This window comes from Drosophila ficusphila, unplaced genomic scaffold (assembly GCF_018152265.1).
Source record: "Drosophila ficusphila isolate 14025-0441.05 unplaced genomic scaffold, ASM1815226v1 contig_436, whole genome shotgun sequence".
Lineage (NCBI taxonomy): Eukaryota > Metazoa > Arthropoda > Insecta > Diptera > Drosophilidae > Drosophila > Drosophila ficusphila.
In genome coordinates, this window is record NW_025064352.1 from 1271792 (window position 1) to 1343880 (window position 72089).

The following is a 72089-nucleotide window of genomic DNA, read 5'->3' on the forward strand; positions in this document are numbered from 1 at the left end:
AAATCTTATCACTGATAAATCAACGCCCACCCGAAAAGTACTGCCTTCGGCGATTGCGGAGCTTTATGATTCACAACCCAATGGCATTCTGCGAGGCTTTACGTAAAAGATTGTCCGCAGTGGGCTTGATAAGGCGAGCCCGGCATGGCATGACAATATTATTACCAGTCCTCGGTGTACCGAGTATTAATGGGCGCTCTCCACAAACAATATGCACCCATGTTAGCATTTTGGGTACGGTCAACCTGAGGGAAAATTACGACCAAGTACAGGAGTGCCGAAAAAGTGACAATAACTAGATAACAGAGTGCAAGTGGATAGAAAAGGGTTTACAAAATGTTTGTAGTTTCGATAAAACTGTGGATCTTTATTTTCCTAATATTTTGATTTCAAATACAAGTTGCTGATTGTGGAATTTTATAAAAAGAAACAAGAGCAAGAAATCTACCTTAACTATTTCTAATTTTTACCTTATCACACCTTATAACAGTTTTGTATTTATCCCCTGCATTCCAATTGGACTCCAAATAAGAAGCCAAAAACTAGCCAAAATAATCGAATTGGCCGCACTTGCGGCGAAAATGAAAACACGCGAGGAAAACACTGCAGTAAAGGAAAACAGCTGTGGGCTGACCCAGAAATGGGAAAAGCCGAGGAAATTCACCCTCCGAAGACGACAAAAATTTAGGCCGAACTTCTCCAGCTGACGCACCCTCTCCCTCTCTCACTCCCACTCACACAAAATCAATGATTCGCCGGCAGAAAGAGCGAGCGAGAAAGAGAAACGGAACCACACTTTTCGGCCAATTTTAATGGCTTTTTCTCTTGTTATTTTGGTTCCGCGAGGTGCTTAGTTTTTATTTTCCCCACCTACACTGGGCGAAGAAGAACTGCTCACCTTGGCATCGCTGGGGGGTTTTCGAATGGCAGCGTCGCGTGCGAATTTCAGTGTATGCGGGTGCCGAGAATTTCCGCTGGCTGAGGAGTTCCTGCTTTTCCGGAGGGCTAAAATTGACCGCCCCGTTGCCATTCGCCGCCTTTCCGTTTCCATTTGTTGTCGCGTAGCTCTGCTCGAAAACCGTTCCAGAATCGCCGTCGAAATTTCCCATTTTTTTCACTCCAAACTCCGTTCACCGATACTCAAACGCGCCCAAAAAATTTCGGAGAGATCGTGCGGTTATGTTTTCACTTCCCTGCTTGGTTAATTGCCTTGCTGAGTTTGCTTCAACAGGCGTTGTTTTTGTATTTCTTTGAAATTTATTTGGTATCTGCACTTCGCATAGTACCGTGCGCACGTCCGGCTTCTTTCACGTTTCGATAAAAATTGTTTATAATAAAATAATAATTATTTCACGCCTACAGCTGCAGAGTTATCGATGTGTCGATATACAATCGATACAAAAGTATAAGACTTTATAGTTGTCAATTGGAGCTGGGAAGAAATCGATTCAAATATCGATATACTCGCCAAATTAGCACTTCATAAGAATAAAACTTAATTTTAAAGGCAGAGTTATAGAATATTTTTTTGCATTTAGTTTCCGTAGAATCTGAAAATGTGGGTAACTAGAATATTTTTGATTTTCAGCATGCTCTTCAGATTCCGAAAGAGTTAACTGATGTAAAGGAACTGTCATGTGTAGGCAGGATCCAGTGGGTTCTGGTAAAAAAAAAAGTGGTACCCTAATTCATACCATGTGTTTTTTTTTCGATTTACTCGATTTAAGTCGCAGAAATAATATTTCTTCATTATGAAATATCGGGGAACCTTAGGATAAGACAACTTTTTCTTGAATGGTCAAACAAGAACACCGGTACTGTTGATATTTCGAAATTAGAAATTTTTCTGGTAACCGATTTTTTGGCGCCAACTCGGGTGGGTAACCACGGTGTCCATGTTTCTTCACCATGGTTCAGTGCACCAGCTTATAACAGATATGTGTAACAGGAGTAATCTCTCCGATACACACTTCTAATTCAGCGCATCACCGGTGATCTTTTTCATTAACCTGAAAAAAATTGGTTCCAACCTTGGATGGTGTTGTTTGCTTGCTGTATTTTGGCACGCCAAAGACAGATGGCGCTCATAAGTTTTGAATAATCGTGTAAAACGAATGTAAATTATTTTCCTTTTAATAATAACTTTTCACGTCCTGTTTTCTCTTCGAAATATAAACGCTTTTCGCGAAACTTTTCCTGATTCAATCCTTTATTTTCCAGTGTGGCTCCAAATAATGGAAAAGCTTACGCACAAAATTTATCCGCCTGGCCGACACATGAATAACTTGGCTTAAAATTCACAAAAAAGGAGGAATAAAGAATAGCCGCCGCAATATAAATTCTGATAAAAGTGCGTAAAGCGGCAGTTGTAGTAAAATTCATGAGCTGCGAAGTGCGTTGACTTCTGGCGGCAAGGAGACACGTCTCGGGCAGTGGATTTCGCCTCTTAAACAGATCATCTCCATTCGCAGACCTTTGTTATTCTTCGCCTTTTATTGCGGAAGAATTTCAACTATTTTGTAAATTAATCAATCGTTCCTTCTCGAGGCGTTGACACTGTTCAAGGATTTTCTGAGCCCATTTTGAAAACAAAACATTGAACTCGACAGCTTCGGTTTCGGTTTCGGTTTCAGTTTCAGTTTGGATTTCGATTTCGATTTCATTATGCGCCGCATCTCAAGTTGGGGTAAACAACGAAAAACAACAACCACTCGGCTTCTAATTGAGTTGGAAACTCTCCGGCTGAAGATTATGCCAAATGCCAACACGTTCCCCTGCAAAAAGCTGCACCGATCAGCACATCGATATGCAAATGATTGCCAAATTGTTGTATTGCCGGAGATGCCAAAAATGTTCAGTCGCCACCGCAAAAGCAAAGTGGGTGCTACTGTCAGGGCTAAAGCCCTTTGAGCTGGAAGCCCAGAAAGCGGGTCACGTCGGGTTTTCCATCCAGCGATTGCCAATCGACGCCAGCGGCACCCTGAAAGCAAAAGGTTCCAGCGGAGAAACTGAAACTAGCATACCCTATTCCAAAATGTTTTTGAATGCTGTATAATTAATAAACAAAACAATACATTTCTTTATAATATTATACATGCATATTTTGTTTTGAAACAACATTATTATATTTACGGTTGTTCTATCACAAAACAAATTTAACATTTTATTTAACCCATTTATTTTCCGCAACAGATTTGTCGGCCAATAATTCACTTCCTTTTCTGAAAACTCGCAAGCCACTAAGCGAATCCCAATACCCAATAAAAAGGCTTTTGTATCGCAAAGTTAACCAATTTCTGTCAAAGATTCTTAATGCTTATCTGGCCGATCTGATGGTGCAAATCGGTGCTTATACTTTTGAATGCCACAAATCGTGTTGCTGTCTGCTATTTTGGGCTGCTAACTGCGATTGCGGTTGTCTGGTTGTTTGGTTGTTTGGTTCTTCGGTTGTTTGGTGTTGCTGCTAGTTTTTGGTTGTTTTTTTTGCAGTCTGCACTTTGGCTGTTCAATTTATCGAGTGCGGAGTTCAAGTACACTCACAGATCATTCGGTTCTCGATCTTGACAAATATTTGGCAATTGTGTAATCAAATTGCTGGAAAAAAATCTAACTTGTCTTCTTTTTTCTTTTAGGTTTTTGGGAACAAGTAATCGTCTTTCTTCCGTGAGATCTTTTCCATCACAATATAGTATTTAAATCTGGTAAAACATGCAGTTAAATAAATTTCATTGGCGAACCCTTGGCAATATCTTATCGGTAGCCTTTTAGCAATATACATTTTTCTTGCTCTTGTCCCACCAGCAACATATTTGCAGCTCTTGGCCCGTTTTGCATAATTACGACTTGGCTGGGTTAATAAATAAGAAAAGGTCACAATTTCCATTGGGCGACGCAGGCGTTTCTCTAACAAGCATAAGAAACGCATTTGCATATGCATTTTGTGCGTGCGTGGGTGTTGCAGTTGCATGTGTTGCTGTTGTTGTTGTTATTGTTGTTGTTGTTCCCACCGCGGCAGCCGATGAATCACGCGTGATATTTCGCAGTTGCAGTCTGTGAACTATTGTCTACCTTTGCTGCCGTATTATTCTCTTATTTATTCCCCGCCCCCTGCCACACCCCCTTTTTGTCAATAAAAACGGACTTTGCACCGCGCCAACGGGTTGACATTTTCATTATGGAAACTCTTTTATTTTTCCCTGATGTGTGGACATGTTTTCTCGCTCTCCTTCGATTGCCACCGGCGTCGAGGAAAACGAAACTGCACGAAAAATAATTTTCTACTTTTTGAAACACTTTAATAATGAATTCTAATTCAAGTGTAGGAATAATTTAAGTAGGAAACAATTTAAGATATAGAAATTTAAAAAAAAGGGTTTTAAGGGGTTTAAATATAAAAAAAGCTCATTTTCCTTATAAGGTACATTTTTTTTGGAGTGCTATAAGTAGGGTAAAGAGGCGTGGTCAACATGGCAGTCACTCAAGCGATTTTCAATGCGTTGACAGTTCAGGTTGTCAATCGTTTTGTGTTGTCTAGTGTAGGTGTTACAACTGTTGACTTGGCTGTGCCTTGTGATTAAGCTGTGAAGTGCAATTGAAGGCATTTCAATTGTTGATTGTCAAGACCCCAAGGCATTAGCATAGGCTCAACAAATTGTCCATGAGAATGCGCAGAACTGGCAGGGGAGCATTTAGATTGGTTAAACAAACACAGGGGCAATTTGTTTATTTTTTATTATTATATTGCTCTTACAAATAAATCAAAAAGGAAGTGTTAGGGAAGACATTTTATAAGTGAACATAATGAGTGTTCTTTGACTTGAAAACATTTATGTAACTTAAATGATTTTTCACTTTCTTCAACTCCCACTGTATTTTAATTCCCAAAAAGTAGTTTTGTAATGCAACAAACTACTAAGTGACCACAAATCCCACACAACATCACCAGAAATAGCACAAAAAATGTCCGACATCAAATTTCAATTATCGCAATAGCAATAGGAAGCTGCGGAGGGCAACATTCGACGACCCCAAGCAAACAAAAAACAAAAAGAAAAGCCAACATGAACAAGTGTCTCAAACGGCAGAGAAGCAGCTGAAAAAAATGCAAATTCAGTTTGGCGGGTGGCAACCGAACACTTTAATGGCAACGAGATGTGATTTTCACATGGGCAATTAATGTTTCAATAAACGCTATTCTAGCAGCAACTAGCAACAAATTTGTAGCAACAGCAACTGTTGCCGCCGCAAGAGCAACATCAACTGTTGGGGCTGCCGCCGTTTCATGTTGCATCAACACCGAAAAACTTGCAGCGGCAGTGGAAAATGTTATTGAAATTGGCTTTTTATGTTTATGAAAACGGCCGCTGAACTGTTTGCAGTTTTCTCGGGGGAGAGGGGGAAACTCCACTGCATCTCGGATTGCCATTTCCATGGCGAATCCGATCTGCACTCTCGTTAATTACTGCCATTTTCCATCGTATTTATGCTCACGCCTCGCTCACGTTTTGGCCATCAGTGAACACTCGGCGATCGCAGAACATCGCAAACGCGTGCAGTGCGTGAAAATGCTTGCTAATTGCCCGGTTTATGGCCAATTTTCGCTTCATTTGTGTGGCGGCCAACAAACATGCGGGGGCTTGGGCGAAATCAAACACAAATTATGTTATTGTTCCAGTAAAATCCTGTTGCAAAGATTCCCCAGCGTAGGATTTGATTTCTGGGGAATTTTAAATGGGTTTTCAATAGGAAATTAATGAAAGATGAGTAGGGTTGTGTAAAAAACATTCCTTAATTTCACAATTCCCTGTAAGAATCTTTCAAGCTCAATTCATGTTGGTATCCACCTCCCCGAGATTTCCCCCTTTATATGGAAATGTCTGGCATTGTGACCATGGGAAGCACACATTCCGCTGGCAACCCAAATTCGTTGGCTGCAACTGGAAAATCGCCATGCACCGGCAGCAGTTTGTGCTGGTGGATCACAATTAAGTTGTCTGCCCTTCCGAAGGCAAAGGCAACCTGTGTGATGCCGGCAAGGCTGCCGAAAAACGAGCGCTAAAAATGCGCTACAATCTATAACTATTTATTTGGCTCGCCGCATTCCACGGGCTCTTTTCGTTGCAAGCTCTACCAGCTCGACCAGCCAGCCTGCCACATGCAAATCTGCAAAACCCTTTGTGGGCCACAAACCGGCACTTAGCCTGGCTTTGATTTGAAGTTCGTGTCCCTATGCGAACTCTGGCAGACTGACAAACTGACTGGCTAATACCTTGGACCGCTCGAGTCGTTTGCCAGTTGCAGTCCTACACTGAAATGAATACTATTATTCAAAGTGTTGATATACTTACATTTACCTACATCCGTTAAAGGAGACTTAAAATTAAAAAACTATATATTTATCAAAGAAACAATATTGTATTTAAATTATATTATTCACATGAAATACTTTTCTTTTTAATTCCATTCTTTTAATCACATATAGTGATATATTTTCCCGTGCAGATCCCTCGGCTTGAGTGAGTGATTACAGTTGCTCCAACAGGTTACCCATGGGAAATCTTACAAGAGTCGGGGAGAGGAGCCCAATTACCTGGCTACAGGTCCAGGTTTCTGCTGCTGCTGCTGCCTCTGCCGCTGCTGCTGCTGATTTTGATTTTGAAATTTGAACTTGGGGCTAAAGGTAAAAATTGTTTGTCGAGTAATTGCCGCATAACGAGCTGCAGTCGAAGGCAAACTCTGGAGCTTTTTGCAAATGTCGAGAGACGAGCCTGCGGCCGAAAACCGAGAATCGGGTTGGCGTTGCACTTTGCTCTGGCTCCGGTTGTTGCACTTGCACTGCTAAAAAGTTACCACAATACCTACATTAGTCCTAATAATTATTATAGGCAAACTAAATAAAGATTTAATAAGAAATAACTAATATAAGTTTCATTTCAATTTGATATTTTTAATGAAACGAGAGAGAGTTGTATATAAATGAAATATACGAATGGAAATTACAAAGGTAATATAGTTATTCAATTCCTAATAGGCTGTGTTGGATATTATTAAAAATATTTATTAAATTTTTTCCAAGTGCTCTTGCTGTTGCAACTGCTGCTGCCCACAACTTACGTGGCTGGCAGTGCGTTAGAATGGACCAAACTCTGTTTGGCCGGGTTCAACTCAACTGCGCTCCGAATCAGTTCGGTTTTCATTTGGGCTTAGTGGCAACCAACGCCCCAACCAAAGTCGTGCAAATACCACAAGCTGCGGCGAAAACCCGTGATATCCAGCGTCAGGTGCATTTCCATCAGCGATAATGCCATGTTGCTGTTGTAGTTGCCGCTGTTGTTGCTATGGTTGCTGTTGTTGCTGTTGCATCGATTGCGGAAAACTTGCAACAGGCTGCAACAACAGCAGCAGCAGATATCGCAGTTGCAAGATCAACGAGAGCTTGGCTTGGCTGGGCCAACAATTGTCTGAAATTTTCGTTTTCGACTTCGACTGTGTGAGGCATATTATTTGCACTTTATTATCACGTTAGCCAAATGAGCGAAACGTGCAGACACCAAGGATTGCTTGGTGGATTTGTGGGGAATCAATGGGGGCAGGGAACACCCCCAACTCTGACCTTTCCAGGTGGGTGATAGATAAACCAGGGCTACTTCTCAGCCGCCTTCCCCGAGAACTAGAGAACTCAAGAATCGCAATCGAATTCTCTAATAAAGAGAATGGAGGCGGAGGTGCTGCCATGTGGGCGTGGCCGCTGCGAGGGCGTGTGCCTTAATATCCAACAAACAAAAAAAATACATTTGGCAACTGTAAAACGGAATCTGGTTATCTGGCCAAATCTCTTCGAGGCATTTCACATTAGTCTCAGTTCGGTTTGCACTGGCTTTTGGTTTTCACTAATGCCGGCCAGTCGTTTATTATAGTTTCGATTTTATTTTCGGCATTTGGCATATAAATTACAATTATTTGGGTCGGTTGGGTCATGTGGGGGCCACAAATCGGTTTCAGATGGCGTAGAATAAATCGCCCCTGGCGCTACCTAATCACTTGACCACTTGTCGTTTGGAGTTAAATATACCAAGGAGTCAATAAGTTGTAATCATAACTAAATAATACTCGTTAAGGTAATGAGAAAAAAGCTGCATTTAATATATCTTAAGGCCAGTAAAAAATATAGAATATTTAAAATATGAAAACTTCCATTCCTTTTTATGCTTAGTAATTTAGTTTGTACTGTATTATAATTAATTTAATCGCACATCCTCTTATGTTCATTATATCTTCATCATCAATTGCAGATGCTATGTTTATCAGAGAAGTGTATGTAAATTTTCCCTAGGCTACAAGTTTCTTCCTAGTATATATGTAAAGGGATTCCCTGGCTGTCAGCTGTGACCTCTTCCCATCCGCGAGTTTTCCCACCCACCGAGCGGGGGTTTTCCGCCCGCATCAGCTGTTGCTCTCTTCCACAGACAAACTGGCGGCACATTCCCTCACGCAATGGGATTTTTGCCATAGCAACCGGGTCCATCAATCATTATATTTGTCCCTGAAATCAAACGCAAAAAGCATCCTGTTTAACCGGCGACCAGCAAAAGGACGAAGGCGACATTTCCGGTTGCACATTCCAAAGAGCGAGATGGCGAGAGAGTTCCGAACGATAGTGAAAACAAGGTCATGGCGAAATATTATGAAGAGTCCTTGAGGCAAAGCAGAAAAAATCCAAGGACCTCCGACGAGAGAGCGAGAGAGAAAGAGAGAGGGAGAGCGCGCGCAGCTGCTGTCGCCATGGCAACCGGGGTTGAAGCTCCTCTCTCTCTCTCTCTCTCTCGCTCTCTCGCGAGTCCTGGAAAGGAATGTCCCGCATCCTTTTTCTCCTGTTCGCCTGGTCGACGAAGGCGCCAAAATTCAACATTTTCACTTGTGTGCGTGTTTCGCAGAAACGTTTTAAACCGACACACACAACAAAATTTCGGGTGTGGGCGTGCGGTTCGAAGGACATCCTCCCGTTTGAGTGGTGGATTTGGAGTTGCTCACTTGAGCAGCTCCCACTGAACCCCACCCACCCACTCACATCCTCCCGGGATGTGACTCCTTCGGATAATCCTATTTGCAATGTGTTTTTTCTCCCTTTGTTGCCTTCGCCTCAAACAAATGTTAGCTGGGATTTAAATTTTATATATTTTTTATAGAGAAGATTGGCTCAAGTGCACGACATAGCGTAGATTTTACTTCTCAAATGTAACGGGCGATCAGAAGTGTTCGAAACGAAAGCGATTCATCGGCCTGGCCAGTTTTTCGCCAAAACTTTCACCACCCAGAAGTGCCACCCCCTTTTCTCTCTATCGCCGCACACAAGCGCAGCACACATCACATTATCACAGCGACACGCATTTTAGGCTAACAGGCAACCAAAACGGGTAACAGCATCACGCATACTAAACTAACTAGCGCCGGAATGTGCCAGCATCCCCAGCACCCCCAGTTCCACCCACTGCCCCTGCCCCTCCCCCTCCGCCTCCCCCACAGGATATTAACCCACTAGCCACCGAATGTCCCCGAAAAAAATGGGTACACACTTTCTCTATACGCACGCGGAAAATATTCAACTAATGTTTAAGCAGGGGAATCCAGTGAGCGTGGAGGCTGCGGGGGCGTGGCACATTTGAAGCACCCACATTTATAGCACACACATAGACACGCAACAGGGATACGAGTTGCGGATGGTGTAGAAAGCGGAACAGAAGCGCAGGACTCCGAAGGATGCGGATGCGCGTATTCCCGATTTTCGATGATTTAATGGGGTGAGTGAAAGTCGACAAAGTGTTACCTTTTAGTGGGATTGGTTTTTAGCGAGGGTTGGAAATACTTGTGGGGGTAATAATTTCATATAATAGGTGAAATATTAAAGTTTATCGGTGAATTATGTTTCTGTTTATTTACATTCGATGAAGAACTGTATAAGAGAATAAGAAAATGTGACTATGGGTATTGCTATCTAACTAAATCTATATATTTTTCAATATTTATTTTTCAGCTAACCATATCATTTGAATTACCCAAGAATGTATAAAAATTTGGGGTAATAGTAAATTATATGAGAGAATATCAGTTTCAACAAATACTTGGAAAATCAAATCACTAATATTTTGGCAACCAATATCAGGACCAACATGCCCCACCTAATCGGAATACTCCAGGATATCACCTGTGATTTGGAACCTCCAGCTGTCATAATTTCTGCTAGGTGGGTGGACGTGTCGCACTCTCCGCAAAGGGGAGAGGGGGATGCACAGACTTTCCCCGACTGAGAGCGAGACGGTGCATCTGCGGCTCCGACTCCGCTCGCCAACTATCAGCTAACGGGAAATCAGGAAGCCCACGGGTCCTGCGCCTCGCCCATTACGTCACGCATTTTCCGCCCGGCGACATCGATTTTCACACGCCTCTTGGGAAATGATAAGAATGCCAAAAGTTCCAGGCCAACATAAGCGTGCGCAGTCGGCTGCTGGCTGGCTCACATATCCTTGGAATGCCCGGCATCCTTGGCATCCTTGGAATCCCTGCCATCCCGCCGTTTGGGGTAGGTTATGACTGGCTCCGCTCCTGTTCCCTGCATACTAAGCGCCATCGATCGATGGAATTTTCTTTATACGCCCGCTGATAAGAGTGCGTGGGAAAAGCTGCCAAGGTCACGGGTGAGTGGGTGTGAAGGGGAGCGTTAATAGAAGCTAGAAAAGAGCTTCGGGCTGATAAGGCGACTGATTAGGTGGAGTGCCACTCGAGATATGGTGTAGTAAGTGCTGAAGAATGGGGCTTGTTCCACAAGTTGCGTGACTAATACTAAACTGATTTATAAAGACTATTTCAGATAACAATAAATAATACACAATTACTTAGATTTTATTTTACAATTAATGCCCTTAAGTGGTTCTGTTCGCTAAAGTTTAATGTACTTAAATGTTTGCTATTTTTATTATGAAAAAAATAATTTAAATGAGGATTTAATATAAATCGGAATGAATTTAAATTCTAGTAGTACACAAGCTTGTCAGAATCTGTTATTCGGTTATTTTGTTGTTATTCCCTGCATAAATGTTTCAAAATATAGCTAGTATATTGTAATGGAATGTGTTTCCCCTCCCTGAGAAATTCCCAGCTCACAATCCAGATAGAAAGAGGCCATCCATCTGCGGCATGGCACTTTCTAAGCCGATCTGCGGATGCCCGGATGAACCTGATATGCCCGTTTATGACATTAAATCCGTTACAAACTCGTGAACCGCCTGACTTCAGACTTGTAGCCGAGGAGAAAAGCCGGCAACCTGGCCAGAGAGTTCGTGACGTGGCATCAACAGTTTGTCATTAAACATTTCGACAATAATTTGCATTGTGCTCGCATTTATATAGAAGTACCTATCCTTTGATTCGACTTCCCGAATTGTAACAGTAGACGACGACGATGATCTGGACTCTGAGTCGCAGTCGCATTTGCAGTCGCAGTTTGAAATTGTTATGGCAGGTAATTTACATAAAAGATAAGTGGGTCCATGCAGCACACTGCACAATTATTATGGGACCTGTCTATTGTGCGGATAGTTGGGGAGACTCGGACTCCCAGCCACGATCTTTCCTCCCCCTTTGTCATTGTAAACAGATATGTGCTTTGTGCTGCTGTTTCTGTTTCTGTTTATTTTTTGTTTTTAGGTCGGGAGTGCTGCGAGTGACTTCCTAAAGGCATTAAAGGTATCAAGACTTGTTGCTGCCAGCCGCCTTGTTATGCAAATCCCCTTCAGGTTGCGTATACGACGTGTGTAGCCATTCGAAGGCGGGCAAATGTGTGAACCGCCGTCTAAAACGAAAAGTTCCCCCTGAATAGTTGGATATACAATAAGCCACCCAGCAGCCCTGACCCGCTTAGTTAGCGTTATCGACATCGTCGCTCCTTCGCTCGTCGTTCGCCAATAAAACAAATTAAAGTCAACAATTGACGGCGGTTAGGACCTGAAGCTACTCGCCTTGAAAAGCCGCAGTGCCACAATGGATTTCTGCTCGATACCGCTCGCCTGACTCCGAAAACCCCCAACACCGACTTACCGCCTTATCAAACAACCGAAATCGATGGCGCGACCGTTTGGCAATAATATTTTCTTACTTAGTAACTGCAATTGTTTGCCCGCAGTTGCACTTTTCCACCGCATTTGCAGCATTTTCCGTTGCATTTGCATTCTGCGTTCGCCTGCCTGCCTGCCTGACAGTGAATAATTTGCCATTTGCCTTCGATTCTGCGTTCCGTTTGCCGCGTTTAATTCGGCCTAATGACTTGGAAAAGCGCAAAGTTGAGCCCTTGGCGGCAGTCCAGGCCAAACGAAGCCAAAAGGAGTTGGGGCCAACGAGACACCTAATGAGGGAATGGCTAAACGCAACTGATTTATCAAGGAAATTACATAAAATAAATGGGCTTTTTCAAACAATAGATTCAATCGGTGTTGGCCAAATTAAATTCATCAAAGGAAACCCATTTAGTTTATTTACTCATGGAAATAACCTGTGCCCAGATTTCTTCATGTTCCATTTGCTATAAATTTATATTTCAAAAGACTGCTTAATTCACTCGTGTTAAGTCACCTTCAACTGGGTCAGTACTCCATACACTTCGCTCTCGATTCGCTGGGGGATTCAGTCATAACCTACTACATCCCCATCGCTTTCGCTTGAGGGTTTCCCAGAAAATTCCAAGAAATTGTTTGGCAATGCAGAGCACACACTTTATATAAGTCTTATCACCTGAACCTTTCAGACGGATTTCAAAGAAATTTGATTTGCTTGATTTGATCGGGAGTGTAAACATGGATCTGAGTCGCTTTTTTGGGATAAGGTCAGAGCTGATGGGGATCATGGACTCCATATCACGTAGCCCTCGATGGATGCAGTTTGTTTTTGAAGCCAACGAAGAATTTTCGACAGCTGCTGTGGACGATGATTTCATCCATTTCATCAGCCGAAAACATGCAAATGGATCGTGTGCATAGTAAGCGGCAGTTGAAAATTGAAAGCGACTATCGATGCGGTTGAAATAATGCAAATGGAGGCGATCCGTAGATCATGCCATACGGGAAAGTCATTGCCTTGCTGACTATGAAGTGCACACATTTTTGGGGGCTTACTTTTACACTCTAATGTTTTTTTTTTGTTTTCGAAGCTCAAAGCCTTAAGTCAGATTTAGATCAAGACACTTCAATTAGTTTCAAAGTCAAAAATAAAAATGTAAAATGGTATATACCTTAAAAATTACAATTCAAATTTCTGAAATATTTCATTTCATTTCATTTGTGGTGCCTTGCAATTATTTAAAAAAAATAAAAATAATTTTCTTCAAAAAAGTAAATGCTAACAAATGTGTGGATAGAAGGCTTCATACAAGTATTAACATTTTGAAAGAGGTTCAACATTTTGAAAATTCTTTTGTTGTTATCACTCCTTTAGTTTTCTGTGTACTACCCTTGAACTTGTTGTGAACTCCTATGCTTTCCTAAGGGGCAGGAGTCCAATTTATGCAATAGCCCAGGGACGTTGATAAAAGGGGATACTACAATTTTATTTTTTCTTCATATTTTGAGATGCAACCAAATAGATACGTAATTAAGCAATTTAAAGAGGTAAAACATTATAATATACTTCAAGGTAGTTTTAAACCCCTTTGCATACGCCACATTCGCCTTCTTAGGTATTCTAAAATCAAGTCGCTAATAAATGCAGCGGTCTGCCTGCAGACTTGTCCTATTGCCACTAAAAAATGTGTGTCATATATGTATGAGATTTGGCGCCTGACTTTCTGAATACGAAATCTGGCTCGCACTCCATCGAAATGCAAATCCTCTAATGCAGAGAACTCGAAAGGTGCCAGCAAGTCGGCACCTTTAATGCGCCTCGATTACTTTTGACTGCGGTTCAACGCTTGACATTGACATGTGCCAGGGTTTTGCTACCGATTGACCACTGAGCAAAACTATTACTAACTTTCAAACAATTGATTGACACGAAAATGATAAAATGCGCATCCCCTATTTTATTTAAATAATTTAGACACTAAACATAGTTTCTATAATACTTAAAACATAAATCGTTTTACAAACATGCTGAATTTTTTATATTAACTTGATTTATAAATTGCTTAGACTTGTCTTCTCAACGTTTAGTTTTTTTTTTAACCTTTTTCTCATCGAAATCTCTAGCATATGCACTATCTCCTCTAAAATCTCTGGCAAATGGCTCGAGTTTAGCGCCATGCGGGCGCAGCATGCGAAAAAATCTCGCATTGAGGTGTTTTGTTGGCCAACGCCAAACATGTGCTGGCCACATGCCCCGTTTATGTTAAGTTCCATTTCCATTTCCAATCCCAATCTCAAGCCTGTCCAGGCGAAGGTGTGAACTGTTTGAGGACTGGGTCCTGTGCCATAATACACTGAAAAGAATGTATAACGAAATTGAATTCAAATAACATCATTTTCACGGAAGCATTAAATATTTAATACTATATATTATATTGGTAAAATAAGCTAGGTAAACAACTATTTTATCCCAAGGAAGCTTGAACAATTATTAATAAATTTAATTAATTTAATTATTCCTTTTTCTATGGATATAATATATCTTATAGTATATTTTAAAATACGTTTCTTAAAGCCTTGCTATTTTCTTTTTCCGTGTAAAAGTGATAACCAGCCAGAAGAATCTGTTCTAATCTCGCATACCTTCGACTTCGCTGGGCTCTCCGCTTTCCCTCGAGGGAGTTCTTCTGGCCCTCTCACACATGGCCAACTCCAACTGCGGCGATGGGAAAACAAACAGGAATGGCCACACATGTGTGCCCAGAAGGGACCGGAGCACGTACTACGCGAAGGTGCGAGTCCTTGGATTCCCAGCGCCGCAGTTCCCACACATCCTGGCCATCCTGGCCTCGATCGGCCATATGATAATGTTGATGTGCTTTTCCCGTAGCGCCAGGCGTGTCCAAATGTTTTGTTGCGGAATTCCTCAAGGCAAGCATTCTCGCACACATTACGAAGAGTCGGCGCTCGCGAAAAAAACAAAAGACAGAAAAACACACGAGCCAAAGTTACATATGTTGTTTGGGAATCTATTCAAGAAATTTCCATGTCCATGTTGAAAAAGGGATTCCCTCGTAGGCGGCGTTTTCCCACGATTTTATAACTGGGCTCGACTTCCAATTCCCACCGTGCCATTTCTCCATGTGTGGCTGGGAAAATCGTCCTCGCCCTCGGTTTTTTGCCTCGCGGGGGAAAACTCTCCGATTCGAGAACGCTCGAGATTTTCCAGTTGCAAGCGGTACATGTGGCCGGTAGCCAGTGCCAATGAGCACCGTCTAATGGCCACCAGAACACCGCGGTCATCTCGAGTGCACAGGTTGTAAAGAGACCACACCCCTCGGCACCCGACACTTGACTTTATGCGCCGGCGCAGCGTTTTCATTTTCAGGTAGCCAAGTCACATCGCATAGGTAAACATTTGCCAATATCTCACGCTGACCTTTGACGCGTGTCAGGTGATTTTCCCATGGATTCCGGCAAGTGTGAAATCTCTACTACCTGTTGAGGCAATCTTAAACAGGAAAAGACCACAAACCGTGTCAAATGGAAACAGGGAAAGTGGACTTTTTAAACAGAGATTGTATAATTAACCATCATTGGTTTTATTTTTGTAAATGTTGTTTAATATAAACATCTTTTTGTTTTCTAAGTTTTTAATATTTTTTGTCATCCAAACAATAACAGGAATTTGGATGTTCATTCATTTTCTCCTTTATCGATATGAATTACTCTTAACATATTATTTCTGGCAGTAAATAAAGAAAAACGCTCAGAATTCATCGAGGTTATCTATTAGCAATAACGATAATTTAGCTAGTGACATTTGCCTGCTGGGCGCCAGGAAACCCAAATCCCGATGAAGAGTCCAGGTCGCCATATCCTCCATTGGCATCCGAAACTGTTGGCGGGGCAGGATTTCGAAACTGATCCGCTGAGATGCGGGTAAATAGAATGCCCACTCCTTCGATCATGGAGAGCAGGACGCCTCCGATGATGGCACTTCCAGCCATGGCAGCCAATCCGTTGCGGGATGCCAAGATGCCACCGGTCACAGCTCCACTCACAATCGAGTTCCAGGGATCCTCCTTCTGGCGAAGATGCACCAGACTGCAATCCACAATACTAAACACGGCTCCCCAGGCAGCAAAACTGCCGGCAATCACCGGTGATTTGGTTTTAACCGCCGCCACACTCCCGGCGAATCTTCTTCCAATGCCCTGCGGTGCATTCCGAAATCCTTTCAATCCTTGGAAGACCCCGCCTCCGATGCAGCCCATGGCAAAGGCTCCTCCGCAATCGTCGACGATGCGATGCGGGCACGGCTCCCGCGAATACTCCTCCATCTCTGCACTCTTCGATGGCTAGGATGGGATTTCCTACTTCTGGCCGAAACTGAAAACGGAAAACAGAATTTGTTGAATTTTTAGGCACAAGTTTCTGCTGAATCTACGATTGAGTTCTATGAGGCTTGAGGGGTTTTAAAATGTGACATCCAGTGTACGAAAAATACCCGGAACTATTGCCGAATTGAGTGGAGTCATGTGACTCGAAAGACGCAGCCTTCTCTGAGTTACAATAATTCGCAATGCATACAAGAATTTAATTTAAATGGCATAAACATATTATATTATTTACAAATGGTAATCTAAGATTGGGTAATCAATAGCAATGGTTATGGATTTCATACCCTCATTTTCAGCTAAGTGAACCAGCAATTACAGGTTGTAGGAACTCAGTACTTGGTTCTAGTTGTCCCCCCTCTAGATTTCCATTAGCATACAGAACCAGAGAGTCAGAGCAAACAGAGTCGCACGTGGATCGGGGATCTTTAGCCCCGAAGCTCGCCTTCAGCACAAAAAGGTTAAATAGCACAAATGTCGGACCGTAGTTAACCATAAAATTTACTGCCGCAGCTGGACAACTTGGGATCGGGAATGGGGAGTAGACGGGACGGGATGGGTTGGGATGGGATGGGATGGGGGTCTTTCCAAAGACGCATTCGTAAAAAGGCAGACGGTGGGAAACGGAAACAATGAGACCGATTGTCGTCGACCGATAAAAACCGAAGCGAACCAAACCAGAACCAGAGACCCAATACCATTTTATACGATTCCCGAAAGGGAAGCTTACGATTGCATGCATAATTATCACGCGAGCATAATCGAAAATTTTGAAACTGTCGCAACTGTGTTTGCTTAGCTCGAAAGTAAAAAAGGAAGGGGAGTCTTCGGACCCTCGATGGGTATCTCCGCATAACAAGGTGTCAGACAGCGGTGACAAATGAAAGTGAAACCCCGATCGAAACCCAAATCGATGGGCAGAGTTGCTTGTGGAGGGGACACCTGGACACACACGAAGCGCCAGTCCATTGTTTTGAGGACAGCTCTCGTCAACTTGACATGTAAATCGTTAGAACGTGTTGCACTCGATTGATTGCTCTCACTCCCGGGAACATTATCTCCGATCATTTGTCGGGAAATGGCCGCAGGATAAGGTCTTCTATAATTTGTAATTGTAAATACTGGGCACATTGTTTGCCACTGCTGCGGGACTTCCACTGAAATCTTCATTTCCCTTCTAATTGTTGTCGCTTATAAATGATTGAGTCTGGATTATGTTGATTTGGTGTTAATGTGGGCACATTATGCGAGTGCGATCAAAGGATTGGCTATTCCTGCGAAGGACGCGAATTGGTCAGGGGTTTCCCACGAATTTGGGAGTTTCTCGATGGTCAGTTTACTGGGAAATCACAGGCCAACTGGAATCTCAAATTTGAAAGGGAATTGGGAAGGAATTCATTCAGATAGGATGGGCTTGTTATTAAATCTGTAGAATTAATCTAAATAAATAACAGTTAGGAAACCTAAGAACTAATCTAATCTTTGAATGGTTGATCGGTTTTTCATTTACAATAAAAATTAGTTCACCATAAATTACCATACGCAGATGAGCGCCAAAAACACAATGCTCCCAAAGATATTTCCACCGATTTCTAAAACTGTTCCGCATTCCATCTTTCGATCTTCAATTGCTCCGTTAGAAGGCCAGTGTTTGGGCAGCTGTGATGCAACCTTCTACATCTTTAGGAATATGCATCTGCATAACCGACGACAAAAGGAATCGAGAACGGAACTCATTTGCTCGACTTGAGGAGAATCCCTGCACATGCCAAAACGCCAGCGAGAACAAAGCGGCGAAACAATTGCGGTTGCATTACCCCAGAAGTCCAATTCAAATTCCTACAGCCTCCAGCCGGGCAATGAAATCCAGAGTGCGGAATCAAAGGGCAGGCCAGGAGTCGACAAAGGATGTGGCTCAGGTAAGCACCGGGGCATGCCGCCAAAAATAATGCTCGGCAATCTCGAACGGTGCACCATTGTTGTGTCCTGTGCCCCGGCTGTGATTACTCGTATTCCGATGACGATCATAAATGTACTTCGCACGTGCACTGAAAAATATAATGAGGGCTTAAGAAAATTTTACAAATAAAATATATTTTATGTCAAATGGTTCAAGAAAATCTAAAATAAATGGAAAGACAAATTTATAAAACGTTTCCTATATTAATGTTAAATTGAAATGTTGAATAAATTAGAGAAGGTTATATCCTTTAAATACAAGCCATTAGTAGAATATAATTATTTTGATATCTTTCCTCGTAACTAAATTAGGTTTTCTTAAAGCTTAACATATTCGTAATAACTTCAAAATAGAAATCACTGGCATGTATTTACTATTATTTCTTTTTTTCTCTTGGTGTACTTGATAAATTCCCCTCCCCAACATTCGCTATTGTGCGCCCGCAGATGCAAGTCAACGTCCGAACTGAGCCTCGATTTTTTTTTTTGGCTGAGGGCAAACAGATGCACGTCTTGCCAAAAACCAAAAACCGAAAACTGAAAACAGAAATCAGAAAACCCAAGCCGAAGGCCCAAGACGAAGACGCGCCAAAGGAGAAGAGTCCTGTGCTGAACTAAACTGCAGTGCAGCTGTCAATGCCAAGCCACCAACGCGCCACCCTCGAGTTGACATTATTTCCAGCACCGATTCGTGATTCGAGATTCCTGATTTCCGAGTGCTCCTGCCTGCCTGCAGACGCAGATGCGATGTCCTTTGGGTTTCCTCGGCCGCATTGTTGTTGGCCGTTCACCCGCCCGCCCGGTGCAATGATTTTTTCCTTAACGGCTCCTTGACTGCTTTATGTTTGTACGGGTTTTTTTTTTGCGGGCTCTGACCCAAGAGCATCCTTTTTGGCTCTTAGGTCCTGCCAAAAGGTGTTGGAAATCCTGTTAATAGGGGAGTTTCTTCGGCCTGACCTCGCATAACTTGGTGTGTGGCAGGAGAGGGGGGAAGGTGTCCAATATTTCAGGGAATATAAGAGATATCGAAAGGACATCCTAAATAATATTTTACTACGTTTATTAAAATTAAGATAGGGGGAACATATATACACTACGTTTTTACTTTCTTTCTGAACTCATATTCATCGGAAGTCATTATCATTAGTTAGTTATAACCTTCAACCCCTGCTCACCTTTTGTCCACACAAAAAACTCTCCCTTTTTTATGTAGTCCATAATCACCGCAACAGAGTTAAATAATATTTACACACTTCATTTAGGAGACACGTGTAATAGGCTAAACAGAGTGTTTAGTGTGGCCAACAAGCAGGACGCACGCGATGGTTCCCTAATCAGCTTAGTCGTATCAGGATAATGGATAATGGAAAGTTGGGGGGCAACGATGACGACAGGACGCTGACAACAGGACTCGTAATGCCGGCACTCCATTGACAGGATAACGAACCGTGAATAGGCGCGAAACCTGCACCGAACCTACTATAAAAAAAAGAAATCCAAGGGGGAATCGAACTGGAAGTCAAGGCAGCTGCCACAAGTGCAAACCGGGCGACAATAGAGCTTGCTGCGGGGATGGGTTTTTATTTTTTTGGGGTCTGTCTGGGATTTTTGAGACCCATCGGTATTGGGATCGGGGTCGGGGGTCATTCACAATTTGGCGCGAACAATGGTACACAGGTAGCGATGGAACCCGCACATAATCGCCGACAGATACGACCAGGTGATCCAACTTTTTGATTTCTTCTGGCTAAAGGACATTGATACGCCGGCCTCGCCGAAGGATTCCGGGAAGCAATTCCTTTCGCTGGCTTTTCAAAACATTTACTCCACTGTTCGGCCATTGTGTCGCGAACCTATTGATTGTGCAATGCACCCGGTCAACACACACAGCCCGTGGCAGTGATTTTCCCTGCTTCTCCGATCTTCGATTTATGGATCGCAGCTCCTTTGTTTCGTGCCAAAAAATGGAAAGAGAATCAGGAGAACCAACAACAACAACGGGAGCTGCAGTCCCGGTCCTGGGGGTAGTAAAGTAATCAAGAATTCATTGTCAACGAGATCACACATCGTATATCTTGGCCTATAGTTTGTTTTCCTTGGTGGTATCCTTAATGTTCGTTCCTTTCTTCTACCTTCTCCTCTCCGAATTTATTTTCTTTTTTGCGAAAGGTGCACCCGGCCAGCTGAGCTGGAGGTACTGTTAGGTTATGAAGGAACTATTGGACTGTGGAAGAGTGGGGGACACGGGTTTGAAAGAATCAGGCCTTAAAGCTGCAAAAACAGTTACGGCATCCCTGCGGGTAAAAAACCAAAAGAATTATCTAAGATTGGTTCGCCAAAAAAAATATAATCAAAAAAACGAATACTTTAAAATAACACATGTTGATCTAGGATTTTAATAAAAACATAATTCTTCTCCTATGAGAAATTAGAAATATATAATTTTATAATAAGGCAAAATTTCAATACTAAATTTGTGTACTACTTTGTTTTTCAGATAAAATTATAATTAATTGAAGAAAAATAAAAGTGTGCCTTATAAAACCCGTGTCCAACTTAATGTAGTATACAAATTGAAGCAGCTTCTTTTCCAATTTTCTTTCTACATTTTATTTTCTCCACCACTTCTTCTCCTCCTTTTCGACCCAATTCTTTTTGCAGTTCGATTAGGATTTGCCCTGGGCTCCTCCTCGAACAATGCCAACTGAACTCTGCAGATCCTTGTGTTCCCTCTTTATTGTAAGCTACAACAAATGAGCCAGGACAAGGTGCAAAAATGGGACGGGCCCATTGTCAGCGAAAATCAACAGCAGTAACAACAACAAGAGCTAGGGGAAATCGAAGAGCAGCTGAGCACCTGCAGAAATCCTAAGCGAGTCGGGAAATATGACTAAAAACCCCGAAAGGGTTTTCCCCAAAATATTGAGATAATGAATGAAGTGGAAAACACTGGCCGCCAATCATCTACCTAATGCTAATGAGCGGGCCAAACCGGACGGGGATTTTTGCGGGTCAGGTACTTCGCCGGATACTCAAACGACAAGTGCGGATTTTCCCGCAGAATGAATGAGGACCGCCGGGTTATCCGCGATGTCCTGCGGGCAATTCCGCGGGACAGGATCTCCTCGCGGTGATCATTAGGTAGATGGGTGCCTGGATGTGACATGGCTGCTCGTTGCGCGGAATAACACACGTAATAACCGAGATATCCGGGATGACCCACCAGGTAGGACATAGGACATACAGTATAGAAAACCCCCAGCCAGTTTTCCCACTCGCTTGTTTTGCTTGAGTTTCGCTGACTGCGTAATTGGATAAGCTGGGAAATTACTTTAAATCCATCGCTGATCCACATCCGGAGAGTCGCCGGAGGGAAATCCAATGCAGGAAAACACAAAATGGAAATGCGGCTGGGTTATTGGCTCGACATTTCCCAATTTTGAACTCACGCCATTGGTCGCAGGATCGCGGGGAATTGGAATTCCGGGCTGGAATTTTTTGTCACCTCTTGGGTTTATCAAAACTTTTGGGTTTGCTTCGGATTTTTTCCAATTTTACCACTGCGCCTGGTTTTTTCTTGGCTCTTGATGGCATGGGAAATCGGACTTGGCTATGCGGGCTCGTCTGTTTTTCCGGGCACAAAGTCTGCGGGAGTGGGAGTTGGGAAAGTTTCCCTCGATCGTTGGAGGGGTGGCGATGAAGTCTGGAGGTCCTCGGTGGGAAAGTTGTGTGTGCGCGATGAGGCATCGAGTCAAAGATCAGGGGAGTTGGAAAGCGAGAAGGTTGGGAAATATCCTTTGGTCGGTTGGATGCTGCCGGCTATCAGTACTCTCTGAATGGGTTTTACTCAGAATTTTTAATATTTAATTTAGTTACCTATGAGTACTTACAAATTAAAAAGTCTAAAAATTTTAAATTTTAAACATTTATTCGCCAAATATCATATCAAAAGTTTTAAGAAATTATACAACAATTTAGTTTTTTGTCAAAAAGTTAGAAAAAAGTCGTCTTCATTTTTAGTGAGTTGATAAAAGTTTATTTGGCTTCTGAAGTTTGTTTTTCTTAAAGTCATATACCCAATTATCCTTTTTAGAACAACCTCAAACCAATTATAAAAGTAAACGAAATTTTATTAGAAAAAATTAGTATAATAAAATGACAACTTGATCCGTCGGATTTTGTAATTGTTTTCTCATGTTTACAAAAAGGAAATCTTGAAAACTTCTGAGGATTGCTTTACAAATTTCGTGAGAACAGGATGAACTGGAGGCCCGAGGTAAGCTCACAGGAGACTTTATATTATCCGTCAGTTCCCTTCTGGTTAAGTAATGATGGCTCCTATATCCCCAAACTCCAGCAAACTCCGAACTCCCATCGATCGCTGGCAATGAGCCACTGGAGATGATCCATAAGTCAGCGCGGAGTGCATCCCAGAGTTGACACTTGGTGCTCGGAATTCGGCTCATTATCAGTGTTATTTTTGGAACACCTCTCCGCCGCCAAGGTGTCAGTTTTGTCAGTCCGTTTCGCTCAGGTTCAACTCCCCCTTCCTCCCTCTCAACTTCCAATTAAATTGTAGGGGAGATCGGCAGATGTACTCGAAGCACTCGATCTAAGTGCGGAAAACGGAAAGCGGAAAACCACCCCCAAATGGAAAACTAGGAGTCCAATTTGACTCGTGCTTAAAAATAGAAAATTACTTAGGGAAAGCGATAGTGGATAGAGTGTAACTTGTATTCGAAAACCTGCAGGAGTTATTACGGGTGGGTTGTGGCCATATCCCTCGAAATTGGAGAGCCACCAGAGCTGTCATAACTTATAGGGGGATCGCGGGATTCCTGGGAGGGTGCGCCTGCGCCTGCTCTTCCAAGAGAAGAGGAGGGAGAGAGAGCGAGCCAGCGAGAGCGAGCAAGAGGGGAGAGCAGGTAGAGGGAAGTGAGGGAAATACGCAATAAGGGTATGGGAAAAGTACGCTTGTTGTTGTTGCTAGGTAGCGGCGCACACGTGCGTGTGAGTGAGTGTGTGTGTGTGTGTTGTTTCTTTCGGAAGAAGAACCACCACCAAATGGTGGCAGCGACGCCGGCAGAGAAGCGGAGTTCGGGGTATAAAAGAGCGTGCTCGACAGTCGACCTGTCACACAGCCACCTCAGCTCTCGTTGAGTACGCATCTACATCTCTATTTCTCTATAACTCGAACTCGAACTTAAACTCCATAACTCGCCTCTCGAAAACCCCCGATCTCGATATATCGATCTCGATCATTACCGGAAATTAAAACTTACACTCGAACTTTCTAAAATGGCCGCCAACTACAAGAGCTGCCCGCTGAAGAAGCGCCCCATTGTCTTCGTGGAGGAGCGTCTGCCGCAAACGGAGGCCTTGGCTCTGACCAAGGACTCGCAGTTTGCCCAAGATCAGCCCCAGGATCTCTCTCTGAAGAGAGGACGCGAGGAGGAGCCCCTGGATTACCAACAGCCCGAACCGAAACGTGACTACGTGCTGAACCTCTCCAAAACACCGGAAAGGATCTCCTCGAACTCGTGTTTGCTTTCGCCGCCAGCGGAAGACCAGGATTACCAGCCCACCAACATCCACATGCGAGGACTCACAGCTGGAACCACTGGTTACACCACCGCCAGTCCCTCGGTGAATCCCTTCCAGTCCGCCTTTGTGATGGCCGCCGGATGCAACCCAATCTCGGCTCTGTGGAGCAGCTACCAGCCCCATTTGGCCGCCTATCCATCGCCGGCCAGCTCGATGGCCTCGCCGCAGTCGGTCTACAGCTACCAGCAGATGACGCCGCCCTCCAGTCCGGGATCCGATCTGGAAGCCGGCTCCGAGCCGGAGGATCTGTCCGTGAGGAACGACATTCCCCTGCCAGCTCTGTTCCACCTCTTCGACGAGGCCAAGTCCAGCAGCAGTGGCGCCAGTGTGAGCAGCTCATCCGGATACTCGTACGCTCCGGCCATGAGTGCCTCATCCCAGAATGTGTCCTCGAATCACGCCAAGAACTATCGCTTCAAGTGCGACGAGTGCCAGAAGATGTACTCCACCTCGATGGGATTGTCCAAGCATCGCCAGTTCCACTGCCCCGCAGCGGAGTGCAACCAGGAGAAGAAGACGCATTCCTGCGAGGAGTGCGGCAAGCTGTACACCACCATTGGAGCCCTCAAGATGCACATTCGCACCCACACTCTGCCCTGCAAGTGCCCCATCTGCGGCAAGGCCTTCTCGCGTCCCTGGTTGCTGCAAGGACACATCCGCACCCACACGGGCGAGAAGCCCTTCCAGTGCCCCGACTGCCCGCGATCCTTTGCCGATCGCTCCAATCTGCGAGCCCATCAGCAGACCCACGTGGACGTGAAGAAGTACGCCTGCCAGGTGTGCCACAAGTCCTTCTCGCGGATGTCCCTCCTGAACAAGCACTCCAGCTCCAACTGCACCATCACCATTGCGTAGGACTACTCACTTTAAAAACATCCTTCGGCAAGACTAAACAAAAAACATTCCGCTGGCGAAGACCAAACAAACAGACAATAACTAAGATTAGCCTGTACTAAGTCGATTCGGTTTTGGTGCTACTATTATTATATTTATTTCATTCTTAGTATTCCTAGTTTAATTCATGTATATTGCCTCATTGTCACACGCAGCATTTGACCAAATCTATTCATTTAATTATTATCCTAATTTATATACTCTCAATATGATTAAGAAAATTGTTGTTAAGATTATTCCTAGTTTTAAGATAACAAATATTTTTATAAAAATAAAATATACAAAATCATAAAAGAAATTTTAAATGGTCTTTATTATTTTGAATAAAACAGAAACTACTTTACAGAACATTAAACAATGTTCAGGGTAAATAGCATATTTTATTAATCACAATAAAACATATAATATTTCAGTTGACCTTTTATCAACTAAATATTTTATTTAGAAACAATTACAAGAACTTTATGTTATTTAAACCTAAATTTCCCATTTCTTTCTACTTTTTCTATGCGCCTTCCAATACACAATAATTAACAGGAAACCAAACATCCGCATCTTGGGGTCTTTCCCCTGTTCATATTTTGTGACAATTTCCGCCAACCCTCTCGGAACAGAAAAACAGAAATCACTACAATAGCAATATCGAGTTCTCGGAGAAAACACCTTTAGCATGTGCAAACAGGCAGCCGATTTGTCATACACTTTCCATTTCGGGGACTTCCTCTTAACCCGCCCCCAGTAATAATATTCGATCACTCCATATCAGTTTGCGATTTGCACCTTTCGCCAATGCAAATATTTAATTAGCTGACACAGCCGACGCTCCACGTTTTCTTTTCTGCAATCCTTTGCCGGCATATTTGCCGAACGGATCTCGGCGCATGCGTCCCGTATCCCAAAGGACACCGAAGGACCGAGGGGACTGCAGGTGATAAACATAGCGACGGCTGCTTATCGAGTCCTGTGATTGACATGGCAGACGGTAGTTCAGGTCCTGATTGGATTGGATTAGCACTGAAGCATGTCCTCAGCCGAGAACCCAACGAGGTTTATCTGACTGTTTAATTAGAGCCGTGTGTTGGTGATAAGACATCAGGTTGGACAGGTATGGAAAATAAATCCTAGATACGGGTGGAAAGTTCAGCCTGGTCACGTATTCTTTTTGAAGTGTAGTATTACATTAAAAAAAAAATAATTGGGCAGATTATAATTATTCTTACAAATTAACATTTGCAGTAAATTTAATTACTTAGTTCTTTTTTTGGTTCATTCTCTTGTATATATACAAATATTACATACTAGCAAACTAAATTCCCTAAAATGTGTGACTGCAGCTAACAAGTAAACGAATGTGGGTGTATCGAAATGGGACAACCATTAGCGACAGTTTACTGCAATAGCAACACCTTTCGGCCATAAATAAGGCAGTCGAAAAACGTATTCCCAGAAGGAACCAACGCAGACAAAGGCCAATCATTGCAGTTCCTCGGTAATCAGAGCGCGTCTCTTGTGCAATTGCAAAAAACTGCAGTACAGATGTAGCTGGTCACAATGCATCGGGATGCATGCGAGGAAACACCTTGCAGGGAAGACAATGCCGATGAATCGAGTCCAAGGATCGTTGTACCTGTCGCCCGATTGTCTGCCGAAGATTTCTTCACCCAGTGACCTACTGCGAGAAGAGACAGCTCTGCAGCCTCTGTGATGTCTTCCGCCCATTGTTGCTGCGGCATCCTTTTTGCCATTGTCCTGCGGCTAATCACTGCTTAGGGAAGCCAAAGAAATCACAGACCACAAAAGTCAGCCGCTCTTTGCGCTCCACTGAATGCAAATCCCGCGCCGATCGGAATCGATCCCAAAGCCACCTGAGATCGGCGACTTACTCCCCATTAGTCCGGCAAACGCGATAACAAATTGCAATTGACAAAGCAAACGAGATGCGATCGATGGAAGCCACATATCCGAGCCTCCAATGTGGATGTGGATGCGATTCCGATTTCGATTCCGCGGCCCAATCCATGCCATACAAATCGATGGCGGGCCGAGATACAAGCTGCGGCATTTGTAATTGCTAAGAAATCCGGGGGGCAGATGAGGAGCAGGAGGATCAGGAGGAGTTGGAGCGGCAGGAGGAGCAGGCCAGGCAATCACCGAGCGGCGCATGTCACAGAGCGCAAACAAAAACTAGAAAGATATATTTATGTTGAGAAATCCGAAGATGGAATACTCTCTTAATTATTTATACTTATTAAGCAAATATTCCGTGAATTTAAATATGGAATTGCAGCAAAGATTTTAGGAACCTCTGAAAAAAAAAATATATCAATTAACTATGAGAACAATTAATATTTGTTCAAGTATAATCTGGTATAATAAGTTGTTATTTTAAAATTGATAATCTATTGATCTTAAAAGTGTATAATTTGCTTGACATTTTCATTCACCACTTCAAGTCTCTTGCCAATAGAAATACCCCTTAAAAGAGTATCCAACAAAAAAAGAAATGCCAGAGAGAAGGCAAGACAAAAAGCTCATGCAAAACAAACATTAGGAAATCCAATCCGAGCCCGGGCATCCACATCCAGCATCCACATCCAGCATCCAACATTCAGCAGCCAGCAGCCACTTAGGCAGTCACTCAGTGGAAAAGCCAGCGTTCGAGGAGTCGAGGAGTCGCCAAGTCGAGGAGTACAGTGCAGGAATCGTGGACCAAGTCGTCGTTTAGGACGTCTGAGATTACGAGCGATTACGTTTTACTCCAAATTTGTATGCTGCCAGAGTTGTAATTGAAAAAGCATCAACATTAATCTTGGTACTCGTACTCGAACTCGAACTCGCACACACATCGCCGGCCAAACAGCTAGCGATTTTCGATTTCGATTGGGAATCGGATTTCGTAAGCGGTCGGGAGAGAGATGCCAGATAAGCGGGTGTAAGTGTGGGTAAGTCTGATCCGAATGAAAAACATATTGCTTAATCGCTGCGCTGATGTGGAGCAGCAGATATGATCGGCAGATCTGCATCCATCCCCTCCCCCTTTGCGGGTCCACAAAATGCAGCTCCGACAAGTGAGCGATGTGCGATCGCATGGCATAAATCAAATCCCGGAGAGAAATTGCGCCGCCGGCTGACAGCCAAGCCACGACAACTGTCCATCGCATCGCATCGCATTGGATCCATCCAAAGGCAGTCAGCCAGCCAGCCAGTCAGCCAGTCAGCCATCCAGCGGAGCTCAAACTTGATGCTTTATGCCAGGCCACATGCAAATGATCGTGCCCAGCATTCGACACCGGCCTGCGGATTGCGGATGGCAACCTGTCAGCGATCAGCGACCTTAACTGTAAAGCCAGTCGCAGACCGCAAAGGTTCTATTCTCCCCACACTGGAAAAATCAGGGGTTTAAGTAGAACCTCATTAGGAAAATTTACTGCCATGGTCAGAAACCATAAAAACATAGCACCATTTTGCATGCAATGGTGCTTCTGTTCTATAAAATATAAACATAAGTTAAGCTACATAACAAATGCAATCCAAAAATAAATAACAATTTGAACATTCAATGAAATAATATTTAGTATTTTCACAGGGATTTTTAACTTATGTTCTTGCTCAGTACCCTTTATATTTATTAGTCGTATACGACATTTGGATAAGTTTATTATTATGTTTTCAAAAGGTTCTTCCGCTCAGTATTTCTTTCTAAAAACCCTTTTCTCCCTGTGCATTCTTGAGTTACATGACCGACGAATGCTGGCGTTAGTAGTCGCTAAGTGCAGTCAAGAGACGGCGGGCCCGAGACTCCTGTGGCCATCAACTTGATGACGAGGCTGGCAGATCGCCCAGCGGAGCTTCTCGAGCCGCAGCACCTCCTTTAGCCCGACTGTCGTCGCTTAACCCCCTCGTGGGCTGCGCTTCGTGCCCGGACTGCTGTAGATCGGCGAGCGTTGATAAATGTTGTTACTTGTCGTTGGATGTTTGTACTCTTCTGAGTTGTCGACAAGCCCGATCGATGGGTGGTTATAGTTGACATGTCGCTCTGTGTTTTCCTAGGCCCATCATCCTGAGATCGGGATTGGGATTGCAATAGGGATAGGAATCGCGAGGCGGGAGACGGGAGACGAAAGTGGGGTACACGATCGCTCCAGGGCTGCCAAACTGATTGGCTTTGCCGGTGACAACATGTTCGCGAAACGGTTAATTGTGGTTATGATTTGGTCTTGTCTCCGTTTAATTAGTCGCCTTATATGCCACTCTGAAATTACCTTCACTTCCTGCTTGACATCTGCGATCATCAGCGGTGGCTCATCTGCAATTTGAATTTCCCAAGAGCCACGATCCAGGTATAAATATTGCATAAAGTACAGTCAAAAGGGTAGAAAGTAGCGCTCCCCTCTGCCATCCACATCCGATTCGTTAATTCGCAGGCAAATCGATTCCATTCGATCCCATCGATCTGGCGCTCACTTCTCCCAGAGATTGCATCTACTTGACACACATCGCACGCAAATCGATGCGGTAGCATTTACACATATTTACCACATATCGGGCGGTATTCGCTCCGCCCGCCACTTCCCCTCCGGAATTCAAAAAGATGCGACTCGGTGTCCAAAAATAGCCGGCTCCCTTCGGCGGCTTCAAGCCGATGCTCCACACAGCCTATGCCGAAAAATGATTTATGTATGCGACTTTCCTCAGCTTCATTCGGCTGGGCCTACTTTTTGTGTCGCGGTGTATTAGAAGCGGCCTATATGACCCTTAAAAATCGGAATAAGTCTGTATTTCACAAGAGAGTTCATTGCCCACGCTCATGAGTTTGATTTTCTTCCCAAAAAAGTTGCACCCTCTAAAGAAATATACTTTGTGATTAGCAAAAATTAAATAAAATATAAAAATGGCTTTTATGAATTTCAAAATACAAATAATATATACAAGAACAAAAAGAAGTACAAAATAATAACATTTTTTAACTAGCTATCATGGAAATATATTTGTTGTTGCAATACACTCGCAGAACTATCGAAATTTTATGAAAATATATGCTGGAGAGTTTTGTAAGACTTCAATTCACGTGATGGACTCTGGAGCACATGTGATGAAAGACAAACGGTAGCTGGATATGCAAATGGGCCGGGGGACCTATGATCACCACCCAGTGGGATGACGTATCCAGTCCAATCTGCTGAAATATTCATGAAAGTAGAAAGACTTTCTTCCGTTTCCGCCATCCAGAGGCATCTGAAGTGCATGAACCGAGCCGGCGAAACGATGATACAGAAGTGTTGGCAACACTCCATAAACTAACAGATTGTAAACGCCGGCCAATTAACTTTATCTCGGGGCGAGACGCACAACTGTTGGCCATAACCGTCTGCTTATCGGCGGACGGCGTTTACCTGTTCTGATTTGAACGCTGAAAGTGAAACCGTAAATTCGGTTCCCGAGGGTCCAATGCGCGTCCTCCTTTTGGCCATCAAATCAGACATCAGGTGGCGCAGGACTTCTTCCATTCAGCGGCCCGTCTGCCGCATTATAGATATCAGAGGTGCTGACTTGGATATTTTCTTAGTTTAATATTTCAATGGCTAAAATAAAAAGAAAAATACAAATTCATTCATTTATAATATGTCATTTGAACAGTTACAAAATTTAACTTACACAATTTAAGGAATATATTTTTGTAGCAAATTTTGGTATAGAAATAGTTATCTTTTGTTCTCCGTTTTATTTCAAAAGATACACGTTTTGGCTACTACTTAAACTACAACTAGATAACCTTAGCTATTTGTACTGCTCCTAATCTCCACGAGTTTAAGCCCTAATAGGCAACACTGATAACGGGCAGTCCGCCGATGACATTTTGGTCAGCTCGTAATTAATTCCAGTACTGCCCAAAATAGATACATCTTCGGGAGGCACCATATGGCTGGCTGGCTGTCCGCCCCGCAAACAACAAGAATTTCGATAGGGCCCGCCGCTCTCGACCCGCTTTATATAGAATAGTTAGTGGCAATTAACACGACACGCTCATGTCCTTCGTGTGCCGTTCGTGTGCTGCGCCGACTCAGTCACTTTTCATCAATTTCTCGGGCCCACAACAGTTGGCCGAATGCCCCTTTTTGACCAAAGGGTCAGCGGTCGGCCAGCAGTTTTCCCTAATGAATTCATTCGCTTCACTTTCTGGCCATAATCGGGGGTTCATTATCCTGTGCGCTACACGTCTGATGTTCAGATGTTTCGATGTTCCGAGTTGCAGTTGCAACCCCCATAATCGAGTTTTAGGTTTTTTTCGGGAAATGGTAAAAGGATTGAGCATTCTTCGAAATTTATTGGGTGTGTCCGTCATATTATTCCTTGTTTGGTCCTCGTGCGGACGCATATTTCAGAACATTCTGATGGTGTTTTGATAAGCGGTTAGACTCTGAATCCGACCGCGATTAATCAAAGGGAGGAGCATCGTGTTTAAAATGAAAGAAAAGGGTTATTCATATTTCCCATTTACATACAGAGCACTAAATAAATTGGAATTCTCTTGATCAACAGAAGGCATTATTTTAGTCGAATTAGAAAGGGTTTAAAAGTATTAAAATTGTACAGTAGTTTTCATTTTGCATTACTGTTTGTATGTAATCGAAAAGTCTAAGTAATAATTTACGGCTCTTGACAATTTTTAAGTGTAATAATAATCACAAAATTAGAGCAATACATGCTCACTATTTACATATGAAAGGCTTAATTAATTGGCACTCGCTTGTTTAGCCCTGGCAATTTGCATTAACCTGCAGGCAGAGCCGATGCTAAACGGAACCAACCGCTATAAATCAGTTCGAATCGAAGTTATAAAGCCACCCACATGAGTCGGCCGACAACTGGCGCCAGTCTTCTGTTCCGACTTGGATTCGCGTGCTGTTCTTAGCATTTTCAAGACCCGGCGCATTTTCAATTAAAATTCAAATTGATGCAAACAAGTGGCCAAGCCCAGAACCGAGGCCCCAATACCCAGATTCAGCTCCAAGTTCAAGTCCAAGCCTCCTCGCGCATTAACAAATTGAAATTGAAAATGCTCCAATGTTCCAATGCACTAACGCCCCCGAGCTTGAAGTTTTCCGTCCCAACTGATTTCTTTATTTCAGCGAGTTTGCATAAAAATTATGAGAATGCAGTGCAGTTTCTTGCCTTTTTTTTTTGCCATTTGCCACCGAGTCGAAAGAGACGTCGAATCTGTCAGAGATGGCGTCGTTGGTGACGCCCGATAGTATCGCCACTCAAATGGAGTTCCATTGCCCCCGGGCTCTCGTTTCCCGGTGGGTGTTGTCCCTATAGAATATAGTTGCATATAGTTCACTGCCAGAGTTTCGGTATCACTGCCATTGATCTGGCGTTGGATTAATTGCCATGTGCGAAAAGTGAATGAAAACGCTGAATGAATGGCGCCAAGAACTGAAGGAGTTCCGTATTTGTATTCTTTGTCTCATTTATTTATTTCAAAACTATATTAAACCCTACAAAAGTAATATTGCTTTAGTTGGCAGTTATTTATTTCAAAATGCCGCGGGGCGAACAAAAATATTCCTAACTTGAATCGCTTTCAAAATGTTAATTTTCCTTTTTAATGGAAATTAATCTCCTACACTCTGGCGTTCATTCCACCGCCATTTTATTAGCTGTACACCTTACACTCCTCCCCCTGAAGGCTTCTCCTTTTCCCAACTCCCACATGCACTTTCGATTACCGGATGGTCAGACCCACTGGAACCACACCCAGTTCAGCGACTCAACCACCTTACCGCATTACGTATGAACTCCTTTTCGCTATTGAGTTGGCCACCCTCTGGAGCTTGGGAGTTGGCATTTCCTAGTTGCGCGGTCGGTCAAAAGCCTTCCTGGAATTAAGTTACAGCAAGTGCGAGGCGCACTCCTCCCTCCCCCCGCGGAATACCCTCACCCCCTTCCCTGATCAACCCCCTTTCTCTGGGGGACATCGAACAGCGACCATGTGGCAACTGGCCGGCCATAATGCAACATGACATGCGCCGCATGTGCAGCAACACAGCCACAGAGTCTCGGGCCGAGTTGCAAATATGAGTTCATTATTTAAACGTTGACCAAAAAACAAATTGACAAGTAAATGCGGCACATGGTCGGCTCGTTTTGGTTTTTTCTTTGGTCATACACAAACAGAAAATGGCATTAGATGGTGGATCCACCAAATTAAGTAACAATCATTGAAGAAATGTATCCTTTTTTCTATAAATAGATATCAAATTAATATGATATACTGCGTTTACAAAAGAAGCAAAAGAATCTTAGTTTATCAGTTTTAGAAAGTGAGTAATTCTATTAATTTATTGTAGATTTTTCCCAAGTGCAGCTCCACTTGGGTTGGGTTCAGTGGAGTTCGCTGCAGCGGGTTCCTAGGTGGGTTTTACTCCTTCTGCTCCAATAGATGTGGATGATGTTGCGCACATGCGACGCTCTGGTTATTGTTGTTGCTGCACACAGATCAGCGTCATCAACGCGTACACATTCTGCTCATAAACGACTTGGCCGCTCGCTGGCATCGGACTTCAAAGAAACTCGCAGGAGGCCGACGAGCGCCACGCACCGCTCCAACTTTGGTGGTGCTGGCTTGATCTTTGGCCGGACCGCACCACACTGCACCACCACAACGCACTGGATCGGACTGGACCTGGATCTGGTCGGGATGGGACGGAACGGAGAGCACTTCCCACTTGTTGGGCCCAAAGCACTCAAATTTTTATTTTATAGATAGTAAAAATTTTAAAAAAAGTTAAGAAAAATATTTTTTAAACCCATTAAAGGCTCTATTATTTAGTTAAAAATGTATTATCCATAAAAAATGTAAAATAAAATTTATTAAAAAAGGACAGAAAAAGCATAAAACATATAATAATAGAAAAATAGATAGTAAAGGTTGGTTTTTACATTTATTTTATATTGAAGAAAATGTATAAAAACAATTACAAATGTTGAGTACTTCCCTTACATGCTGTATTTTTTTCCAAGTGTCTTCGCTCATCGACTTCGAAGAGTCATAGTCCCAACTTGTTAACGCTTTTGGCCTACACAGTGTTAGCTTGCGCCTCAACAGAGGGTCCTTGCAGGAGGCCCAAGGGAAAGGATGAGGAGAAGGTGGAGGAGAGCTGAGTTGCCTCGCCCGCTGCGACTTTGTTGTCGTTGTCGTTGTTAATGATGCCTTATAATGCCAGAGCGCCTGATTTGCCACAATTTATTATGAAAAATCGTAATAATCTCGGCGATTTTCTGAACCCACAAGACGCATTTGTCTTTGGCGGCGCTTATCTTCCGCTGGCTGCGACTCCTCGGACTCTTGGCCATCCGTCAGCGTCGTCGATAGCTGGTTAATGCTCTGGCTTTGGCTTTAACATTGGCTAAGGCTTCGGCTTTGGCTTAGACTTTGGCTTTGGGTCTTGGCCTGGGTTGTGGTAACATGAGACCTGCTCCTCCTCCGCTGAGCGTGTCATATTGGCGTTTCCTTTTCGCGGGCGACGCCCACGTCTACTCTGAAATCGTTTCCAAATTGATTTTTGCCGTCAAATTTGCACAGCTTGCCGGGGAGTTCTTCCAATGGCAGGTCCTCCCACAGAAGTGTTGCGAAATATTTTATAGATAAAAAAAAGCTAGAAAACTCTAAAAACTTACTAAAAAGGTCCTGAAACTTTATTAAAATTCAAATTAGATTTCCACATAATTGTTCGACAAAAAAGTTTTAAGGCTTTGAATATTATATAGAAAAAAAAGGTTTTAAATACATATATTATATATTTTAATCAGTAAAAGATTTCTATAAGAAAAATAATGTATCATCGCTAGAATTTGTTTCCTTTTCAGGGGCGGGGGTAAAAATCACCAAAGAAGGGGTCTGATAAAGACAGACCTCCTATTGGTTTTCGGCCCACGCCTCTGATCGCCCATGCCGCGATTGTTGTCATCGCAAAATGTTACTAATAGTCGGAAATTACAAGCCAATAATCGTTTGTTTGAGCAGATCGTCGGCTGTCTCCCTCTGGCTTTCGCGATCTTCCCTCTCTTTCTGAGTAGGTGTCTCGTGTGCGTCGGGACATTCTTTTGATAAATGATCTCGGGCCAAGTCAAAGCCAATTGGAGCCCGTTAACTCTTGGCCAGGCATCATATTTTATGCTTAAGTTGGCATATAACTAATCAAATTCAAATACAAGCCGAAGCGAAAACGCTGTCATGAGAAAGCTAAGCCTAATGGGAAATATTTGTAGATACCGGATAAAGGAAAATGCATTTTAAAAAGTAAAAGGATAAATTTTTTTCCGGTGTCTTAACTTCAATATTCAAAAAATCAATATAGCTAACTGATAAACGTTTATAGTCCCATTCTTTAAGGAACTGCTTTCAAAATTCCAAGCTTTCTACTACAATTGAAAAATTCCTAACTTTACCAATGTCACTCCTACTTTAAAATGTCATATCTCTAAACGTTTGTATTTCCATTCTATTTCAGACTGCGTTAAAATGTTTTGTGTTGATAAAGCCAGATTTTATGTTGATATCGGATTCCCATAACAAGTTAATTGATTTAAGACAAATTTAAATACTCAACTCAAAGGCGAAAGACACGCGCGTCGAAAGATAAAAACTTTGTCCAATTGATAACTGGCTGGGTAGTCATATGAAAATAGAAAAATGTTTATCTGCTAAATGCAACAAAGGTGTTTGCACATGTCGAAGCAAATAAAAGCCGGGCGCCGGCTTTTCCGATAATAGCCACCATTTTAGCCACATTCAGAGGAACGTGCGACGCCGTTCAGCAGGATAATGCAAATAAATTCACTGGCCAACCGTTGGGCAAACAAATTGCCCAAAGACGGAGACCGAGGTGCACAGACCCAATCCCAGTCGAAATCGCAATCGCAACAAAAAAAAAAAAAGCAGTGGATTCGGCCTGGCCACATGCAAAATCAAGATAAACGCTTTAATTGAGATTAAATTCATAATTACGATCGCACGGGCGACACTTTTATGGTGTTCTTTAATTAAAGTTTCTGCCGTTTGCCGTTGCAGTTGTTGTTTCTTCCTAGCCATTTTGCCACTGCCGGAGTCGCGGGACAGGAAACTTGAAACGCGCTTAGACGACGACCAGAAACTCGCCCTGCAGCCACAGATCCGTCCAGTTTAGCTCCGTTCGAGTTACACTGCAACAAAATCTTTAAAAACCTAGAATTTTTTAACTTCAATACGAATTACTTATGAGTTTGTTTAACTCTTAAGGTTCGTTAAGTACAGCTTAATTCTTAAAGATTTCTAAGGTATTTCATGTTTGCTTTCATATAAATTATTTTAAGGAACCATTTTCTTATTTATATAAAATGCTGAAATGTTAAGTCTATATTTTTTTTTGTAGGAAAACATATGTTTTTTCAAGTGGAATTCTTTGTTAAGGTGTTGAGTAATTTTTGCTTTTTTTTACTGAACTCTTGGTATCGCCGCGCGCGCGACTTTTTTGCTGATTGAAATCGCAGTCGCTGATCACATAAATTGCCAGATTTTCGGTTTACATGACAGTGGACTGCCCCTTCCTCCTCGCTTTTCCCGGACGCATAATTGCATTGTGCGGCGTGTGTAATTGAAATTAATATGAGTGAATTACCACAGCCAGAATGACGTATTTTTATGTAGGTAAATTTAACGCCCAAGACCTGGGCAATAATTAAGCAATTTAAGCGGATTGAATTTTATACTTGGTGATTTATGGTAGCGCTGGCTGGGGTTAAAAGGTGTCACGATACGTTAGGGAAACGGGAATAGCCACAAATCCTGGGTTTATAGAGGCTTGCGATCAGTTAGGAGTGGAATTAACATAAAGGGCTGGCAGGCTGTGAGCGTTCGATACTCACATTTGACCATTACTCATCACGCTGATAAATCTGGGAGGCCCCCCTTGAACTCACAAATGATTTCCCACACACCCAGAAATGACCAGGGAGTTCTTGGCTAATCGAATGCGTAAATTCAAGGCGATCGGGTGATAAGGAAGCTGTGCACAGAGAAAAACAATATATCTTAAAAAACTGAAGCAAAATATTGATTATAATATGTATTTTCCAAAACCATAAAAGAATAATTATCAATTTAAATCGTATTTACAAATGATCTTCAAATAAGCACCAAGTTAAATTGTTTTCTGTGTAATCCTGGGCAGTTGGAAAGCTTCGCTTGCGACAGCAATTCATTCCAGACAATTAAAACGCTGTCCTAATGATGATGCCACGGCCCCAGAAAGATATGGGGACAGGCAGACAGACCGGACCGATAGATAAGGCATTAAAAAGCAATTATGACGACAAATCTGTAAACATACGGCACAGGCGTCGATCGTTTAATGGCGGACTTAACGCAGCATTTAGAAGGTAATAAAATCGAGGCGGGCGCCATTCGGTAGGAAAAATCCAGAGGAGCAGCAACCCAAGTCAAAGTTGCATTAACATAAAAATGTCATAAGGTTTACGGCGGAGATGCGCTTAGACAGATCGATCGGATAGATATAGCGGAGCGGGGTGGCCAGCTGCCGATCATTTTGCAATTGAAGGAGAGTGGGGCTCCATAATTATGGCCTAGGTATTTGGAAATGGTTTGGTTTGCCCTTCTGCATGTGACATAAATTATGAAGAGCGATCGTAAATCTCGAGGTGATCGCAGATCATTGATCTTGCGGGTGAGCCCATAAGAAAGGGAATTCTCAGGGAAGAAATAGAATTTACAGATGGATTAATAGAAACGATTTTTATGATATCATAAATCATGTGTTGTTTGCTTAATTTAGCACAAAGATTTGTTTTATTGGTATGACACGGAAAGAAATATATAAAATGAAGGTGCACAAAATTAATTTAGGCTCAACCAAAAGTTTTGCATGTTAATATTAATCCATTAATTCCTTCTTTCATCTGAATTTAATAACCAATAATATCCTAAATAAGTAAATTAGCCTTGCATATTGATTTTTATAGCCACTTTCGAAGGCAAATAACCCATTTGCATACATGGTTCTCCGTTTAGTGGTCTCTAATTTAAATGAATCTGACGACCGGAAACCCTTCGAGCATTAATTATGTCTCTAATTCCCGGAAATCGAGCTCTACTTTTCCCCACTCCCTCCAAAATATCTCGAGAACCGAAACTGACCAGGCACATGCTACAGACAGCCATATAGAACCTTGTTCCGATCGCGATGATTCAGGAGCAGGGGAGATCGGGAACAAAGTGGATGTGCTACCTCTTAAGAGACGGCAAACATATCGCTCATTGAGCGTAACAAAGGTGCACCTTCAATGAAGCCTAACCAAATAAGGAACGCCACGCAGTCGGATGACAGCTTTGGGGTGCGCTCCACAAAACTTGACTTGAGTCCAAGAAGGAGATCTTTTTTAAGGGGGTTCCTCAGAAGGGAAGAGGGGGAGGGGGGCCACCGGGCAGAGGAGCACCCATTTTACCTGCGTCGCTCTGTTTGGGTGACTAAACACTTGTTTCGCTTCAATAACGCACCGATCGTCGATCCAAGTCCACCTCCAAGTCGCCGCTGTCATCTTCTGGGCAACGCTTTCGAAACGAACGAAAATACACAGCGCTACAAATGGCAAACAAGCAAATGTGTGACGGCACTGAGAAAAAAATCATTAACATGTAAGTTTTCTTTCAATTTTGTTAAAGGACAGACACTTATCGAATTTTAATGATTGGTAACTGTAAATTTGAATGGGAAATATTCCCAAGAAAATTAACAAATTATCTGCGTTGTGTTATGCTATTATTATTTGTCAAATAAAATATTTTCAGTGGACGCGTGCGCGATCATCGAAAACATATTTTAACAAGTACGCAATGCTGGAACGCTGACAGCGTAGCCACCAAATCCAAATAAAATTTTAAGGCGCTGTCCGTTCGATTCGTTGACTCAAGGTGTAGTATGTAGTATGCATATGGGAGGACCCCGTTCCGATCAGATCGGGTGTGGAATGAGTAGAGATAAGGGGTGGGGGTGGCAGTGGGGCATAACGGTGACCCGTGTTTGCCGTTCGTCGCGGAAGTTCTTTTGGGTTCGCCTCAAGACGTCGCCGCAGGTTAGTCGAGCTTGGCTTATATAGAAAAAAAATAATAAATTAAAAAAAATATATCTCCGCTTACATTAAATATATTATATATTGCACTATTCTTGGTTGGAAAATGTTTGAAGTATCTAAAGTCTGTTCTCATTTTTTTATAATTTCTTTCAGTGTACCTTTGAATGCCAATTGGGGTTGGGGTTCGGGCATCGGCGTTTCATCATCGATCGTTCTATATTTTGTTCGAAAAACGGACACACTCCCCGCACGTGAAATTCGCGTCGCGCTGCGGGTCGAAAATTATGGGAAATTAAAAAATGTTTTATTTATGAGTAAGAATTCTTGGCACACACTCGTATTCGTATAATATTTCGTGTGGCAAGTCAAGTAAATCTGAGGTGTGGTTTTTGGGTGCACAAGCGCAACAGATATGGAAATTATAATTGTGGTTTATGAGCATTTAATGGCGGAGGGTTCGTGGAGGGGGCGAAGTTTGCTTTATGAACCCGAACTGCTGCGACTGCCCCGAAGTCAATCAAATGTGACACAGGTTCAGTTAATAGTCGATCTGGCCGCAGTTGATTCTAAGCCTATCCACTCCATCAAAATCATGGCTAACCGCCCCCGTCGATCTCCTTCGACCCGATCGAGGCGCTATCTTCCGCTCGGCGATTGCGAAAACAACTTTCCAACATTAATGACAATTTGTATCGTAATTGAAATCGAAATGCCGTGAATAAATGCCGCTTTGCACTAAAGCCCCGCGACGCAGACAGAGACGCACCAACAAGGAACACCTTTTTTTCCATGTGCCAGCCTCGCTTTATACATATTTATGTGTTCCGCGAAAACCAGTCCAGTCGCCTGCCACTCCGACTCCGACGGCGACTCCAACTTCAACTCCAACTCCATTTGGGGATCCGAAAACACAGGTGCCAATTGGGGAGTGGGCCATGTCGGGCGAAAGCTCTGCTCTGCTCAGCTCAGCTCTCGGTTCAGTTGAGATAGCTCGGTTAAAATCAGGCAGCCGCTTTCGGTGTGTAATCCATTTTAATGCCAACACCATTACGAACAGTAGCCTCAGTGTCACATTTAGCAAAAGCAAAAGCAACAGCGACCAAAAATGCAAGCTGCCATCCACTTGAATGAATCCGCGAGGATCGATGTAGAGCATCCAGTTTATGAGTTTCTCACTTTTTATTTACTCCAATTTGGGACTGTAAAGATGCTAACTAAGTAATTGCTAGTCTAGAATACTAGAAGGATATATATGGGTTGATAAGAATGCAAATGAATTACTTATTCTTTATATTTATTTCCCGTTCATTTAATACTTTACTATTAGTTCATTGGCTAAATCCACATAATTTAATAACTTCCTACTTATATTGAATGCTAAAGTTGTAAAGGCAAAAAACCTCGTAACTTCTCCCTTGTTTGCAGTGCATTTCGCAGTCAGTAAAGCCACATCATAAATCTCGTCTCGCACTTTGTTTTATGATTTAAATGAAGCGCCAAAATGGGATGGCAGTGCTGATAGCGACTAAAAAAGGCAGTGGAGTGCGACCTTAATACGGCGACAATTGATTAGCGAGCGACAGAGGAAGGCGCGCAAGGCTAATGAGGATCGGTCCGGTCTGGATCGAATCGGATCGGTTGGGTTGCGATGGGATGGGATTGCATCCAGGCGACAGAATTGGGTGTGTGCTGATGATTGGAGAGGGAGCTAGAGGGGGCAAAGGACTGTCACACAGGGAAAAACACTTTTTAAATGACATATTAACAGCAAATAATTAATTATGGTTCTTATAAATGGAATCTTGCTATTTATAAGCTTAATAATATATAATAATCATTGCTAATAGACCTATTTATTCCAAAGTATTTATAAAATAAATATATATATCCCATAAATAAAAGTTCCTGTGCATCAGGCGCCAAGTGCAGTGGAAACCTGTTCCCCGGGCATCGTCATCTCCGTTCTGGGACTCCGTATTAATCACTGCGATTCGACGGCGATCGCCTTCGATATGCTGCTTGCACTTCGCCGTTCCGATAGCCCTCGATAGCAGGCGCACAATTTATCAAATACCAGAAGGCTGGACGGAGACGGATCTCGGAGGGACTGAGTCAGTGGCCAGGCATGCCAATAACGAACCTTAGCCTACTTAGCAAGTCCAGCTTGAATGGCCAGAAAAAAAAAAATCAGCGACGAAGAAAACCCGCTGGTTGTTTCCCACAATTATGCAAAACAAAGAGGGAGCCAAAATGCTGCTACAAGAGAAGCGGGTGGAAAAGGGGGCAGAAACAAACATGCCCATACCACAAGGTGCATCTCCCGTCCGGCCAATTGGCTGCAAATTATAATGCATTATTTCATAACTCCCGCCAGCAACTTGTTTGAACTGAGTCAGCCGATCGGCTTGGCCAACCCCAAGCCCCAACCCCGATCCGATCTCCAATCGGAGACCCAATACCCAATACCAATCCCAACCCGAATCCTATCTGCAACCCGACCCCGGGCAATGGCCAGCAATCAAATCACTTGTTGCCCCAAGCGGAGCACCAAAACGAGTCAATCTTAGAAGTCGGAGATTCGAATAGAAGGTTCTCAGTATGAACTAGAATATCATCTGTAAGGTAGCAATAAGATGGGAAATTAAACCGAAAAGTTAGACAAGACATTTATATTTGAATATTACATGAATGCATTTGAATATAAGGAAAATGTGAAGTAAGATTTTAAGGTATTAAAAATTAAGATTAGGATTAAATTATGTTAGATAGAATATTTTTGTAATTATAAGTAGATGCTGCAGCGCAGTATTATTTGAATGTTTATTTTAAACAAAATATTATTATTTAAACCTATATCCGGTAAGCTCCCTCTATTTCCCCCTTTAAAGCCAAAGTTCATCACACCCTTGCTACCCTATTTTCTAGGCCACGAGATCGCTAGACAACAATCGTCTCGCTCGTTCCGTTGTGGCCTACATTGGCAACATTGTCCTGACTCGGACTTCTCTTCTGGCAGTTAATTTGATTATGTATTTTCCGCTGGGCCGCATTGATTAACTGCCGTCTGACATGACAGCTCAATTCGGGCCCCGCCGATGTCATGATTATCGATTGCGCAATATTCCCTCGAGAGCACTATCCTCGGCATCTTCGGATCGGCTTATGGCTTATGGTCTTCAGCAAACAACGAGAGCTTGGCCAGTTAGCCCTTCAGCCAGTCGGTCTATGTCTATGCTAACTTGAATCCGGACAACGATCGCGTAATCGCCCTTAATCCATCAATAAAACGGGGCCATCACGATATTTGCAAGTCGGAGGTTGCAGTTGCCACCGTTGCAGTGAAGACAAAATATGGCCAATTGCGGCCAGCGATACACAACACCATCAGTCAACACAATCAATCTTTGGCCGGGTTTGTTTCGGTTGTGAAAATATTTGGCTTGTTTCCCTCCATTCGCTAAGTGCATTTATTGGGGGGCCTAACGAGTCGACCCAATCGATCAAGTGCCCTAAAACCTTTCACTAATGATTTGATCATGCGGTGGGTGGCTGTATTTGTATCTGAAATCGAAACGGCATCCGATAGATACCACATGTATCTGCTGCTGCTGGCTGCTGGCAAAGCCGGCATTTAGCCTGCCAAATGGATTGTGACAGTCCAATTAGTATTAATTCGGGGGTTTCAGTTTGTTTTAGCCGCTCGGTTTGTTTTGTTCGTGGCCTGTGCAATTTGATCGGATTTTTGGCCATAACTCATTGCCATCTTTCAATCAGCCGGGGTTTTTTTTACCTTCACTTCTTCGCGACCCGATCGCGGATCAGGGATAAGAAGTGTCCCACTGCCGAAAACAAACGACTCGCATTCACTTTTAGCCATACGGGCTATAAAGAAACAAATTAACTGATGATCAGTGTCAATGGAATGCAACCATGTAAATTACATCCTCGATCCCATCCACTCACCCGGCGAAATCAGAGCCACAGCCACAGCGACGGCCTGGCCATAACTTTTGCCTGGAATGGAACACCTCTCCTTTCCTCCAAGGAGGAGGAAATCCGGACTTGAATCGTGTCGTGATTACAGGTTGTTTGGAGGATTGGCCCGAACTATGCGATGTGTTGTCGTTTTGAAGCGATGAATTAAGCGATATTTGCAATTAATAACTGTCATGCTTCGGAAATCTGTTCAATAATAAAATTTGTTTAACGAATCAAAGACTGTGGGGCTGGGCCTCTCGTCCATCTGGGATTCTCTGGAGTCTGGAGCTCCAACTCCTTGCCGCTTTCCTCGCCCCTCGCGATGGCCTCAAGCGATTTCGCAATCGAGGCGACTTTCGTGTTAATGGCATGCAGGCACTGCCATTGATTTCACTTCGATTGCCCATAAAATACGGCCAAGTGGAAATCCAAGTTCGAGGCAGTGTCGGAGGACTCACACTACAAGAAAATATCTTTTATATGAAAAAGCTAATATTAAAAGGGGTTTTTGAAAAAAAAAAAAAAACTTCAAGAGTTCATAATAAGCACAAGGGTTCACATAACAGAAGAACACTCCTTTTTTGTTCTTATATTTTATTGACTTTTTCCCCTATTAAACAAAATAATGAAACTGAGCTTATAAAAAGAACCTAAAATTTATAATAAAATTGATCAAGGGTAGTTCCCCAACTAAATATCCAATTAACATCCCTTTTTTTCAAGTGCAGGGCCACGTGCTTGAAGGCGGCAAAAGTTATTGACTGATTATGAGATTTGGCACGCCATGAGGAGAAGGCGGAATGTCGGCAGATTATGTTTTGAAAGTGCAGTCACTGATTTCTTTATGAATTCATTAAACTTTAAATTGGTTTTAAATTGGCCCCGGCCCCGACTTCATCTCGATGGTCGTCTTGTCTTCCGTCGTGTGGAATTTGGCACGACCTGCCCGCCGCAATTATCTGGCAGCACACATCTCGGCCATTCCGAGTTGCCAAGTGGCCAACTGGTCAACTGGCCCCCGGTCGCCCTGTGTGGCCAGGCAGCCAATAGCCGGGAGCAGCCTGTGGGCCAATAATATTAATAACACGCACTTTGTAAGCCTGCCAGCCATCCAGCCATCCAACCTCCTGCCGGCGAGCCAGCTGCCTGCATTCTGGCCCGTGGCCTCCGCATCAGCGTCTCATTGTTTGTTTTCATTAAGAGAAATATTGCAGCGTCAACATGAAATCAATACCGGGTCCAAGGCGAAACACCCGCACCTACAGCGAGGACCTCGCTAGGGATGGCACTTAAGATGTGTCACTTGAGATCTGAGAATATCGTATCCTGATGTTGGATATAACAGTCATGGTTAGATTTTCTATTAAAAACATATATTTACTGATTGTATTATATTATCCAAGAAAACTAATTAAAATTTATTTCTTGTTCTCATTTGTGTTTTCTCATTAATTTAAACAATTATATTATAACCCTCTACACTAAACCGATATTTTCAATGTTTAATATTTAGCTGAGGCTTCTTATAAAATTCTAAATTAAATTTCCCAAGAAAATTTATTTTTTTTTTTAAAGTGTGTTTTCAGGACCTCCTTTTTTTTATTTGACTCCTCACGCTGCCATCTCCAGCCCGCACGCACGCACACACGCCTTTTGTTTCAGAGGCTGCCTTTCTGATGGGGGTGACTGATTGGGATTGTGATTGTAGCTCCGCAGCATTGTGTCCCAGTGCCCCGACCCTTTCCTCAGACTGGCAAGTCGCATCCAGGGCCCAGGACATGGACACGGATACGGACATGGACATGGACATGTGCAATGTGCCGTTTGTCAGTGGCGCATAAAAGAAAGGAGTTTTCTGTTTTCAGTCTTCAGTTTTCGGTCGTCGGCTTTCAGTTTTCTGCTGGTGGCTCTGCCTTCTCCAGAAATCTGATACTTTGGCCCCGCTCGTAATTGTGCAGATGCATTGGTCGAAAGGTGTCACTCGAGTGGATGTTGTTGTTCCTCTTGTTGTTGTTGTTGTTGTTGTTGTTGTTACCGATGTCGATGTCGTGCCGCCCATCTATATAGCCGGCTAACGACCGAATCGGAGACGAGGACACAGGCACAAGTTGGACACGCGTTTGTGATTTGAGCCACCTACCTCACACCTGTTTTGCCTGCGAAGGAAGTGCGCTATTCTTGGGCTCGGAAAATATCGGAAGTAAGCCCGAAGGAAGGGTTGATTGGCACCCAAATCGAAGAAGTGGAGTATCTACAGCTGTAAGGGATTTATAAATAGGATTGGGAATGTGTATTTTGTGCGGTTTCACGGGGGATTAGAGATGGAAACCTAATGGTGCTCGAAACATCTGTAGTTCCTTCAGTTGATTTTAAATCTTTCTTTTCCTTCACTGCCTGGCAAACTTCTGACTGAAAAATATATTACCATCTGCAACGGTATAATATTTTTATACTACTGTATTAATTTATGGATTATTTACAGAACTAATACTTATTTTCAGACTCGAAACCCCTTAAACAAATACTATACCCACTTTGATTAAGTCCCCCGCCCAGTGACCTCAACCCACTTTTTATCGATCCACCCACCCACCGATAAAATGTGGATCGCCCCAGGATGCGTGGCAACCTTGAGGTCCCATCATCGATCGATTCAATCGGCTCGCTGGGCTACTTTTTAATTTCGAAACCTTGAACTTTTCGTGGCCGGCCGCAAATTGTACAGCAGTAAATGTAATAAAAATAAAGTCTTGCTGCAGATCCCAGTAATCAGTTGGCAAAATCGCAGCTGGCTGGCCAAAAGCAAAGTAAACAAAATGCGCCAACAACTTCATCACAACAATGGCTAATGAGTCAGTGGAGCTGGTCTGGCGATCTGTCGGCGGCAATCGACTAATAAAACCATCAAACCCATTAAACGTTGTGGGTGCCATTCATTTGATTGAACTTTGACACCCAACCCCAAAGCCATTCGGGCATCAGATGCAACGCTGCAGATGCAAATGCAAGTATCTTGGGCTTTGACCACCACTAATACTAAGTTTGGCTCGGAAACAACAAAGATAACAACAACACAAAGGCGCAAAGGAGGCCCCATCGAAATAATAATAATAATAAGCGCTATAATAATGCAAGATGCTGCAAACGAGTTGCAGATAGGAAAAGCGTTCGCCAAATAACCCAAACCGATGCTTGTCCATCTACTGGTTTCGAAAACAATACTCTATTTTATAGGAAGGTGTCTTTAAACTATTAGAAGACTAAAATATATTTCTGAGTAATAAAAACATTTAGATTAAATTAAATAAAAGCGCATTAAAACCTTATTTGTGACTCTGAAATGAAGTTAGTTTTTAAGCTTATACAAAATAAACAAATTTGTTTATACGAAAAATATTTTATAGGGCATTTTTAAACCAACTTCCTAGATACCCATTTACCGCCTCGTTGCCAACTTTGAACGTTAGTGGATTTTTAAATTATGGCAAGGTCTGCACGTGCTCAGTGGCCATTGTTTTGGGCCAACTTTGTTGCATCATCGGCGGCGGCATCATAATCCGCTGAATGGGCGACAAATCATGTTGGCTCATTTTTTTGGGTTGAGGAAGTTCGGAACTGCCAGCCAGCCAGCCACTTCCTATCGGCTTGATCACTCGATCAGCTGGCGAGTGCTGTAAGCAGTTGGACCCATTACCATTCTAGAAAATCGATAGAAAAACGTTTTTTTTCCAGCAAAAATATAATTGTGTGGCCATTTCAATTTCATTTAACTTTGAGTCGCCCGCGGGTTATGTTTTCGACTGTCGCACAGTTTCGATCGAACTGGCATTGTGTTTTTGTTTCTTGATTTCTTGAGCTTTCTGGGGTTCGGAGTCTGAGAGATCGTTATAATCTGGCCCCTGGCGCCGCAGTTGCAACTGCCACGTCCTTCGCTTCGAGTGGGTGGCTTAAATTGTTCGGCAATGGGTTATTTTTTTTTTTTTTTTTTGGCCGGGTTCAGTTATTTGCTGTTTGATTTAAAATATAATTTTATATAATCTGCTACCAGCGTCAATTAAATGCACGTTTTGGCTGGGCTAGGTCTGCTAAATGCAATCGATTATTGGTTTATTTTAATTGCTTTGTCTTGGCCAAAAGCAACGTGAGAACGAGTGATTCTGGTTTTGGCGATCTCAAGGCAGATAATAAAACAAACAAGTTACCAAGAGATTAAATTCGGTTGGTGATTTTGTTATTTTTTTAGAATGAAGCTGAATGCTGAAACCTAACTGCCATCCTTATGCGGTCCGCAGCCTCGTTGAAAAACATCCTGGAGGGTTAATAACATTTATGGACACAATACAAATGATGTAAACATCTGTTGTTAACTCATTTATGAACCAGCAGCACCCCTCGCGACCACTCGACGTGTTAAACGTCAATAAAGTTGCTAAAATCAACAAAAACAGAAACACCGACCATCGGTTCATATGGAGGCGATTCCCCATTCCGCTGGCAGCCAAATGGAAACAATAAAGCGGCAACCGAACCCTTTGGCTTTGGATGGTATTCCATGGGGGTGTACTCTATATATATGCGAGTGTATATATAGAAGTCCCGCCTAGACGGCTCTGGCAATTAACTGTGTGAAGTGCCGTGGTAATTATGTCGCTGTTTTGGGCATAAGTGTGCCACCAGACTCCGCGAAAGGGGTAACTTAACCGGGCGCCGCCGAAAGCAAACAGAATTAACCAGTCAACTCGTTGGCAATTGGAATTGCGTGGGGTTGATAAGGGAGTACCACTAAATACAGTGGTTATATGAAAATTGGAAGTTACTAATGGGGAATGCGGTAATTAGCACGCTGTGTACGTTTAGTATGAGTTCAAAAGTCAAAGGTAGAACAAAAAAAATATAGTTAAAATAACAATCATTTTATTTTAGAATATATATTTTATTCTTGCAAATATCTATCTATAAAGAACTTTACAATTTGGAGAACTAAGAACGTTTTGAATATAAATTTTCATAAAAAGAAAAACACAGCCACCACAAATGTGAAAACTACCAAGATCCTAGTGTTTATTTAAGGTCCTCATAAAATATAATTTTAATGTGTAAGCGCCCACTGTACTAAATATACGGCTAGTATTAGAGCAACTCAATTAACGTCGACTTGGGGGCGCCCAAAAAAAGATATAGGACTATCCCCCCCCCCGAATGCAGCAAAGTGAGTTACTGAATTATGGAAAACCCCAAAAAATGGCCCCGAGCTAAACATTATTGTAATGCCCTGTGGGTGGAGGAGGGCTGAACGCCTCATCGAAATGTCTCACGTGGAATGGGCCGAGGAGCGCGTTCGCTGGCGGCGTGTGAAAAATCAGCTTGAAAGGATGCCGACCCGTGGATTCGAGTGCCCGCACTCCACCCCTCGATTCCCGGAACACGTGTCGCAGCCTGGGCGGCACTAAATCATCGCCAAATGCTTATGATTAGAGGAAAAAAGGCGACTCCTCTCCCTCCTTGGTCACATTACACTTCACGGCGAGTTAAGCGCCCGGAGCAGCGAGTTTTCCGGCAGCTGAGGATATACGGGTATCCAAAAATAGCCCATCGCGATCTCAGGCGATCTTGTGTACCTTGGCATTGTGGTGTCTCCTCGGCTTCGGTTTTTTAATTAGAAACATTTGAAAGCTATTGTCATCGGGCGTGGGGATCCGGGGATCGTGGAGCAACACTTGTTGGCAGCTATCACTGCCTTGGTCGGGCTAATGAGGCCCGGATTTTGGAAGTTACGGCGTAAACTTGGGGAGACAAGGCTCACCAGCAACAAATGAGCCTGTCAGTGAAAAGGTAGCAGATGGAAATTTGGGAAGGAAAATGCAGGGAAAATCGGAGACAACGGGCAGATGATTAAGATATGGAAAAACATTTTGAGGTATCAAAGGGGGAATATATATTCACTGGGGAGAAATTTTTACAAATTTTGAGTGGATAATACCCAACACAAAAAGGAAGAAGATTCCAGATAGCATATTTATTAAAAATATATAATTAATTTTTACTTTAAAATAAGGAACAGATCATTAGTAAAGCCAAGGGTTTAAAATTTAAAGTCTTCTTATTGATAATTAAAGCTGAGTATCAAATTAAACAAAGCAAAACGAATTGTTCAGCTTTTATGTGTTTTTGTCAAAGGCTTTTCTTGTGTTCCAGCGAATGTCTTTTGCAATCCCCACTAAAGCAGAGATCAACGCGCATAAAGCTGCCATCAGATCGTCTCCGGAATACATGTATTTACAATATCATTTTCAAGAACGGGCATCAGCCGCCCATCTTCTGAACTCAGAGGACATAAACGTCATGTTTTCATCGGGGCTTAGCCGGGCCAAGTGTTTTGTGTACCGGGCGATGTGTTATTTTTTGTTAGCTGCAAACACACCGATGATGGCCCATAATCGCTGAAATTGGCTTAGTTGCCACACATAAAAGGGGCCATTGGATGGGGGATTTTTGTAGTCGGTGCAGGGATACTAAAAGAATAAAAACAACTTTTACGACGGCCGCATATTCACTCTCAAAGTGCAGTAAAACTTGCCGGGGACAATCCGTCACTGGGAGGGAGATCCCATCGAGATTCCCCAATTTCGGAGCAGAGAGAGTCGAAAGGTGACAAAGCCCCCTTCGATGGCAGAGATATAAAATCAAAGTCAAGCGCGGCGATTTGATGGCATTTGCTGGGAAATCAATTTAATCGCATTTAATGCCAGGCCAGACATCGAAATAGACGACGACACCAGATGAAGGCCCACTGACGATATAAAAATTTCAATAATTTCTCCAGTGGCAGCGCCAAAAATACCTACCGTGAAAAAGGGGGGAAAGTTAAGTGCGACATCGCTGGGGGAATTGATTTAACATCATTGTTCCACCCTTTCCTTTCCGATCCGCTTGAGAGATGAGATGAGAAGAGATGAGATGGGACGGCGACACCTTGCCTGGCACAAACACCCACTAATTAGTTGTGTCCCCGAGATATTTATGCCCAATAAAACTCCTCCAGCAGCTGTGTGCGATAAAAACGCAGCCGAAATTAGGCAAAGTGCAGCCGACTGAGAAACGATTAACGGCCTGCATTAGCCGCCTCTGATTGATGCCAAAAATTAGCAGGGCCCTCGATGTGTGTGCTCTGCTAATACGAAAATGGGTCTCCCCTGGCCAGAAAGCCACCTCTTCCAGCCCCGCCAGCAACTCCAGCTATCCCCAAACCAAACCAAACCCACTCCATTTCAAACTCCGAACGACTGACTGGCTCGCCTGATCGCCCCAATGTATCACGATGGATTTATAGTTTAGTATGCACGATCAATCAAAAATCGTGAAGTGCGCAGAGAGAAAGAGAGAACTCCAATTCGAACTCTTCTGCGTCTAACAGTAAACGACGGGCTCAGAGATGAACTCGTGACAGTCGTGCCACAGGTTCTGGGGTAATTAAAACCCCTTTGAGTGGTCGTAAAAAATATTAGCCACATTTACGAGTTCCTTAAACCAAATCGTCACCTTTAGTTAAGCCAACAGGTTATGCCGTCACCAAAGAAATAAAATGTTTGCACAAACTTACAGCTCATAGGTTTTTTATTGCTGAAAACTTTAGCCTTTAATTTATTTGGAGCATTTAAAGGTTGTCTTATTAAGGGTATGGTTACCAATTCAGTTAAAGATCGGTAAATAAAATTGAATTGAAATCAAGAAAAATATTGTATTATAACATTTGCTTCAAAAAATATGCTATAAAACATTAGAGTGCTGAGATCTTAAAATATTTGGGAGTGTAATAAGTATAGTGACATGTTAAGAACTATTTATTAACCCCTCGAAATCACGAGGCCATCGCCAACCAGCTGGCACCAAAGTCTTCAGTCGTCGGGGCATATTAAAAGAAAGTCTTCCCGACGAAGCGTTGCCAATAAGAATTATTACACCTGATTGGAATCTGCTGCCGCAGCATCGGCAGCCTGAACTTGACCACTCTTTTCTAGTGGGTGGGTGGGTCGTCTCGAAATCAGAATCCGCCTGAGAAGCCGCCTTACAGTTAACTGGCTTGAGCTTCAGCTTGAGCTTCAGATTCAGCCTCGTACCGACTGCATTTATTAACATTTTGACTTTGTGACCAATATAGCAAACGTAAGGCTTCCCAAACTTTTCGAACAACTGTGGCTTGGTAGGCGTACTTAATCGATCGCTTGTTGATAGGCAAATTGGCAACAACAAAGCTGAAAAATACAAAAAAAAAAAAAAAAAAAAAAAAAAACAAAAACAAAAAAAACTGGCCATAACCTGTTTCGGTTTCCTCGTCGTCTTGGACGACCGGTGGAAAAATTCGTGATGAGCACGGAACCCAAAAACAAAACGAGGGAGAAAAGAGGCTGCTTTAGTTCTTTTTGGCCAGGTCCACTGAGTGATCTTTATCTTGGCCGCTAGAAATTTTTGCTAGGGCCCCATCGTCCGTCTCGAAGTCATTTACATTTGGCGGAATGGGATTCGGAACGTCTGAGCCAGCGGTCCGCCTGACAGTTTGGAGCATTGCAAAGTGATCGTTAAATCACGAATATTTAATTGTCTTCATCACCTGAGGGTGCTTGAAATTAGTTTGGACTTGGTTTTAACATTTCTTCGTCGTCGTTCGAACTCCTTTTTGTAATGGCCTGTAATGGTCTCGGCTTTCAGATGGGCCATTTAAACTGACGGACTTGACTGCCTGGCTGGCTGGCTGGCTGGCTGGCTATCTGGCTAGCTGGTTGGTTGGCTTGCTGGCTTACTAGCTGGCTGGTTGGATGGCCCTGGCCCTGGCCCTCTCATGTCTGGGCTTAGGGTTTAAGACATTAGCCGCAAATTGCATGCATAGATTCGGCCTTTAATGAGCCCGAGCAGCGAGCGATATTTAGTGCTAATTTTATGGATTCGGGCTGGCAAAAAAGAAGGTTCGGTCCAAGGAATGGTCAAGCTTGTGGAGGAATTCATTCTGATTGCTCAATTTTTGACAGCCAGTCAAGGTCCAAATTCGTCAAATCTTTGTGAGTCCACTACCAATTAATTTAAATAAAGAAAGAGCAGAGAAAAGATTATAGAGCTATGGTATATTGGAGGAACTTATATGAGTAAGAACACATTTGAATTTCCAAAGTACTCTTATTAGAATCAATCAGTTGAACAATCTGAAATTCTAATAAGTTCCCACAATTCAATAATCCAACTAAAGGTTCCCAAATGAATAGAGAAATCATTAGAATCACTGACCTGAACCTTCTAACAGTAATATTTGTACCTAACTTCCTTTTTTTAATAATACTCTTGTATTTTCCCATGTAAGCAGTCACACTTTGCCGGTTATGATCACACCTTAAATCAATGAGTAAGTCATAAAATGTTCCATTTGAGCAAGTCCACCGATTTCCAATTCCCACGCTTCGTCCTCTCCGAAATTCCCACTGCAAATGCACTTCATCTATGACCAATCCTGGGTAAATATCTATTCTTATTTGACCTAAAACAATTAACAGTTATCGTGGGGCGACCTTTTTTCACCCCTGGGTTGGGTGATCGCAGATCAGAAATCAAACAGTGACTAAACAGATATCAATTATTGCAACCCATCGATGATGTGTGTTCTTCTAATGGTGTTCCCACATCAAATGGCCATGCATCATTGCACATGTTTCCATACAAAGTCGGTGAAATTCTAGTAGAACATAATAGGAATCTACATTCGGGGTGGAATGAAGCGACAGTTTCCATATTGACGCAACAAAGATTCCCACAATTGTCAAATCACAATCGCTGTGAATTTGGCAAAGTTGCTTCTGCTTCTGCTGCAACTTCTGGTAGCTACCAGCAAAAATTAAATTAAGCCAAATTAAATGGCAAGTTGCAAGGGACTCAAGGGTGGATTTTTTCTACCCACGTTCTTTTCTGTGCGATCCATTAATGAGCGACAAACGCTGATGATATTATTTACTTGACGTCATTTCACTCAGAAAAAAAGGAAGTTTTATAATAATAAAATAGTTGGTTTTTTGTTAAATATTCAATTTGATTTAGCCATAAATTTTTATGGTAAATATTTTTATTGATAATTGCTATGAAATCAATTTTAGAGCTCTCAGACTTCTGCACCGGTTCATTTGATTATAATAACCAGTTGCAAAATACTATTTCAACATTGATTTATTGAATTAATTATTTTTGAAAATTATAAGGAATTAAAACCTTATATTTCATTAATGAAATGCAAGAATTTTTTTCTCTGTTCCTTGACTGTTTCACGTAATTGCTCGCTGGCCACACAGTTGAAAGTCAATGAGGGGAAGGGTGGGTGGCTTGGTGAGTTTGCCCCCGAGGGTGATGGTTGCAAATGGGCGTCACGGCTGCCTGAACACCCTCGCCCTGTTGGCTTAACCCCTCGTTGCCGATGTCCGGGACATTTGACATACGTTTTGAGCAGCGTTCAGTGCTTAATATGCGACACGTGACCCACACTTTGCACGTTCCGTTTTCCTTCTGCAGTTCCACCTTCATTTCGAGCGGTATGCAGGTCCTCCTGGCTTCTGGTCCTTTTACTCCTTCTCTGGGGATCGTCTGCTTTCCGGTTTGACTTGTTGTTGTGTGACACGCGTTCTGCTATCGCAAACTCCATCGTTCCGTCTAAATTTCCGACTCCATTGTGGGCTGACCAGCGACACGCGTCTCCTTCTATCGGCCGTGGATATGGATTTGGGATGTGGGTGTGTCAGCTGGCGGCCTGTGGAGGGTTGGCATGTGGCCAACGGCCAACTGGGGTGGATCGCCGAGCTTTTGTTCACCGGGTCATCGAAGAGGCTGCGCCTTATGTTCCGCCATTGTGCTGCCTGCAAAGCTCATTATACTTCGGTTTTACTGCCTGTGGTTTCCATTGTGCGACTCATTGGATGACCTGACATCACCACAAGTACTCTATCATAGGTCAAGCTGTGATAAGGAAGTTTTAATTACAGATCCGTATCTCTTTATTTACTATTTTTGTTCTGATTTGTACAATATATTATATTAAATATATTACGACATAAATATAAACCTGTCCTTTGCGCCTCTCTCCGCGCTTCTCAAAAATCTAGCTAAGCGGTTTTTTTTTTTTTCTACAACATTGTTTCTAACTCCCACTTGGTTGACCTCATTGACCCTGTCTCGAGAGGTCACGGCGAGTCCCCGGCTCCAGGCCAGTTTAACTGTCGAACGACAAACGATCACAGCTTAGAAAACCCCAAATAGAAAAAGAAAACGCAACACTGGGATAATCCACCATTATGTTTGTACATTATTTGATCGAATTTGCACCATCGTGAGCTCCGGCCACAATTTTCCCCGGCACGTTTTCTTTTCTCCGGCGTTCGAATGGCGAAAATTGCCATACAAATTAAGTGATTTGCTATTGACATTTCCGCCAGGGCCTCGACTTAGTAGAGCCCGTCCTATTGGCCAGGCTCCAGATTCCAGCCAGCCGCGAGCCTTGAACGAAGCACGCGCGTGAATAATGAAGTGCCAAGATCGCTTACACTCAGAGACTCGCGGGCAGCGGTCATTTTCACACAATTCGCATTGACCCCGCGCACACTAACCTGACCCTGGTGGAATCGAGCCTCAGACTCAAACTCAAGCGAAGTCTATGGCCGAGACCCAAGCTCAGGTTCACTGGAGAAGAGAGTCGAGCCTGGTCGTTCGGTTGGCCGACAATCGATTTTAATTTGTTTAACTTGTGCATCAATTTCTGCGCTTGTTTGTGCAGCATCTTCTTCGGTTGGCCGGGGCCATTGTGCATAAATTACTGACACTTGTCTCCATTAAAAATGAAGGTGATTCAACTGTCAGCCCTGACTCTGAATTCGAATCTCAGACGGAGTTGGAGTCTGAGTCTGCGACTCCCTGGCAGTCACGGCATGTTTTTCACTCGGACATGCCATGGATGCAAGACCACATCCATTGGATATCGGTATGACGTTCCATGGACATCAATCGCTGGCAATTTTCGTGTAATTGTTTGAAGTTGTTGTGCCTTCTCGGCAATTGACAAGCGATCTGTTCAGTTGACTTGGGGATGAGTTTTGCCTTAGGAAAGCTTATGGAAAACATATTGATTTTAATATATGTCACCTAGTGTAACTTTCATTACCCTGTGGTACTTAGCAACATAACCCTTAAGTCTCACACAAATCCAAAATAATATAAAAAATCACACTTGTAACTCAAGCTCTGATCAGCGCTGCGATCGCATAAACTTTTTACTCCCACAAAATCCCACATTTGGTGGTCCAATCCGCATTCAATTCGTCGCTGTTAAAAAAAATTATCTATAAATTAGGTCTGACGCATTTTGAAATATTTTAGCACTTTTACGTTATCGCTGCGACAAAATCTATTACTTAATTTTTTATTTGCGCCACTCTCGCACATGTTTTGCAAATATCAGCCGAGATGAAATATGAAATGCAAGTGGCCCGAGAGGTCTGGCCAGCATTTAACTGGCCATTTATGTGCGTGATTATTACGTGATATGGCGAGCACTCGGCCCATAAATAATATTAAGCCAGTTTCCAGTCGAATGTGCAGAGTCCGCCGATTCGAAGTCAGAGTTCCATTCCAGGTCTCGAATCCCATGCTACACCCTCTCCCAATGCGAATTGATTTCTGTTTGGGCTGCGAGCACCGGCAGACTGTTAAATCATTTAATATACCAATTATAACAAGTCGAGTAGTTAACATAAATCCTGCTATCCCCGCATTCAATGCAAAAGTTAAGTGATTTTTCGCACTGGGCCTTTTTTTATACTTGGCCGACGGCGACGTCGCCAAGAAATCAAAACTCATGCATTATGAATGCCAAAATTCTCTGACGTGGTCAATTCCAATTTTTATTTATTTTATTGCCTCTAATGCATTGGCGCACTGCCTGGCAAATAAATAAATATTGGAAATAGCAACAAAAGCATGACATTTCCAAAAAGGAACCCACTCTGCATATGGAGAGAGAGCAACAATGTGTGATGGAGGTAGTAGCGTGACACGGGGTTTTATGAGATTATATTTATAGCCTAGTATTTTGATTTATTATTACTTTTTTTTTTTTAAATTCATTTTTAATAAGACTTTAAAACATATGATAAACGATATCATTTTAACAAGGCTAAGGATGTTTGTTCTGAAGGTTGTCTTTTAATTTCTTAATTTTCAGTTGAAGAAGTGTAAACCTAGAACTATGTGATACTTATTTCAAATTATACAATAATAGTCAATCATAGTACGAAGAGAACTTTTCTTACGTTTTATTAACCTTTATTAACACACTTCTTTGTGTAATTAAATACATAAAATATTTATTATATCTATACTGACATATCCCCATTTAATAGAAACACTTCACATCTCTAATCGTGGTTTTATATCTTGGGCTGACAGGTTGGTTTCCCCACTCGCTCGCTAGGTGGCGTCTGGTGCTCGGACGTCTGTCCAGCGGGTCATATATATTCGAGTGTCTCGACGGCCTTCTTTCCTTTGGCTGCTTTTGTACTGAATCATTGCCTGCCGCACGTTTTGCACCGCCAAAAAAGCAAAACCGCTGACTGTCTGCCCCACTGTCTCATATTTTATCACAGCAGCCGCCGTCTCGAGTGGCCAAGTGTCTTGGCTAGAGGTTTTTGGCCAGGGTTTTAGCCACACTTTGGTTTTTTTCTTCGGCTGTGGCACATGCTCTAAGACCGCGCTCTTTCGTAGTATTTCCATTTCGTTTTTTTTTGGCACAGATTTACGACTTTTTATGCTGTTTTGATTTGTTTTTGCATAAGGGTGTTCACGTGGCCAAGAGTTGGGGACTGGAGTCGCAACTGTTTGGCCGTTTGTCTTGTCAGTGGCGTTGTAATTGGGTTTCAGAATATGACGGAAAGAGTGTTGCTAATCAGCAAATCAGACTTTGGCGTTGAGTAGACGAATTACAGCGCACTCGGGTTATTTGTATTTGGCCGTTGGTCGCTGCGAATGCCAAATAGGCGATTGGCAACCTGTTTTGCACATTCATTGAAAATGGAAAGGCGTTTCTCTGGTCCGCCGGCTGGACCATCAATCTTCAGTCAAAGTGTCGCCCAGGAATCGGCATTAATTTCCCAATTCTTAGCCAAACTCCTAGGGGAGTAAGTTGCTTTAGATGTCGCATTTACATAAATTATCTGCATTTTATTTCTCACATTGCGCCCTCTTAACTTTATTCTCCTATAAACCTATATTTTTATATCTACATGTCTCCATACCAATAACCATTAATACTTAAAAGGCGCTTTGGCGGAATTTTTGTGGGAATATTCCTTTTCACTAATCAACAGCAGACATAACAAAATTAACCCATAAAAAAATGTAAAATAAATACAGTTAATACTGGTACGTTTAAATGGTTAACGACTGGTGTGAAAATAGCCGGAGATAATAAAAGATTTCCTTGCTGCAGGCTCGTCGGTTATTGCCAATTTAATTTAGAAGGTGACCACAGTTAAAAGTTAAGCACAGGTAACTCGAGAACAAACCTGGGCAGTTGGCATTAAATTAAAAAAATTAAATAAAAAGCAGGAAAAACTTTAACATATTTAAAATAAAAAAAAAATACTTTTCCATTAAATGTAGAAATTATATGATAGACGTTGTTAAATATTAATCGAAACATTTATGGTTTTGCAATTCTTTTAAGTTTGCGAGAATACTTTACTATCTTTGTTCACAAAGTTGTTATATTACTCGTTGTTCCTTTCAGCGCCCAACTTGTTGTAAAACATTTAAGGCCCAATAAATAGGATCTTGGCTGGCCAACAGCCCTGGGCAGGATCGATCGGCAGAGGTGAGGGGATGCAGAGGAGAGGATAGGAAAAGTTAGGGTGGGTAGGGCAGGGAATCATCGTCTGGCAGCTGGGCAGTTGCACTCGCCGCAAGTCGTAAGTTGGGCAGTTGGCCAGGTGCGGGTGCCCCACACACTCGCACACCTCGCCTGCAAACTGGTTGCCGGTTGGTTGTGTGGTCATGAGGCGAGGAAAAAGGCAAGTAACTGGCCAACAAGCGTGCCGGTTTTGACTCCTTGGCTATTTTTTTTTAAAGATCGTTGCGGCTATTTTGGAAGGACAATAATTAAAAACAGAAATATTAACAATATATATTGAAACAAATTACTTACAACAAAATGTGTAGTCTTCTTTATACTCCCAAAAAATTAATATTTACTTATTGTTTGAAATAAACAAGCAAAACTTATTATAAAAAGCCCTGGTTTAGGTTTAGGCACTTAAAAATACATTTTCGCAAAAAACTCTTTTTAAAAGAGTTAATGGTTTATTAAGGTGGAATAATTACTGTAATTTAATGTCTGATTTGGCTACATTTTTGCACTCCCCAATGGCCAGCACTGCTGACTGCGGAGTGGCCAAGAAAGAGCTGGAGATCTCTGCGTGGCTCGGAACACACCCGCATCGCGGCAGCAGACAGGACTGAGAGCCAGGCCAAAACTCAGTTTAAAACCAGATTAGCGCCCAAGTCTGCGGCTAATTTTTGTCGGTGGGCCTAAGCAAATTTGAATTTGAATGTTAGCGGGTGATAGTCGCTGTTTTTTTCCTACTTTTGCCATTTGTTTTTCCTTTTTTTGTTTTTTTTTTTTTTGGTTTTGGGTAAGGAAAGACCACTTGGTCAGTTGGCAAACGTTGTCCCACAATCTCGCGCCGCTGGCGGGTTGACAGTCGGGTGAACCCCGCTCCTTGATTCCCCGCGCGCGGTTCCTGTGAAATATAGGATGACATGGGGCATGGTTATGGTTACGTGCATACAAAAGCCACTAAGCTGATTACGAAATGTTGACCTTTTTGCCGCACAAGCCCGCAACCCCGGCCACTTGTCAGCGCCTTTGGCGGAGGAGCCGCCGGCGAAAGGTTGATGTCAACTGCATTTTTTGGGGTCTCCACGGGAACGAAACCCTCGATTCCGGAGATAATTGCCGAGCGAATTGAGTTCGATTTAATTTGCCCATAATTCAGGTGGCTCCTGCTAATGGCTGAACGGGTGGTATTGTCGTCGTGAGGCCAGCACTTCCTGCTTATCACTTTGGCTATAAACTAGGCGGGAGTGAGCCGTAAATCGAGCACTTCCACTTTGGCAAACAATTTGCTCGAAAGTTTGTATTACTTAATAGCTGGCCCCACATGCGTGACTCACTCGATCGGCTAACAAACAACATTGCAGCACTTTTCTGCAAATAGTGAGTGTTAAAACTATCTATTTGTCTAGAGCAAAATGTTTGAAAAAAACCCAGAAGTTATTTGACAGACAGAGTGTAGGATTGTATCGATTATGACGCATGGAATCACATAGCAACAGTTCGAACGAAATATTTTTAGATCAAGAGCAAATACTAAACATATAATCAAACTCAACTCATGAAGAACTTATACAAAATATATATGACAAATATTTAAATACAAGTTTAAGTACAAATTAATCCAGTTACAAAATGTACTTTTTTGTCGCGTTCTTTTGTATTTTTTAAATACCCATGAAAGTGAAATTGTTAACTGAGTGTGGCTAAAGCTCTTCAGGACTCATCTGCATACCATCGGCAGCTGGTCCTGTGGCACATACCTGCGCACTATCCACTCACCCCGATCGAGTGGGGTGGAAATCACTGCCGAATCGGTGGGAAAGTTTTGCAACCCCTGAAAAGCGAAGCCAAGTGAGACAAAAGCACCGGCTCTGAAGAGGCGTCGCCGGCAACCTGGTGTCGGGTACCATTTACCATTCACCGGAGCACCAAACAGAGGGCACCAAACACCGGGCAAAAACCGGGTGCCTCTTCAAGGACAAACCCTACAATCCACCCCATGCCACCCAGCAGCAGGCTGTTGCTGTTGCTTTTGTTGTTGTTGTTGTTGTGGAAGTTGCACGCTATAGTAGATTGTCCTGCAGCTGCGCAGTAAATCCCGTCCGACGGTGGGGTGGCTTTTAGTTTTTTTTTTTGGTGGGAAAATAAATCAGTTGAGTTCTCAAACATTGCTATGCTGATGATTAATTGCCAGCGATTTTTCGGAAACTGTACCTGATCATCTAAGGCGGAAAATGTGCACCGGAATTCGGCGGCCTCATGTTGCTCTTTTCAATAATTTTGGGCCTGCTTAATTTCTGTGAGAATGTTCATTTGATTTTGTAATATTTCTAGATCGCTGCATTCGTGGATTTGCTCACTTGGAAGGAGCAATCAAGTAAAATGATTTGATTTCAAAGAAAAGGATTTAAAGGAGCATTCCGACAATTAGTCGCTACTTTTGAATTGGTTTTAAGTTTCTGGGAAAGCTCTGCATGATACCCGCTTAAATGCAACAATCTAGGACTCCCACTGGTACTTCATTTATTGAGGTGCAATGGTCCGAAAAAGTTAAGGAAACGAGCCTGGGAAATCTCTTACATTTATCCCGCATTTTAAAAGAATATTTATTTAACAAAAGATGTTGCCAACAATTGGTTAACTAACGGGAAAATGAAGTCAAGTAAAAGTAAACTACGATTACACCCCAAGACTTTTTCACAGGCCATGACTTTTACCGACAAAAGTCCTGTGACAAATTTGATTTTGAAAAACAATCAATTTAATCAGCACATATTTAAATTTCATATTTTTCGCTGGCTTCAATTCTCGCCACCGGCAACATTTGGCACTGTGGCAACTTTCCTTTTTCAAATTGGGAGTCATCGGGACAAATGGTTGCGCATGTGCGCACCATTTATAAAACCAACAGCATTATTCAAACGGCAATTGGCCAACAAGAAAGCCGGGCCCAAACCTATCCTTGGGCCATTTTGGAAGCACTTGCAGCGGATTTCATTCGGAGTGGGAGTAACGAGGCCGTTCGATTTCAACTGACAAATTCGCACTCATTTATTGGCGGCGATTTGGTTCGACCTATCCGATTGTGTAGCCACCACCAGTTGCGCCGTGTCGGTGTTGCTGACTTGACCTGGCAGAGCACAGCAACACTTCAGCGAGTCGGTGTACTGGATCAAGCCGTACTTGCCCGAGATCATCCAGTTCTGATCGGACCGCAAAAGGGCATCTGCCATGCCCTCCGGCAGTCCGCAAACCACTTCGCATTTGACCGTTCGCAGAGCACACATATTTGTGGGTCGAAAGCCTCGCAGGCAGGTGATGAACTCCTCCGCCGAATCCCAGATGTAGTCGCCCAACAGCTTTCTGTAGTTCAGGTCCCCCTTGAAGATGGCCAACTTGGAGATGGTAAACTCGCGATAGAGCTCCAAGTTCGATTCCACCATCACGAAATAGGGCTGCGGTCCTGTCCAGAAATACGAAGGGGGTGCTACTACGATTTTTCTTGAGCTAAAGAGCCGATCCCACTTTTTACCCACCGACGAAAGGCACTCGTCCTTGTGCTTTTTGAGAAAGTCTATAGTCCATTCGACATCCGCGTGCGTGACATCGGATATATACCACGGAATGGCCTTGACATGCAATCTCACCTGGTTGGCCAAATTATTATCGATCAGATACTCCAGCAACAGCATGTCGGTGAAGAACTCGAAGCCACCATTATCACAGATGTAGTCCACAATGCCGTCCTTCTTCTCCTTCATCAGACAGTTCCACAACAACACCGAATCGTCGACGAGAAGGATCCTGTCGATATCAGCCACCTGAGCCAGGACACCGATGTCGTCCTTGTTGTCCTCCTCCGAGAACTCAAATCCACTGAATTGCATATCGAAGTGGTTGCCCCAGAGGACGATCCGCAGCAGCTTCTTGAAAATATCAAAGCTCCTGGCCAATCCTCGTGTGGCTCTGGCCAACACCCTCATGGACACCTCGCTGATCATCAGATCCTCCTGCTTCAGAGTCGCAAAGCAATCGTAGTTCTGCAGGAAGTGGCTGTTCTCGAAGAAGGACGAGATGCGCCGGTACAGGTAGCACTCGGAGTGAAGCCAACAGGCGCGGAAGAAGGTTCTTTTCGGGCGAGGGAGCTCTGTTATGAAGGCATTCCACTCGGCCTTGTCCGGTTCGGCGCCGTGGAAAAGCAGAAACTGGCGATCCCGATTTAATTCCAACTTCAAACGCTCAACGGCATCCACAATGTGGCTGATGTCCTTGCGCACCTCCTCGCCGTACTTCTCCACCAGATCGGGAGCATCGGACATCACCCTCATGATGATCTGCTGCATGATACCAGGCATCCGGGTTCTCAGTGTCAGATAGGCAAAGCTCTGTTTGTACCTCCCGGAGAGAAGGGAATGACGCGGAGTCGGTCCATCCATGACGGAGTCGAGGGACCTATCCGACTGCGTTGAGATACGCCAGCCCATCTTGTTCAACTTAAATTGGAAAGCCATTTTGAATTTTGTAGTTTCACCGGAAGAGAGAAAAATAGGCTAAAGAAGCCTCGGGCAATTACTAAATGTGATTAGAAAATCAAAAGTACTTTTCATCGGTTAATTATATTTGGTATCAAAAACTCTATTAATATTTATTGGAGTGTTGTTTTTGCAGTAATCATATTCTGTTGATAACCAAATGCAAGAACTTGCTATCGTGTTAAAGCTTCATAAAAAACATAAAAACTAAATAAAGTGCTTTTCCCGCTTGATTTCAACTCCAGAGTTCATATATCGTTCTTCGCGGATCTGTGATCTCCACAAGGGAAGTAACCTGAAGATGTCCCCACATAAACCAGCTAAGTACTGTGGGAAAGATCTCTGCATTAATGAGATCCGACTTCCCGTTTCCCCTTCTCTGAAAAAACATCTTCTTCCTTCCGCTGCCCAGGTGTTATCCGCATCGCGGCATGTCCAAGTGTAATTTACACGGTCGGTGGCAAATAAAATTAGCATATTCCTAGAATTCTTTCGCCCTTGATCCTTGATTGCATCCGGTTTGCGATGGCATCGCGTTGCAGTCTCGGAAAAGTGAAAATCATAGCAATGGGTTGAGGGTTGGGCCAGGGTTAATGCATTTAGCATAATTGTCACATGTTAATAAACAAGTCCGCGGCACTGTGGGAATCTAGTTCTTGGCGGGGTTAATTCTATGCAAATGGAGCAAGGTGTGCACTTCCTTTGGCAACCCCTTTGGATCCTACTATATACATTCCGATTCAATCGAATGTTTACGAACTGCGGATGACGCAAGTGTTCGGCCGGATCGTTCGGTTTCTGGCTTATTTGCATAAGCATTTGCCAAAGGAAGCCGAACTGATATGATTTTATGTGTTTGCTAATGACACATCCACTCAAATTACACAGGAAAAAATTGTACGCATGCAAATAAATTTCCGGTTAAAATGACAAATATAATAACCTGCTAAATATTTGAGAGACTTCATCAAAACATATTGTTTATAATCCGCAGGGTTATAAAGCAGCAAATTCGTACTTTTTTAATATCAACCATTTTTGGCACCCACTTTTTACTGTGTAGCCACTTACCCCTTGTGATTTTTATGTGGCAGACACCGGTGCGTCAAAATAGTGGAAACTTGCGCCTCTTTATCGCTGGCCGTGCACCTTGGAGTCGTCCGATTCGCATCCAGGTGTTCTTTTCCAAAGAAATTGAAAACTTCCCCCGTGACAATCCGGTTCTAAGTTCGGTGGTGATTCCTTTCCATGGGATTTGCGACTCAAGGTGTTATGGTTCGCCATTTTCGATCCGGTGTTGCGTCTATCGTAAATTGCCGACGAAGACGTTACTTTTTATGTGTACTCTTTTCCTACCATAAGGTATTTAAAAACTGTAAACTAGTTTGAAATGAGCAGCGAAAATCTATATTATCTATATTATATTTATGAGAAAATCTCTTCAAATGTTTTCTAAATAAAATCATTTGTTGTATTTCATTAAACCCATTTTACAGAGTAAGTGTAAATTAAATTCGATCATTAAAACCAATCTCCCTTTCGTGTTTTGGGTGATTTTGGAGGGAGTTAGGACTGGATTGCGTTGCCTTGTGAAATGAAACCGAAATCGCCGAGCAGCTGCGCAGTTATTGTGGCAAGTTCTGGCATGTGCTCATCGCAACGCAATACGGTGTATTGTCAGTCTTTTATTTTGGGGTGTGGGGTCCGGAATCTATGACTGGGCATTGTTCGATTTCGGGAGCGCGAAATAAAGACCCAACCCGGGCAGATCGAATTAAGATCGAACGGATACCCAGTCACATGAAATAGCAATTCGGCGATCCTCCTATCTGGCCGTATTCAAATTATGTTCTGCCATAAAAATGCCTCAACTTTCACCCGGCCCAAAAAAGTGACAAAATATGGCTCACCCGGTAATTGCTCCCAGCAGATCAGTGAATATATTTATGTTATTGCTGCCCCCGATCGTTGCAAGTAAAAAATTGCATTATCAGAGTCATAAACAAATTAGGGGGCCCAACGAATAAAATAAAAAACCGAGAACGAAAGCGGAGAGAGCGGCAGCTGCATATGCATTCGTATGTGGACGGATAATCAAGGCTCAAGTGGCGGGTCCCATTAGCTGACACCGCAGCCAGGGAAGTGCACACAATATTTTAGAAACAATGGCCAATGCCACACGGAGAAAAATAGTATTGACTGCACTGAGAAAAATTAAGATCAATATTGTTGTTGTGGCAAAGACTAAGATTAAACATACATTTATTAGATTTATTTAAAATGCCCCTTTAACAAGATTTAAAAACTCTAAAATATAACTTTCAGTACATGATTACATATTTTTTGTTATTTTCCCTAAAAATGTTTTATGTATGCTGTCCATTATAAAAATGTTGTTGATAGTCAAAGGATGCGTTAAATATTTTGTATATTGCATTTGTATTGTCTTTTGCTTGTAAATGGTTTTTTTCCTATGCGAACACTTTCCGAAATTCTGTATGTTTAGTCTACATGCTCCGAAATTTGTTCTCTCTGCAGTCGGAACTGCTAAGCTCGACAAGATTAATAACTCGCCGGCGCACGTTCAATTAATCTTTCGCTGCGCCCGCTCTGGATCCCTGGATGCATGGAGGTGCAACTGGAGCTGGCAGACATGGAAATCGAAGTCCCACCCACTGACAACTTAACGGCACGTCTCCGGAACGGATCCCCAAGATCTCCGATGGGACAGTAGCCGACAAAATGGGATGCCATGGGATGATATGAGATGGGATGGGATGGGATAGAAAAAGATGGAATGGCGGTGGAGGTGGGATCGTGTACCTGCCGCATCGTCAGTGTCAATTGTGACAGTGGCTGCGACAGACGCTCACTCCCCGAAAAACAAACAAACGGACACGTATTCCCGGGGGGAGATGGGAAGTGGGTCCCAACGATCATGCCAAACATTTGCCCATGAACGTGACAAAACTGAAGAACACGCTACCGAGAGAATCCAGCTAAATTAGTTGTTTTAGCTGCGTCTAAATTTAGGAGACACTGCGACCCCTCAGCTCACTTCGAGATTTTGGGCGTGCGGCAATCCATTGGCCATAAATCAATTATACGGTCGCAGCCGTATTTATAGACCGACTTCTGGGCTTCTGTTCAGGTGCACGGGTGAGGGAATTTCCCTGCCGTATAGAGCGGCAATAATTTCAAACATTTTCATAGCTCAAATTTATGTAAATACAATGCCGACAGCTCGAATATGCTGCTGCGTCTTAAATTAGCATAAAATATAAATCGAATAACATTTGTAATAATTAGGGCGACATTTGCTGCCGTTTTCAACACCGATTTTTTTGCCAGAAAAAAATAAACGGGACACCTCCCAAGAGTTTTCCCTGGCACTTAATTCGTTTAATTAGCAATCCCTCGGGCGAACAAATACTTTTTGACTTCATTATGGCCAGGGAATAAAACTGAAAAACATGCGAAAGCTGTCAGCTTAGTTGATGCACCCTAAAAGCGTTGGATTACAAAGGACGAGAGCCCACAAAAAACACGAAAACAAAAGCAAATGAGTCTGAAATTGCAGCAGCACTAGCACCACCAGCCCAACCAACTCAACCACCATCCTTCTGAACCACCAGCACGCAACTTGACTCCTTCCAGCTCACCACAGAAAAAAAAAGTCGAGGAAAAAGTGCAGGAGCAGTCGAATTTTATTTGAATTAGCAACGCGCAATCAAAAACATTCAAACACGCATAAATTGAATCCCGTGGGATGATTTCTGTTTCGGGTTCCCAGTGGCGGTGGCAATCCCCTCGTCCTCCTGCCAGCAACTTGTCACGTGATTCCAATAACAAATAACTCCGTTCAGGGATCATCCCTTAGTCCTGTAGCAGGACTACAGCGAAATCCAACCGGAACCCGTATTTCGCTGAGCGTGGGTAAGTTATTTATCGGTCAGAATCCTGCAGGGAGAAGCTGTGGACCTCAACCTGACCACCCCTCCTCCTCCTCCTGCAGGAATCCTCCCCCTTCTTCCAATTTTCTCACCGTCTCTGCAAGTGTAAATTGCTTCGGTCATGGGAACATTTGCACTCCGTAATGGAATAGTAATATTCTATATTAGATACTCAATGGGCCTTAATTGATTGGCCTGCTTTGAGGGTTCCTGTGTAGTTGAGGAACTAAGTGTGGTTATGACATTTAATCAGTAACCATTAATAACTAAATGAGTAATAAAAACCAATTAACAAGGTATGATAATTAGAAAAATAGATATAGTTCTTATTACAAAGTACTCATAAATATTTGTCACATTTATTGGTCTTAATGGAGAAATTAAGGTAGTTATATTTTTTTCTTATAATATGCAATCGAACCAAACTGCCACATTATCATTTTATCGAGTGTATTTTTTTCTTAACTGCCAAGTGAATTAATCCAAAGCGATAACGAACTTGAACTTCAGTTTGCCCTTCAACTTTAACGCAAAAACACCGCAAAGGATGTTTGCCATTGATAAGTAAATTAAATTAAGCACCCCACGGAAATTTTCCCAAGATGTGCGAATATGCAAACATATTTGCAAGTGATTCAGCTTTGGCCAAATTTGTTATTCGGTTAGCAACCAATAAAGCGGTGAATATTTCATTTTTATGATGTCTCAACATTGCATTAACATAAACGCTGATGCTAATCTTTTTTCCCATGAAGAACCGAAGAAACATAAACAATTTATTATCGTGATTCATTTATGAAAATAAAATCACAAGCTCGCTGCTGATTATTAGTTGGAGATGAGAGCGCCAAAGCTACCGATCAGCGGATCGATCTATCTTTCCAATGCCAAGCGGGTGGTCCAAAGAAACTGAACTTTATTTAAGCACAGAAACAAAATTTAGCTTTAAATAAGTTTTCAATTTTTATTGTTTTTATTTGCACAGTACTACTTAAAGGCCGCGATTATTTCCAGTAATTTTGCAAATTGGTATACAAATATATCTTACAAATTTAAATAAAAAGTTGATAGTCTATCATACCATTATGTTACAATTTAATTTCAGTGTGGCTGACCACAAAGACTAGTAACTAAGCTTCTTCCCAGCAGATTAATATCTCAAGAGCGCATTTTAATTAGCGGCGATGAAGTCGAAACTTAATTTATTGTCACTTGGACTAATGAAACACGCCTCGGAGTCCCGAGCTTGGGGTTTTTCGACCGCACATAATTGACCAATTTGTTGAGAGTGTGTGTGTGTTGAGTGTGGTGTGTGGTCTATCTTATCGCACAGAACTCGAAGCGCACACGCTGTCAATAAAACAAATTAGTTTGAATTATAGACGTAGCTTCTATTTTTTAGTCGCATCGCAGTCCGACTAATTTATGCGGCGTCGGAAGCTTCAGACCGATGTCTGCTTTTATTCGATTATAATTACCGTTAGCGGGGTAGAACACGGCCAGATAATAATATCGGATATCAAAAGCGGCGTTTATGCTCGCTGACCTGGAGCTTCCCCCGCCGTATCAGGCGCCAATAGTTCTAAGATCTTGTTTTGATTGCAGCTCGGTCTGGGCGACGTCGCATTTTTCTTGTATTTTTTCTTTTTCTTTTTCTTGTATATTTTTCTTGTATTTTTCTCCCGCATTGTCTGCTCAGTGGCTTGAAAAACCTTCAGCTCGTGACAATGTGAGACAAAAGTCGGCGTGTGGCTGTGCGACTGTGGCAAGCGGGGCGGCCTGGATCCGATTCGTTTTGGATTTCTGCATACTTTTTTTTCTGTATTTTATTTGCTGCTGTTGTTGTTGTTGTTGTATTACCACCGCCCGACTTTCTTTTGTACGCTCCCGAGCACAGCTGCAGATCCTCAGATGCCCCGATCCGCAGATACTCGACAGCTAGCTAGCTGGAGTTAGCTGACTTGCCACCTTGACGGCGGCAAATTAATGACATTTTGCACTTCATTATGCGACTCTGTGCGGCCGTTTGACACTTTGAAGTGAGGCACTCAGCTGTGGAGCAGTGGAAGTCTGTGTGGGACAGTTAGCCTTTGCGGTCTGCCTGCCAGGTGATGTGCAGTTAGCTTTTCCTCGCTTTTCCAGGGTTTGATGACACTGTCCACATTGTTGCGGAGCTATGGTTTTCGCCTGGGCTGACCAAGCAGAAGGTGAAATTGGCCATGGTCAGAATCGAATGAGCATAGGCAGATGGTTTATAAATTGATTGAGTTACTTGTAGGGGTCAAAATGATGGATTGCGAAGGTATTTGAAAGGTTTTACAGATCAAACTATAACGGAAAGGAATAACCCTGTTCATTTCAAATAAGAGTTTTGGTTACATTTATCTGAAAAATAGAGTTTTTATTGCATGCAGAGTTGAGATCGTTTTCCAAAAAAATCTAGTTTATTTAAATTTATTCTTATATCCTTTTTTATATCCTCTGTAAATTCATAGAACTTAAAATGTTTTATTTTGAAATGATGAACCCATCTCAAAATAATGCATGCGCTATTTTGATCTCTGCATTCAAAAATCATTACATAAGATCACCTAACAACCCATCAAAGAACCATTAATGCCTGCACAATTGGAACTGCAGTTAATTTAAATTCAAATTCACTTTTCAATGTGCTATCAATGATCTCCAATTATTGTTAACGTTACAATGATCACGAATACAAAAATAGATCTAGAGAGCTGAGCACACCGGTTCGTTACAGGATTTTGGCGCGAAATGCTCGTGGCACGGAATAATCAGGACCAAGACGAAATCAGTTCCTTGTGGTACGTGTCACAGTCGGCAGATGTGGGAATGGCCGGGGATCGGGGGCTGCGACTCCTTAGAAGACGCTCGACGAGGGGTTGGCCAGGAAAGTAACGTCCAAAACTGCAGTTCCACCACCATCGTCACCATCGGCATTATTTTTCGATTCCAGCGAAGGTTGTCTGGTGATGCTGTGGATTTTTGGGGTGGGACAACTGCGCCAGGTAGTTTTGCACGAACCTCTCTCTCTGTTTTTTTTTTTTTTTGGCGCATTCCAAGGCACTCGGCTCCGATCGAAAAATAAAAGCCAGGAGTTACCTGGTCGGAGCACATGCCCCTTTTTGGGGTGGAATTGGAGGTTTCAGCCAGATGGCGAGATTCTTCAATATCGGGAATTGAAATTTCATGGCCGTTAGGGGTTTATTTCCACCGAGTGCACCTATTTACCAGGAGGAGGAGGAGGAGGAGGACCGGAACAATGCTCCTGGAAAGGTTGATTTACCTTAGATCTGCGCGCTGTTTGTCCCGGTGATTAATATTTTTGTGGACGTCTGAGTGGGTACATTGCATTGTTGTTCGGTTCGACTTGATGGCGGGGCCAATGTCACGTGCTGATCCTACGCAGCTGCCCCCTGGAGAGGATCACCCCGATAAAGATCAGTCGGAAAGCTAAGTGCTGTTTTCCGTGAAAAGGTTTTTTGCATTGTTAAGTGTACGGAACAGCGGGAGAATCTATTTAATGAAAGAAAAGCTTTGGAAAAGCTGGGACAGGCACGTTTAAATAAACCAAAACTATTGTTTCTTTTCAATTCTTACAATTGTTTTTAACTTAACCTTTGCTCTAAACGCTATGGTTTCAAAAAATCAACATATAAATTTTTAAGATTAGTTTATAAACAATTAAAGAAAAACTGTTAACAAATTATACACAGATGTATACGAATCTTACTCTTGGTAGCCCCGAGCTGTTTTCAAGAAAAATATTAAAATCCCGATGATCTCTTAAGATTTTTGATTATGATTGGCTTTGAAGGCTGTGGGTATTATTTCCCTAAATTAAAGATCTGGAAAATCTTTTGACTCGCTTGTCGTATTCCGTCAGTGGAAAATGTCATCGTTTGAGCCAGGCTTACCATTATTCGAAAAGTGAACATTAGGCCAATAAGCGGCTTAGGCAAACGATCTCTGAACGATCCTCTGAAGACCCCAGAAAGCGATCTCTTAAAGCAGTGGGACGATTGAGAGTTGGAACAAGAGCGCCCCCCAAACAAAGTAAAGAGAGTGGATAACAGTGGGGTCTCCCAGACGAAGCTTCTCTTATCGAAGCCCCAAAGAGCAAGCTCACCTGCTCTTGAAAAGAGAACCCACCCGAAAGGTTTATATACAAGATACAAAAGCGATCGTATGAGGCGGACCCGAAAGAGGTTTATAAATAAACTTGCTGTGCCAGTTGGTCGGGTATGTAGATATAGTAAGCTCGATCGCCACCAGCTGCCGCTCACTCACACCATCGCAAATCAGGGGAAATACGAGCTGAACCAGAGAGGCAGCTGGTGGCGATCGCCGAGAGGAGCAGACAGAGTGAGAGAGCCCCGTGGCACGTGCTCGCTTTTTACACACTGATTTTTGCCTCTCCTCTTCCATGTCCCTACCTCTCCCTCTCACCACTGGAGTCTCTATATATCGTACCCCCGTGTTTCCCGATCTGCAGCTGTACGAGCATATCTGCGTTCAATGAACGCACAGCTGTATGATCGCTGAATGGATCTTTGGCTCGTGGTTCGGGGTGGATTTACAGAATCCCGGGCGACATCGGAAGTAGGTAAGGATCCTTTTTGCCCAAGGGGGTTGATCATCATCATCCTGCCAGGGGGTTGATCGGGAGTCTATAAAACCGAACCGATCCTCGCCGGGTTGCATCATTCGAGCAAGGATCTCCAAGCGATCGAGACGCGTGTGGCGAAAAGCAAATGAGTGAGCAGTGATTTAAGTTCAAAGATCAGTATTAAATACAAAACAAAGATCGTTGGATCAGTGATTAGTGATCGTAATTAATATATACGAAACAATAATGGATAAACTCAAGTACAGCCGCTGTCCGCTCAAGAAGCGTCCGATAATGGTGGAGGAGTCCTGCCCAGAGGATCACTTAAGTCATGGTAGGTTTTTGGCTTAGCCTCCTGAGAAACTTTCATGAACTAACTTAATTTTATTTTTTCGTAGATGAAGGTCCTGTGGACTTAAGTGTTGCCTCCGCTGCAGTTCCCATGGAGCCTCATTGGAGTGCAAAATCGGAACCGGAACCTCAAGCTGTGCCCCCGGAATTGAGACGCCGCTTTGATGCCGCCATGAATCAGACCAAGGAGCAGTTGGCCCGTCGCATTTGGGAGGAAACCCGGGAAATAGCACGCGCTTTTCCGGATGTTTTCACACGCGAGGAAATCGCCAAGAGTCTGGCTCGCTTGGGTTACGGGGAATTCGAATTGCCACCCGAAGAGGAGGTAATGGAACCCGAACCGGAACCAGAACAGCAAATTCCATTGGGATATGCCAGAGAAGCTAATCCCACCATCATCAAAAGGGAACCCACCGAAGAAGAGCATTTCCCCCTGCGAAACTACAACAATAACCTACTGAAAAGCATAGCCGAGTATGAGGATTGTATGAAAATGCAACCGATTAAAGAGGAAATAGTTCCGGTTCCACTACCACAGATGTACTATCCACCCCCGACTCCCTTGGCCGAACCAGAAGATCTCTCGGTGACCCAAAGACGAGTGCTGAGTGAAAATATGAATCTGCAGAATGTGGCCAGAGCTCTG

At 43.0% G+C, this 72089-nt stretch overlaps 5 protein-coding genes across 5 annotated transcripts in view; 2 read left to right on the forward strand and 3 right to left on the reverse strand.

Annotated features, from left to right (window-relative positions):
• The window catches only part of LOC108098444 (serine palmitoyltransferase 2), a 5476-nt gene extending 4100 nt beyond the window's left edge, over positions 1–1376 (reverse strand). The window contains 2 exon segments of the mRNA XM_017201347.2: positions 899–919; positions 921–1376. Coding sequence (XP_017056836.2) covers positions 899–919; positions 921–1109 — 210 coding nt within the window. The 5' untranslated portion in view covers positions 1110–1376.
• Positions 1377–15739: 14363 nt separating this feature from the next.
• LOC108098426 (mitochondrial import inner membrane translocase subunit Tim17-B) lies at positions 15740–16639 on the reverse strand. The gene has a single exon (XM_017201317.2). It carries the CDS (start codon positions 16445–16447, stop codon positions 15914–15916), a length of 534 nt encoding a protein of 177 aa, XP_017056806.1. The 5' UTR covers positions 16448–16639; the 3' UTR covers positions 15740–15913.
• Positions 16640–23608: 6969 nt separating this feature from the next.
• LOC108098430 (protein snail) lies at positions 23609–25259 on the forward strand. The gene has a single exon (XM_017201320.1). The coding sequence runs from the start codon at positions 23762–23764 to the stop codon at positions 24920–24922; it is 1161 nt and encodes a 386-aa protein (XP_017056809.1). The 5' UTR covers positions 23609–23761; the 3' UTR covers positions 24923–25259.
• A 35456-nt stretch (positions 25260–60715) lies between these two features.
• LOC108098450 (damage-control phosphatase ARMT1) lies at positions 60716–62559 on the reverse strand. Its single transcript, XM_017201354.2, has one exon. The coding sequence runs from the start codon at positions 62486–62488 to the stop codon at positions 61025–61027; it is 1464 nt and encodes a 487-aa protein (XP_017056843.1). The 5' UTR covers positions 62489–62559; the 3' UTR covers positions 60716–61024.
• An 8618-nt stretch (positions 62560–71177) lies between these two features.
• Positions 71178–72089, forward strand: part of LOC108098428 (zinc finger protein 436) — a 2294-nt gene continuing 1382 nt past the window's right edge. Inside the window, exons 1-2 of the mRNA XM_017201319.2 lie at positions 71178–71426; positions 71491–72089. The exon at positions 71491–72089 is cut by the window's right edge and continues 1382 nt beyond it. Coding sequence (XP_017056808.1) covers positions 71339–71426; positions 71491–72089 — 687 coding nt within the window. The 5' untranslated portion in view covers positions 71178–71338. The remainder of the gene's footprint in view (positions 71427–71490) is intronic.

Coding starts and splice junctions, on each gene's coding strand:
- LOC108098426 (XM_017201317.2), bottom strand. CDS start 16,447: ATGGAGGAGTATTCGCGGGAGCCGTGCCCGCATCGCATCGTCGACGAT.
- LOC108098430 (XM_017201320.1), top strand. CDS start 23,762: ATGGCCGCCAACTACAAGAGCTGCCCGCTGAAGAAGCGCCCCATTGTC.
- LOC108098450 (XM_017201354.2), bottom strand. CDS start 62,488: ATGGCTTTCCAATTTAAGTTGAACAAGATGGGCTGGCGTATCTCAACG.